The sequence below is a fragment of the Anopheles gambiae genome, chromosome 3 (genome assembly GCF_943734735.2).
Source record: "Anopheles gambiae chromosome 3, idAnoGambNW_F1_1, whole genome shotgun sequence".
Taxonomy (NCBI): Eukaryota; Metazoa; Arthropoda; class Insecta; order Diptera; family Culicidae; genus Anopheles; species Anopheles gambiae.
Genome location: NC_064602.1, coordinates 51345292 through 51417380, shown reverse-complemented (window position 1 = coordinate 51417380; position 72089 = coordinate 51345292). Strand labels below are relative to the sequence as shown.

The 72089-nt window shown below is 43.1% G+C and overlaps 2 protein-coding genes and 2 long non-coding RNA genes across 7 annotated transcripts; 3 read left to right on the top strand and 1 right to left on the bottom strand.

Moving 5' to 3' along the window:
* Positions 1-41224: 41224 nt before the first annotated feature.
* On the bottom strand, positions 41225-43253 carry LOC133393563 (uncharacterized). Of its 2 annotated transcripts, XR_009766252.1 has the most exons (3): positions 42161-43253; positions 41698-42058; positions 41225-41595 (listed from the first exon to the last, which is right to left on the bottom strand). XR_009766252.1 is itself a non-coding variant. In XM_061659051.1 (2 exons), the coding sequence occupies exons 1-2, from the start codon at positions 41992-41994 to the stop codon at positions 41524-41526; spliced, it is 369 nt and encodes a 122-aa protein (XP_061515035.1). In that variant the 5' UTR covers positions 41995-43253; the 3' UTR covers positions 41225-41523. The 2 variants fall into 2 exon arrangements, 1 of the variants encoding a protein (XP_061515035.1); XM_061659051.1 differs by having other exon boundaries at positions 41698-43253.
* A 204-nt stretch (positions 43254-43457) lies between these two features.
* Positions 43458-45163, top strand: LOC133392926 (uncharacterized). The gene is made up of 3 exons (XR_009765897.1): positions 43458-44520; positions 44647-44685; positions 44781-45163. It is a non-coding gene; the product is annotated as an uncharacterized LOC133392926 (long non-coding RNA).
* A 2941-nt stretch (positions 45164-48104) lies between these two features.
* Positions 48105-51020, top strand: LOC133392925 (uncharacterized). Of its 3 annotated transcripts, none has more exons than XR_009765894.1 (3): positions 48105-48244; positions 48310-48413; positions 48499-51020. It is a non-coding gene; the product is annotated as an uncharacterized LOC133392925 (long non-coding RNA). The 3 variants fall into 3 exon arrangements; XR_009765896.1 differs by having other exon boundaries at positions 48114-48244; positions 48316-48413; XR_009765895.1 differs by lacking the exon at positions 48105-48244 and having other exon boundaries at positions 48251-48413; positions 48499-48649; positions 48710-51020.
* Positions 51021-54627: 3607 nt separating this feature from the next.
* On the top strand, positions 54628-67431 carry LOC133394107 (uncharacterized protein K02A2.6-like). The gene is made up of 4 exons (XM_061663044.1): positions 54628-61101; positions 61269-64602; positions 64689-66274; positions 66348-67431. Exon 1 carries the CDS (start codon positions 60118-60120, stop codon positions 61039-61041), a length of 924 nt encoding a protein of 307 aa, XP_061519028.1. The 5' UTR covers positions 54628-60117; the 3' UTR covers positions 61042-61101; positions 61269-64602; positions 64689-66274; positions 66348-67431.
* The last annotated feature ends 4658 nt before the right edge of the window (positions 67432-72089 follow it).

Genomic DNA, 72089 nt, shown 5'->3' with positions numbered 1-72089 from the left:
TTGCACATTGCGGAAATGAAACGTATAGACGCGCGTAGCACTAATCTAGCACTTTGTAATTTTTTTTCAATTTGGGGTCTTCCCCTTGTTATTCAAAGCGATAACGGGCCGCCGTTTCAGAGTGCAGAATTCATAAGTTATTGGGAGGAAAAAGGGGTGAAAGTTAGCAAATCTATTCCATTAAGCCCTCAATCAAACGGCGCGATAGAAATACAAAATCAGGGAGTAATCAAGGCAGTAGCAGCAGCTAGGCAAGAAAATAAATCTTGAAAAGTAGCGATTGAAGAATACATACACACTCATAATACTCGAAAACACCACTCTTCGTTAGGTGTAACGCCTTTCGAGCTGCTAGTCGGCTGGCGCTATCGGGGAACTTTCCCATGTTTATGCGAAGCAAAAGATTTACTTGACCGAGAAGCTACACGAGAAAAGGATGCTGCAGGCAAATTACAAAGCAAGAAGTTTACAGACTCTCATTTCGGGGCTAAAGAGAGCGATATCATCGTAGGAGATAACGTAGTGACAACGATTACGCAAAGTACCAAAATCGACCCTATTTTCTCGAGCGAGAGGTATACCTTATTGGCAAGAGAAGGTGCAAAGGTAGTGATAATTAACGGAAACGGAACTAAATTAACAAGAAATGTAAAAGAAGTAAAACGGATGCCAAGCCTAAGCGTAAGATATAGCAGCGATGAGAATGAACAGGATCGCAGCGAAGAAATAGAACAGACAACTCCTTTCGAGACGGAAAATAGTAATAGATCAAAAAGGGTCATTCAAAAACCACAAATATATAGGGAGGCACCTTTATATCAAATAATATAAACAAGAGTAGGGGAGAAGGAAAATGTAGAGATCAGGAATAGGACACAGGAATAATAAAAAAAGAGGAAAATACATTAAAAATATGAAATAAAAAAATGAAATAAGGGAGTAAAGCGGTAGGATTCGTCAAAATCATCTACGTTAACGTTCAATTTGAGTGTCGATAATGCAAGATAATAGTAACAAAGGAAAATAAATCAAGCAAGAGCGAAAACTAAAAAGGGGCGAGAAAGCACGGAAAAAAGGAAACGGGGATACCGGATCGTCAGTCTTGTGATTGATCTGAACAAGAAAGCAGCAAAACCAATACATGCAGAATTCGGCGAGCAGAAATCACCACAGGAAGGTTCCGAAATGTTTAGAAATTTGGCATCGTCGTTTTGGCCATATAAGTGCAAAAGGATTAGATCAGATTTTGCGAAACGAAATGATGATTGGAATGCAGCCAATTCGGCAGCGAGGTGATGAAGACTTTATCTGTGAAGCTTGTGTTGCAGGAAAACTCACTCGAAAGCAATTTGTGACAAGTGAAGATCGAAGATCGAGCAGATTATTGGAACTTATTCATTCCGATATTTGTGGCCCTATCACTCCTGTCGGTTTTTATGGTGAAAAATACTTTATAACATTCATAGATGATTGGAGCAAGTTCACAATGGTGTTTTTACTTAAGGCAAAGAGTGAAGCTTTAGAAAAATTCCGTGACTTTGAAGCCATAGTTTCTGCTAAATTTGGATCAAAAATATCTCGTTTGCGGTGTGATAACGGTACAGAATACACCAATATTTAATTTTTGAATTTTTGCAAAGAAAAGGGGATAGAAATCGAGTTTACAGTCCCTTATACGCCGGAACAAAATGGTGTTAGTGAGCGGAAAAACAGAACTCTCGTAGAAATGGCTCGTGCAATGATGAAGGAATCTAATGTGGACAAAAGGCTTTGGGGGCCAGCAATCCAAACAGGCGCTTACTTAACCAATCAATGTCCTGCGAAGGCTTTAGCTTCCAATTTGACATCATATGAAATTTGGAACAAGGAAAAACCAAACGTTGACAAACTTAGAGTTTTTGGTGTAAATGTTTACGTGCATGTTCCAAAGGAACAACGACAAAAACTCGACTTCAAATCATGGGAAGGTGTGTTTATTGGTTATGCGTACAAATGGGTATCGGATTTGGGATCCGAAAAGAAATCGATGTGTTATAGCGCGAGATGTGATTTTCATCGAAGAAAAGAATAGTATGAACATGCGTGATAGTGATGTTTCCATAAATGAACAAATTTATATTCCTGGTGGTTCAGTGCCAAATAATATTGACTCAAGTGAACAGGTAGAAAATGATAGTGAAAGTGTGCATGGCATTGAAAACGATGAATCGTTTGACAGTTGCTTGGATCAAACAATTCGTGAAATTAGTGACTTGAATCAAGCAACAAATTCTCGTCCAGTTAGAGAACGTGTGGCGCCATCGTGGCATTATGATTATGATCTAAGATTATGATCTAAGTGGTTTTGCGTTAAATGCCTCAAGTTTTGTGGATAATCTACCATGTAGCATTGCGGAGCCGGTCTCGTAGTACAGTCGTCAACTCGTACAAAAAATGCCGTTAATTACGATAGTGAAACAATGCTTATCAAAGGAATTTGAAATGAAGGATATTGGTGAAGTGAAGTGTTGTATATGGAACACCCTATGTATGAGCGGTGATGATTGTCATCGCTCCTGACGTGACACAACCTGGATGCCGTCCGGATGCACCCCGACCTGGCATCAACTAAAAGAGCTCTAGATCAATCAGCATCGTTGGCTCGTGAACTTCCACTCTTTTATTCTCCTCATTATTACATTTTTTATTCAATAAAGTGAATTCAATACGCAACATTTTTGGTGTCAGAAGTGGGATCCTAACAAAAGGCGATCCAGTAAAAGTGCGATTAGGAATCTGATCCACAGAATTGCAAAACTGCGTATTGCGTGAATGAGAGAGACAAAATGGCTACCATCGACAATGAAACAATGGCAACACTTTCAAGCATGATTGCGCGAGCCTTGCAATCCGCAATTGGCACTGCTGTTGGCCAGGCCAGAGAAGACGTCGCAGCTTCGTCCCAGCAAAAACTACCGCCATTTTCTCACGAGCCATACCAACGAACTGAGGGGATGTCTGTCGCTGATTATTTCGACCGGCTTGAATGGGCGCTCCAACTCAACAACATTCCCAAGGAAAAATACGCCGACTACGCACGCGTACACATGGGGTCAGAGCTTAACAACGCCTTTAAGTTCTTGATAACGCCCAAGAATCCAGAAGAAATTCCATACGAAGAACTTCGCCAAATTCTACAGCGGCACTTCGACCAAGCGAAAAACAAGTTCGTGGAAAGTATCAAGTTCCGGAACATTCGACAACAGAAAGGAGAGACAATTGCCCAGTTTGTATTGCGGCTTAAACAAGGTGCTGCCTCCTGCGAATATGGAACTTTTCTTGACCGAATGTTAATCGAACAAATGCTTCATGGTTTCGATGAACGCGCAATTTGTGATACAATTGTTGCAAAGAACCCTACGACTTTCAAAGAAGCTTTCGACATCGCCATCGCTATGGAAGCCACACACAACACGGCTCGACAAGTAGGCACTGTTTCACCCGTATCAGAAACAACACACCGGCTTGGGTTTGAAAAACCGCGCACAAAACAACAACAACGCCGTATAGCACCTGCTAACCGTAACCGGCAGACGAGCAGTGAATCATCCGATCGACCACCGAACACATTCTACGAGAGCGGCACACAACGTACAAATTCCTGTAATGGGTGTGGAGGACAACACTTGCGAAGCCAATGCCGTTTTCGCACCGCTAAATGCAACAAATGCAATCGTAAGGGCCATATTGCAAAGGTATGTAGATCTGAACGGAAACTTTTACCAACTGCACAGGTCCAGTCGCAGCAGAACTCCGATATCGACGTGGTACAATCGCTACATTGTATCAACAATATACCGTCCATGAAAAAGAAAATGCTTAACGTGAAGATCAACGGGTTTCCCCTGACGATGGAATTGGACACCGGAGCACCATGCGGCATAATCAGCGAAACCACATTACGTAAAATACTGCCGAAATATTCGCTGCAACCGTCAGACCGCCAATTTTCAAGTTACACAGGACATCGTATCAACTGCATTGGTCGCCTGTTCGTCCAAGTTTCACTTGGAACCACATCTAACAATCTTTTCTTATATGTTGTAGAGGGGAAGTATGACTCGCTTTTCGGACGCGATTGGATAGCACAGTTCACAAATGAGATCAATTTTCGTGAACTGTTTACTTAAACTGTACCAGTAAACGTACTCTCAAGCATCGAACCAACTCGGGAACAAGCAGCTCAACTGTCGAAACTGCTCGAAGACTTTAACAATATCTTTAGCGACGTTCCAGGTATGCTTGTAGGGCCACCAGCGAAGGTACACTTAAAACCCGATACCACTCCGGTTTTCGCTCGAGCACGAGATGTACCACTCGCTCTTCGAGAACGCTACGCATCAGAGATCGACAAGAAACTTGCTTCCGGATTCTACAAAAAAGTTGAAGTTTCAGAATGGGCTTCACCGACCCATATCGTCATTAAAAAGAACGGAGGTATTCGGATAACCGGGAACTACAAACCGACTGTAAATCCCAAAATGCTTATCGACGAACACCCAATACCAAAAATCGAAGACATCTTCAACAAAATGAAAGGAGCTGCCCTGTTTTGCCACCTCGACGTCACGGATGCTTACACGCACCTTCCAATCGACGAAGACTTCCGGCATATTTTGACGCTAAACACATCGACACATGGACTGATCCGTCCCAAGAGAGCGGTGTATGGTGCTGCAAACATACCAGCTATTTGGCAGCGACGTATGGAGACGATCCTTCAAGGTTTGACCAATGTTGTCAGTTTTTTCGATGACGTCATTGTATTTGCGAAAGACTTCGAAGAGATGCTAGCAGCGCTGAACGAGACATTGGAGCAAATGCGACGAAACGGTCTTCGACTAAATCGTTCCAAATGCATCTTTGCGACATCATCCCTCGAATGCTTGGGTCATCGCATCGATCGTCACGGCCTGCACAAATCAGACAAACACATAAAAGCCATACGCGACGCTCCAACACCAACTACACTAGAGGAACTACAATTATTTCTTGGTAAGGCAACTTATTATTCCTCATTCATACCCAATCTCTCTTGTAGGGCACGTCCTCTTCGAGATGTACTGCTTACCGATCCTTTTGAGTGGACACAAGCAGCAGAGAAGGCCTACCAAGACATAAAACTTGCGCTAATTTCACCACAAGTGCTGATGCAGTACGATCCATCGTTACCACTGATTCTCGCAACAGACGCTAGCAAAACAGGTCTCGGCGCTGTTCTCTCACATCAATTGAGCAATGGATCAGAACGACCGATCGCGTATGCCAGTTGTACAATGTCGCAAACTGAACAACGATACCCTATGATTGATAAGGAGGCTCTTGCGATAGTGTGGGCAGTGAAAAAGTTTTTCCATTACCTCTATGCGCGAAAATTCATTCTAATCACTGATCATAAGCCCCTTACTCAAATACTGCACCCAGAAAAGTCTTTGCCTACTTTGTGCATTAGTCGAATGGCCAACTACGCCGACTATCTGGCACATTTCAATTTCGATATTGTCTACAGGCCCACAAACCAGAATACAAACGCCGATTACTGCTCCAGAATCCCAAATGCGCCAACAGAAAATCAGAGCAATAGACAATTTTCACACGAGGGAGGAAATATGGATGATGAATTCGATCATTTTATTCTCAAACAGATTCAGCAACTCCCAATTAGAGCAGAACACATTGCACGTGAAACGCGCAAAGACATCCAACTAGGCAAAATAATCCAAGATCTTGAACACGGTAGAGACCTCGCGAGAATGGGTTATAAAGCACCCGAGGCAAAATATACCCTAACAGCGAACTGCCTGATGTTCGAGCATCGCGTCGTAATTCCGGCTTCCCTGCGCAAAGCCATAATGAACGATTTACATGCAGCTCACATTGGAATCGTCAAAATGAAAGGGTTGGCACGATCATATGTCTATTGGCCAGGAATTGATTCCGAAATCGAGCAAACAGCTAAATCTTGCACAGAATGTGCACGACAAGCCACAAGTCCACCAAAATTCAACAAACACCATTGGGAATACCCTAACGCACCTTGGAAACGCATACATATCGACTATGCAGGTCCCGTGGCAGGCGCTATGCTATTAGTAGTTGTGGATGCATACAGCAAATGGTTCGAGGTAAAGGTAACCACATCAACTACAACAAACGCAACGATCAGTTTACTGGATGAACTATTCGCAGCTTATGGAGCACCAGTAACGGTAGTCTCCGACAACGGTCCACAATTTGCATCAGCCGATTTCACGTCTTACCTCAAAAACACAGGCGTTAAGTACCATAAGCTGACAGCCCCCTACCATCCGGCTACAAACGGCCAAGCAGAACGGTATGTTCAAACCGTAAAAAAGGCGTTGACAGCTATGGGTACAACAAAAGACACTTTGCAAAAGAATCTTAACACGTTTCTGCTACAATACCGAAAGGCTCCTCACACCGAAACAGGAAGTCCGCCAGCAAAGTTGTTCTTAGGTCGAAACATTCGCACGCGCATTGATCTTGTGCGACCACAAGATATCAACACACGGATGCATCAGAAGCAACAATCCACATTCGAACCGACTTTCCGTACATTCTCAGTTGGACAGAAAGTGTACTGTCTTTCTGGAAACCCACGAACGGACAAATGGATTGTAGGAGTCATCGAAGCCTGCTTGGGTGATCTTCATTATCAAATCAGATCTAACGGAAAGATGCTTAAGCGACATGTCGACCAGATTCGAAGCTTCCAAGGCAACGTCAGCTTCGAAGAGACCGATGAAGACGTACCTCGTCGACTGGACTTCTATGCGAACACTGAGACGCAGCAACCACCAATCAATAATGAAGCCAACGAAACAGCAACGTCTTCAGATGAGTCCATTTCATCAGATATTGTGTTTGGAACACCTATGAGCAGCCCGCAACAATTAACCTCATCGTCAAGCGAAGACTCACCGCCAGTAGCCCGCAGGTCCCAAAGACAACGTCGCCCTCCTCTACGCTACTCGCCATCCTAGAGTGAACCAGGATCTTCATACAAGAGGGAGGAAATGTTGTATATGGAACACCCTATGTATGAGCGGTGATGATTGTCATCGCTCCTGACGTGACACAACCTGGATGCCGTCCGGATGCACCCCGACCTGGCATCAACTAAAAGAGCTCTAGATCAATCAGCATCGTTGGCTCGTGAACTTCCACTCTTTTATTCTCCTCATTATTACATTTTTTATTCAATAAAGTGAATTCAATACGCAACATGAAGTGTTTTCTCGGTTTGACAATCAAAAGAAAGCCAGAACCCCGCGTTCTTCATATAAGCCAACGATCATTTTTCGAAAAATTATTGCAACGATTTAACATGAAGGACTGTAAACCAGTGTCAACTCCGATTGAGAATCGTTTGCAACTGCAAAAGGGTGAAGAATGCAATCGTGTGAATAAGCCATATCGAGAACTAATTGGATGCTTAATGGATGCAACTTTGACAACTAGGCCGGACTTGTGTGCAGCAGTGAATTATTTCAGCCAATTTCAAAGTTGCCCCACTAACCAGCATTGGTACCATCTAAAACGAGTATTGCGCTACGTGCGTGGTACTTTGGACTTTGGTTTACACTTCGAAGGTAATGACAATCTTCCAGCTATCGAAGCATATTTGGACGCTGATTGGGGAAACAATGCGATCGATCGACGTTCGCTGACTGGCTATGTTTTCAAAGTTTATAAGTATTTTTTAAGTTTAAGTTTTCACCGTACTACTGTGAGTTGGTCAACAAAGAAACAAACAACAATTTCATTATCTTCAACAGAAGCAGAACTTATAGCATTGTGCATGGCGGCATGCCATGGCATTTGGCCAGTGGCGAGTTTACAGTATCGGGGGCCCTAAGCAGTAAGAATTTTTGAGGCCCTCTGTATATGATTACATGATATATGAATTTTTGATATACATGATATATGATTATATGATATATGAATTTTTGAGGCCCTCTGTATATGATTACCGGGGGTGTTTTCAACGCAGCATGCACCCGTTGGGACAGGTTTATGTGTGGTTTGTGTTTGTGTGTGTGCATGTGTGTGTGTGTGCATGTGTGTGTGTGTATGTATGTTTGAATTTGTATTGGTGTGTGTGTTTGTTTCACAAGTAGGTCGTTTTGGATAGATTTGTTAGTAGTTTTTTGTGTTTTGGGTTAGGTTTTTGATGTAATAAGCAGGACCTCCGCCCTCGCGATCAGTGTGTTTTTGATATATTAACAATTTTACGGTCTTCTTTCGCCGTGGTCTTCTGAGAACGTCCGGTTGACTTTTCGGTTGTCGCGTTTCGGTTGTCCAAATGCGTTTCGGTTGTCTAAGCACGTTTCGGTTGTCCGAAGCGCGTATGAAACAAAAGTGCGCAATCGTTCCATTACGAACTCGATCGTTTTGCGCTTAATGCCAGCAGCCGCCATTCGCTTTATCATATGGCGCTGATAATCGGTACAATGTTTACCTCGACCCATTGTTACTAACATTGCTTGCTTGGACCGTCAAGAACGCGCTGGTTAAAAACTTGGACACGGCTGATCCCGTGCTCTGCCTGCGTTCTACTTCTATACGCGATGAATTACATCGTTGTCGAGCAGCGAAAACATCGCATGGATAAAACTATCAACGAGTACGCGAGTAAGCGTCTTCCCTTCAAAATCGAGAACAGAATACTGCCGCGCTCATGAAACAAAACGCCCATTGAAAAGAACAACTGCACACCAGCTCAATGCACGCACCAAGTTTTCCATGCGCACACAACGTTCAACGCAGATATGCACGCAGGCCTTTCAATGGCGTGCACTAGAGAAACACCTGTGAGGGAATGCCGAGTTCATTGCTATTGTGCGCGTGTCCATTTTGCATCGCTGCACATGCACATTTACCAATCAGCACACCGGCGTTTTCGTCCGAGGAACAAGCGCTGCTGTCGATGCAAACTTTAGCTTTTATCCAAGTGCAAACGCATGCTGTTTCACATGATAACACACATTATCAGAATACTTTCAACGCAATATGACAAAATGGCAAGCTACGTTTTTCAAACACAAACCCGCGCACTTGCAAATACACATTAAAAAGCACACTCTCTTTCTACTACACACACTCACACACACACACACACACATACACACACACTCACACACACACCCACACACACACAAACACATACACACACACACACATACACACACACAAACACAAGTAACGTGGTAAAACAAGTGCTAGGTGCGTTGAAAAAACCAGGGCCCTATCTTAATGTCCGATACTGTACCCGGCATCCATCTTGGATTATGTAACATTTCAACTTTAATTTTTTGCTGGGGAGGTGCTAAGGATTCGTCTAGCACGGGGCTCCAACGTCCATCACACACGGGGCCCTCCTTGCTAATACTGTGCCATGTTCTATCAACTGTTATAGATAATGGACAAAAGATTCGCGGGGCCCCTCATTGACGGGCCCCCCCGCAATTGCTTACTTTGCTTACCGTTAAAATCGCCACTGGTGGAGGCAGTAATGTTGTTGTTTGTTTCCATATGAATAGATACATCAGTGTTTGTGGTGACAGGTACGTGTGTATTTGTTGGTGCTGTAGTGGTAGTGGTCAGGGGATTTGTCGACAATGTAGAAATAGGAGCATTCCTACGATCCGTGAACTCTTTGAAGACAGTTCCGATCGGCCACGATGAGCATAATAATGCTTTCTCCTTATAATCCGGCGACAAACCGACTTTAAACGAAGAGAAAGTCAGAGTGCGGACATCGCGGTTAAGTGGCACCAGCTTAAAAACGGTGACATCCTCGATGCCGATTTGCTCCTTGACGAAAGTCTCCACTTCTAAGATTGTGGCTGTCGGGCGGCAGCGCGACAGGTACAACCAGAATTTAGGCGTTTCTGGTGGTAGGAGCAATATGGCATGAGCTGAAGTGGCGATGGGTGCGGTGCCATTTAGAAGCGGAGAGGTGGCGACAACGGACGGCGGAGAACGGTCCATTAAACGACGTTTTGCCAGGTTGCTAAGTTCGGTGGCTGGTGTTGACGAAAGAACCGGTGCTTTGGATGTCGATGTCTTGCGTTGAATGGTGAATGTAGAAGTGTGTGAAGCAGGACGAGTATCTGTGTGTTGATCGAGTGAGGATAGCATCGTGCGTTTTAGCGATTCCGCGGCAGCATCCATACGTGTTTGGAACTCAGCTGACAGCTGAGATTTGAGATCGGTGAGTGCCGCCGTTAGCTCAGCAATCATCACTGAGTGTCCGTTGCGGCGATTCTCCGAACAATTGTGGCAAAGCCACGGAATTTGATAATCTTCTTTGATGAGATCCTTGACTGCGGCACTACTCACACCAAGACACGAACGATGAGCCCATCGCTTGCAGAAGCCGTCGCAAGTGTAAGTAAGTTCCTCGGATGACGAAGCACGGGCGCAGGTCAAACAGTGATCAGCCATGACGATTCAACAGGCTCACCGCGCCAAGGAGTATACACTTTATATCACTTATACAGGCTTTGAGCACTTGAGTATATGAACAGTTTATTGAGGCTTGCACAACTGATAATCAAAACACAGTGCAATGATAGAACCAGATCGGAATTTGCGAAAATAAGTGCACAAAACGCAAATAAAGCGGAGCGAAATGTAGTACGTGCTATCAGTGTGAGTGTAAGCGAAGGAATGTAGTATGATAGGAGATAAGCGTCAGGTTCAAGAGTCGAACTTTTTTTGAATTCTTTTTGAACTCATTTTTGAATTTATATTTTGCATGAAATTTAAAGAAGTTCTTCTTTGGTGGCCGGGAATGTTGGAATTAGAATAATTATTTTCGAACATAAATTTGAATTGCATAAAACAAAGCGTTAGGAAACTAAAATTAGGTTATAAACCACTCGACGTTAGAAACTGCTCGATCGACATGAATTATGAACTGCATGAAATATTATATACAAAAAAAGACAAACGAATATACAGTTGCAAACCGACCAGCGATAAAGGTGTACACTTTCCTATTCAAATTTCCTCCAAATATCACAGCCAGCCCCTTTTCGTGAATATATTTCACAACCCTAAATCAGAAAAGCTACATCGAAAAGATTGTTGATCGCTTCGGACACGAGAACGCTAAACCGTCAAAGATACCAATAGATCCCGGGTACATAAAGCAAAAGGAGGAGATTCTTATCGAAACCAATACCTCCTACAGATCGTTGGTTGGATGTTTGCCATATGTAGCGGTGAATGTGTAGCGACACAACGTGTAACCGTTTCTTAAGACGCGTTACGCATAGCAAAGACATACATAACGCATCGCGCGTAACGTATAGCACTCACTCACCTACTAACACTAACAATAGCAAACGATTGCACTACTACCATTAGATATTAGATTAGAATTGTATTTTATGTTAGTGTTGTGTCCGCACAAATGAAACATGGACGGTGATGTACGGCACAAACAGAACATATATTTTAAACTATTTTTTGGTATCGTTACACAATAAGTACGGATATGAATAGAAACGCACACACACACGCAATGCGGGGAGAGGACGACTGGTTCTGCTCGCGCCGCGATCCTCACTGAGGACGTCACCGGATGACAGGCCTGCTGTCAACGGCGAGCCCTCAGGATGAGGCAGCGGTCTGTCCACAACATTTCCCCGTTTTAATCAGGCCGGTACGGCTTAAGCCGACGCAGTGCTGCGCTCGCTCGTTCCGTTGCAGCCGCTGTGATGTTGTTGTTGTTGTTGTCGGTGTTGTTGTTGTTGGTGTTGCTGTTGGTGCCACTGTCGTACGTGGTTGCACCGGACGCCGATGATGCTGCTGAGGCAGCTCTCCGGATTAGGCATGTGTAAAATGAACATGAATCGCACCGTTCGAACAGTTCGGTAAAGTGCACGAACGAACGAGGTTCTTAACAAAAATAACGACCAGGACTTTTGGAAGAAACTGACTAAACCGAACGCGTTCGAACGTTCCGTTCAGTGTTCGACGGCACACATAAATGTGGTAATAAAACGTGCAAAATCATATTGCTTTCTCGCTCTTTCTCGCACCGTGCGAACGGGTCGTCAGAGATCAAAATGTACCCTGTTGGTGTTGAAATCGTACCCATACAACTCAATTCCTCGAACGCCGTCGAATTTGTCCAGCAGTGTTCGATACGTGTTCTGTTGGTGTATAAATCGTACCTACACAACTGAATTCATCGAACGCGTTCGAACTGGTGTTCGATCTGTGTTCTGTTGGTGTATAAATCGTACCTACACAACTGAATTCATCGAACGCGTTCGAACTGGTGTTCGATCTGTGTTCTGTTGGCATGGAAATTATACCTATACAATTCAATAGATCGAGCCCGTTCAAACGGATTAGTCATTGCTCGCGAATGAACTGAACTGAATTGATTGCGCTCATCATGTTGATCCATATTTAAGTAGTTTTTTTAAATAGAATCCTTAAGTGTGTATAAGGCATGGGGGTACAATATATAATTATAAGTGCAAGGCTTCACGTTTCATAAAAAAAACTTTATTGCTTAAGCGCAAGCGCTTCTTACACTGAGCTGATCCAAATTACAACTGACTTATTTCTTAAATTCTACAATGCACCTAGCCTTCGATTCTACCCTATAGCTGCTGACTCTGCATATCCGGTATGCGCGTGTCCACGTGCCGGTTCCCGTTGCTATGCGCGTCATGTTGCTATGCGCGCGTGTTCCGGTGATGCGGTCGTTGCTCGGTGCGCGTGTCCACGTGTTGGCTTCTTATTACGTGGACTCAGCTATTCGGTCTACGTAACTCCTCGGGGGGGTGAAGAAGAGCGTGTCCTCATGCGTCCGCTATTTTCGGTAGAACGTCTGCGATGGTCCGTATCGATCGTTTGTAGAACGTGAAAACGAAGATCGCCAGGGATAACGTGAAGATTGTTGAGACCAATACTCCTCCAAGTAGGCTCCAATTCCATGCGCTGTTGAACTGCTGGAGATAAGAATGCTGCATCGTTCCAATGTTCTCGAATGCGTCTTGCCTTATCATCGGTTTATGTTGTTGCCATCTGACTTCGGTGATGGATACTGCTCCCCAATATGGCTCTACTGTGCTGGAGATAGTCTTAGAAGAAAATGTTTGATTCATTATCGTTACCTCGCAATCGTTGAAGCGTATCAAGATTTCCGGTGACGAGTTTATCATCGGGTCCACAGCTTGAACTCAGGGCTGCTCCTTTTGCGTTGTCGACAATGATAAGTCCATCGGATATTAGCTTTATCGTCGTGTTGTTCTTTCTTGCAGTAGAACAATCGCTTTTTCTCCCTAGGATGAGATTGGATGTGCATTTATCGATGTACTCCCTGTATTGGTTTTGGATGTATTCATCAGGTTTGGCTGGTTTGAACACTTTGTTCCGTGTGTTTGTTTAGGTGCGTCGGAGTCTCTACTATGATTCTGTTATCGATACTGAGAGGAAATACTTCAAGCATTGTTGCTTCTTCATCAGCTAGCTGAGGGATCTTCAGTATGTAGAGTATCGAATTCGAGTTGATCGCGATAATTGGTTGTACTAGCTTTAGCGCTTCATCTGGTAATTCGACTTTTACTCCTTGGTCTTCTAGTATGGTTTTGATGGAGTTTATCTCTGGTGATGATAGAATCTTGTTGCTAACTACTGATACTTTAGTCCAACTGATTGCTTCTTGAATTTCTTCTAAAACATGGTTGATGATATCGATGTTCATTATGGTTTTAATGGTTTCTAGTTCATTCAGCATTACTTGTTCTCGTTCTTTTGTCAATTGATGTATGGTGTCAGTGAGGGTTCGTAGCCTGTGATCGAACTGTTTGTTGATTCGGTACTGTTTGTTGTTGTTCTCGGTTAGCTCGTTCATTGTGGTGTTGATGATTCTGAGGTCGTCGGCGTCAGGACTTCCTCCTATCCATTTCCAAGCTGTTCCTAAGATTTCTAGACTTCTAGCTGTTCTATGTTTAGGTTTTAATTGTTGGAAGTTTGAGTACAATAATTTTACTTTTAGTCTGACAATTTCTTTAAGTTCGTTATTAATGTTTTCGTACGAAAAGTGTGTAATGGTGTTAATAGCATTTTTAAGGGTTAACATGTTTATAGGATGTATGAATTTTATGCTTCCTGTTTGTAATCTACAAGTTCTGGTTTTAAGAAAAAATATCGGTTGCCTGTTCAAATCTATGATTTCTAATTCTTTACTTTGCGAGAGTTGTGTAAGCAGGATTAGCATGAATGTTATCGGAAAGTATTGCATTTTCGATCTCCAAGCCTGGGAAAGATAAAGAAAACGGAAAGAACGTATTACTGGGACTTGGTTCTCCTTAACTTGTTTTTGTTCCTCTTGATATTTCTTGCCATTGTAACTGTTTTATCATTCGCATTAAGACAAGTTTTTTTGTTGAATCGTGGGTCTAATTTTTTCCTAACGCCTTTCTTTACAAATATCTGTTTACCTGTCTCTATTTCCGGTGGTGTTTCTTTTTCATCGTTATATTTCTGCATGTTTCTACTTGCATTGTGGAGCTTTTGGGATACTTTTTCGTAAATGTTTCTAGTGGTTTGAATTATTTGTTCTGGATTCCGATTGCTAGTTCTGTTAAAAATGATTTCGTTGGGCGTGAATCCTGTTGAGGAGTGAACTGTTTCGTTGTATAGTGCTGTCACTACTTTTATGATCTCTGGAGAGCTTAAATCTCTGAACTTGTGTTTATTGGTGTTGAACAATTCTATAATTGTACTGTGTGTTCGCTCTACCTGTCCATTGGTTTCGGAGGATGAAGAAAATTCTAATTCTGTTCCTAAATTGGCTAAAAATGATTGAAGTTGAAGACTTCTAAATGTGGTTTCGTGATCGCAAATAATTTTTCTCGGTGCGCCAAACGTTGTAATAAAATGAGCAAGAGCTTTTCTTATGTCTGTCAAGTTCCTGGACGGAATTTCTATGGTTTGTAAAAATTTTGAAAAAGCACATACGAACGTTAAGTAGTTGTGTTTGTCGATTCCAAAGATGTCGATGTGAACGCGACTGAAAGGGGTTGTTTCAATAGGTCGGGGTGTGATTTTGATGTTATACGGTTTGCGTTCATACTTGTGTACGTTACAGATCTTGCAAAGATTAATTAGTTTTTTAATTTTTGTCATCATGTGTGGAAAGAAATAGCATCTTGTTAGTTGATTATGAACTTCGTGAATACCTCTATGGGCGCGTTCGTGTTCTTTAGCTATGATGATGTCTTGGCGTTGTTCGTTACTAACGTCTTCTACTTGTAAGTGTGTAAGAACAAAATGTCCATGTTGGTTGAAGTATTGTCGATAAACGGATTGAATGAGTGAAATAGTTGATTCATCCGGTGCCATAATCGCGGTTTGTTTGTTATTGTGGAAATTTTTTAGAGAATCTAGTATTGTTAATTCGTCAAAATCATTTCTGCAAATAATTGCTCTTTTATAGTTCTTAAAAGGGGTTTCCGTAATGTCAGTTGTTATATGGGATTTTCGGAAAATTATCTGATTTCTGTAGTAATTGATTGGTCTCTCGGAGAAATGGATAAAATAATCGTCGGATGTATCAGCTGAATGCATGGTTTGTGAATCAGAGTTAGTATTGTTCGGTGAGGGGTTATTATGCTGAAGGGATTCTGAAATAGATGATGATTCTTCGAAGTTGACGTCAATTGTATTGGAAACATTGTTCTTAGGAGTGTCTGAAATGGAAGAATCTTGGTTAATATTGGTATTTGTAAGAATTTCCGTTTTCCTGCTTAGCGCGTCTGCTACTACGTTGGCCTTTCCTTCTTTGTATTGGATGTCGAAATCGAAATTCTCGAGTTCTAGGCGTCAGCGAAGAATTTTTGAGTTTTTAGTGGATGTGTTGATGAATGTAAGAGGTTTATGGTCAGTAACGAGTGTGAATTTATGACCATACAAATAAGATTTATACTTTTGGACAGACCAAATAATCGCTAAGGCTTCTTTTTCTGTAGTGGAGTATCTGGATTCGGCTTCGTTTAATGTTCTGCTTCCGAATGCAATTGGTCGCTCCTTTCCTTCTTGGATTTGCGATAAAACTGCGCCAAGAGCGTAGATGCTTGCATCGGTTGTTAGAATGAACGGTCTTTCGAAATCAGGTTATGCTAATATCTGATCCGAAGCGATAATTTGTTTTAGACTATTGAAAGATGTTTTATACTCTTCATCTTGAGTGTTTATCTTAGTATCCTTTTTTAGGCATTTTGAAAGAGGTTTTGTTAATTTTGAATAGTCTTTGATGAATCTGCGATAGTAGCCTGATAAACCTAAGAATTGTTTGATTTCTTTCTGTGTTGATGGCAGTTTCCATTCTAGGATTTTGATGATTTTATCTGGATTCGGTTTTATACCTTCCTGAGTAAAAACATGTCCTAGAAATTCTGTTTCTTTTCTAAGGAATTCGCACTTATCTAGTTGAATTTTGAGGTTAAATTTTGAAAGCCTTTCTAAAACTGTGTTTAGATTTTCTATGTGGTTTTCCAAGTTTTTACCGATGATTATAATGTCATCGAGGTACACGAAACAAATATTTCCTATCAGTCATGTTAGCACACTGTTCATAGCGCGTTGAAAAGCAGCTGCGGCGTTTTTCAACCCAAAAGGCATTCGATTGAACTCAAAGTGGCCTTGTGCTGTAGAAAACGCTGTCTTCCCTTTATCGTTAGAATCCATCTCAATTTGGTGGAATCCTGATTTGAGGTCAAGTGTTGTAAAATAAACTGATTTACCCAAACTGTCTAGTATTTCTTCAATTTGTGGGATGGGGAATTTTTCGTCAATGGTCTTTTCATTCAACTTGCGGTAGTCGATTACTACTCTTATTTTTCTCTTTCCCGAGGCATCAACCTTTTTGGGGACTACCCATATTGGCGAGGAATAGGGGCTTGTCGAATGGGTTATGATACCATTTCGTAGTAGTTCATTAATCTGTTCCTCTACGTCATTTTTAAATGCGTGTGGATATCGATATGATTTTGTAAAAACTGGTGCATCATTAGTGGTAGTTATTTTGTGTTTAACATCTGGTATAGCTGAAAGTTTTTCTCCTGCTTTTAATAGAACGTTCTGATTTTTAATAATTGTTCTAAAAAGATGGTCTTTTTCCAAAGTTGAAAGATGAGATGTACGAATTATCTCGCTCAGCATTTCGCTTGTAATTTTTGATTCGGGTTTCATGGGTAAAGGAGTAACAGTTTCGAAATTATTTACTGTAATTTCTAACGCTTTATGTTGTATATTAGGGGGTTTTGGTCTATTTGTCTGTAGTAAAATTGTAGTTTTTTTATTTTTGGCTGAGTATACGCCTGGCTGAACTGTAATTTTTTTACAAAGTTTAGTCGGTTCGTAAACAATCCATTCTCCGTCCGTATTGGTTGGGAGAGTTACTACATGGTTATAGTTTTTCTCGTTAGGGAAATATTTTTCAAATGGCATAATTACTTTTGAAATTTAAAGTGTTTGTTTTCGGTAATTGAGAATAGCTTCATTTTCTGCAAAAAATTGTGAGCCAATCAATCCATCGAAAAAATTGTGGAATTTTAATTCGTAATATTTTTGTGAGGGAATTTCCTTGTATAAAAGGTTTGTTTTTCCGCAGGTATCTATAATTTGTTTTCCCACTATGTTAGTGATTTCGATCTGTTTGATTTTCTTTTTTGTTTTTAAAACACCTGGTTGGATAAGATTCTTATTTGCGCCGGAATCGATCAATAGATTGAGACCTTGTTTAGTGCGTAAATATGGGAGATAGTTGTATTTCTTTTTGGAATTTAAGTATTGTTTTTCAGACTTCCTGCTAGGCGAAAATTTACTTCGTTAAAATGATCAGTTTCATCATCACTGTCACTGTCATTGGACTCTTGTTCCGTTTCAACCTCGTTGTTGTGGAATTGCTTTTTATTTTGTGCGTATTTACTGCGCATTGAAGCATCTACATCCATTGGTTCAGGTTTATCTGAGTTTTTGATTGAAAATTTCTTTTCTGAAATGGCTTTAGTTGGTTTATTATAACTGGTACTTTCATTTTGGTTGAATTTATTCTTAAAAGGTGGATTATTGGATGGGGTTTGAACATTTTTGGTAAGGCTGCCTGCATTTTGTTCTGTCGCTTTGAACTTACAAAGGAATGCATACGCATCCTCAATGTCTTTAGGTCGAGCGGCTTGGGCGTGCCCAAAGTAATTTCCTCTAAGTCCAGCGATGAATGCAGCAAGTGCGTCTTCATCAATGAATGCATTGATTGCAACCCAATTTGTGCGGTATTGTTCGTTTTGTTTTGCAAGGGTTTTAATATTTTGCACAATTTCTTTAGTTTGGTGGTAATATTTGTGAATACTCATCCCATCGGTCATTTTATTTTGCCACATTTGGCATTTATAGGTGGACAATTCTTGTCGGTCACCTAGCGAAGAAATTAAAATTTCTTTAATTTCGTCGAAATTTTGTGGACTTCCTGAAAGACATAGGATGTCTTTTGCTTTCCCACAAATTTTGTTTGTTACTGCAGTAACGTACATTTGGTACACTGCTGCAGGTACTAGGTCTTTAAACAAAGCTAGTGTGTTATCGGCGGTTGATAACCATGATGCTAGTTGTTTCCGATTGCCCGCAAAAGTTGGCAATGATTTTATAGGGTCAGGAATGCGAAAATAATCGTCAAATGCCCTATTATTACTTGCATTACTTGATGAGGTACTTGCGCTTAGCGCTGTGTATTGGTTCTGGAGAGAAGTGATGGCTCGCATCATCTCGACCAATTGTGTTGCGATCTCTTCCATTTTGTCTCCTTCTGTTTCAAGATTATCGGAGGTTGAAAGATCTCTGTGAGAATCGAACCTTTCAGTTGCTTTCATGTTCGAATTTTTCGTTGTGTACGACACTGGGTTGATCTCTTTCTTTTCTTTGTATCACGGGCCCTATCTGGTAGTACTCCCACGATGAGAAAAAGCTACTCCTATCTGGTAGTAAGTCACTTTCTACCTAAGAAACCTATCTGGTAGTATTTCCTAAGGACGCGAGTAAAACTGGTTTTTCAAGCACTGATTTCCACTGAAACACTGTTGCACTTTTTATGAAAATAAAAGAATTACTTACGATTTTTTTCTTGCTGTCGTGTCGCGGGTTCGTGATTTAACGATGCTGGTTTTCCTTCCAGGTGGGTAACTGCGTGGGGGATCCTCAACTCCTCGGCGGAATACAGCTTCGATCGATGTTGTCTTCCTGTGTTGCTCCGGATGCGTTGGATAACTTTTATCACTTGCGGGATCACTTTAGTTAGAGTTTTTCCAGTCTCTTACTTTTCCACTTTTGACACAATTACACTCACTTAAATCACTCCGGACGGCTGCGCCAATTATAAGTGCAAGGCTTCACGTTTCATAAAAAAAACTTTATTGCTTAAGTGCAAGCGCTTCTTACACTGAGCTGATCCAAATTACAACTGACTTATTTCTTAAATTCTACAATGCACCTAGCCTTCGATTCTACCCTATAGCTGCTGACTCTGCATATCCGGTATGCGCGTGTCCACGTGCCGGTTCCCGTTGCTATGCGCGTCATGTTGCTATGCGCGCGTGTTCCGGTGATGCGGTCGTTGCTCGGTGCGCGTGTCCACGTGTTGGCTTCTTATTACGTGGACTCAGCTATTCGGTCTACGTAACTATATGCAGGAGACATTTTTGCTCGTATTAGTTTTTTACATGCTAGTTTTTGGTCGGTTTTGCGATGGATTGTGTTGACCAGACAGCCGAGTGTTTAATGTTTTTAAATGATTGATTTCCACCGCAGAATGAGTACTTCTTTGGCTACAGTATGCGTCTATGGTGGGTAAATGAAAAAGATAACGAGCGTTCTTTGTGAATAAAAACCTCATGAAACAAAGAACGAAAGAATCGTCGTTCGCGTTCGGTTCTTTTTAGTGAGCGAACTAGTTCGTTCGGTGAAAAGAATCGTTTTGCCCATGCCTACTCCGGATGCTGCTGCCGTTGGGACGTCAATGTGCGGCTGAGCAGGGGGCGGCCGTGGTGCCGCGCGCGATTGGAGTGGCCTAATAGTAAAGTGTATAGTTATTAAAATATTTTGAAAAATTTATAGTGTCCGAAAAAAAAACTAAAAAACCTTTATTTAGTGAATTTTTTTATTTAATCACAGTCACATATTTTTTCGTACATATAACATATAAGGTAATGAACAACAATGTTCTGGCTCTTAGGAACAGAACTTTTCAAATTAACACCGAAAATATAACAAATATTCGTATCACCCAGACTGCAAACCATTTAAATTCAACAACAATTAGTGAAGCGTGTTTAACTAAAAATTTTAGCTTCATAGAACGCCTTCAAATACTTAAAGCAGAGCTTCTTAATCAAAGCTCGGAACTTCATAGAGCAATACTCGGATCGCATAATAGCATGGCTTACGAGTTTTCCATTAAACAGGCAATGCTTTGCATTCCTTAATTTAACGGAGATGCAAGAGATCTGGATGGTTTTTTGCATCAGATTGAATATTTTGCAAATCAGATTCCGGAGGGAGATGCTGAAGAGGATTTGATTCGTACAGTTATGTTTAAGTTAAAAGGAAAAGCAGCTGGTTTTTTAATCGTATTTTGGACGATACGTGCGAAAAGGTGAAGATGAAATTCATTAGACAATTTGGAGAAAAATTTGACATCGAAGCCATTTTTCAAGAAGTTGAGACGCTTCATGAAGGGGTCAATGAACCTTTCTCCGAATACAAAGAAAGGATGTTAACACTAAAAGAGCAAATCATCAATAATGACATAAATAACAGAAGATTCATAAAGATTCGATTCACAGAAGATTCGATGAAAAATTTAAAAATACGATTTTTGGCCGGTTAAAAGGAAGCCGGAATTGCAAACACTCGCGAGAACAAACAAACATTTACATTTTAATGAACTGTTAGAATCTCTCCAGGAAGACGTAGTTCAAATAGAACACATTCGAAAAATAGAAGAACGATTAAATCGTACAATGATTTCCAAAACAAACGACACAATAAACAATGCTCTTTTCACCAATTCAATTCACAATAGTGTTGATAACGGAAGCTCATCCAGCCCACATGTCCAAAAAAGCGGTATTATTGGAAACCAGCAGTATGTAGATTTTCGGAATAATAGTAGAACACGCTGCGATAATTATATTAATAGCCCTCTCTTTTCAGACCCGAATCATTTTGGGCTACCACAACATAACAGCACTACATACAATCCTAACATTACTAACAACACCAACAATTTTTCACGGCCAAAAAGATTTCCAACGCCGTATAGAAGCTATGGTGCACAACATATTCCAACACAAAACAATTATTCACAATATACTCCAACACAAAATGTTGTGGTCCGATCAGACTTAGCCTTTCTGTCCACCTGGGTGTGCCACTCACCGACAGCAGTCGACGGCTGTCGTATGATGTGTGCGTGAAAGGATGTGCGTGAGTTCCCGGGTCGCTGACCAGAGAAGCAGAAGGGGGGGATAAGGGAGCGAAGAGAGAGAGTAGACACATTCGTGCGGCTGGGGTAGGGCAGATAGGATTGAAAACGGGCCCGTGGATTAGTATTGTATAATTAGGGAATAAAGGTTTTATATGTTATGTCGATGCATAGTGAATCGTCTTCGTCGTTGTAATTACGTCCATGCATCCGACATAAAAGTGGCGACGAGGTTTTTAAAGTGTTATTTATTCAATTTTTAATTTATTACTTGTGTGTGTGAAAAATCGGACCCAAAATTCCGCCATCGCGTTGCGTTCTTCGTGCTCGCTACCATTAATCCGCGTCGTAAAGTCTTTCGCGCGTCGATCTGTGTGAAAAAATTCCACCGTCAAGGAAAAAGCGCAAGATGAGCAGCCCCGGAGGAGACCCACCAACGGAGGAGCAACGACGTTTATCGGAACTGTTCAACACGGCTTCCGTGTTTAACTACCAGCCAGCCACACAATCCGCGAACCCGCCATCGCAAAATGCTGCCAACCCGCCATCATTGGCCCCAGCTGCATCAGCATCATCAGCCGAAGGGACGATCATGTTGCAAATGCTAAGTCTGATGCAGCAGCAAATGAAACAGCAGCAGCAAATTATGGCTCAACTACTGCACCAGCATTCTCATCCAACACCACAGCAACAGCAGCAGCAGCAGCAGCCACCTCCCGCAACACATAATCCAGAACATATTATGGATGTCTTAGCGAATAGCATCAGTGAGTTCAGGTTCGAGGCTGAGTCTGGCGTAACGTTCGCGGCATGGTTTTCACGTTACGAAGACTTATTCGCAAATGATGCCTCCCGGCTCGATGAAATGGCCAAAACCCGATTACTTGTGCGTAAATTGGGAACAGCAGAGCATCAGCGTTTTATAAGTTTCATTCTGCCCAGTTTACCGCGAGATTTATCGTTCAATAGTACAGTGCAGAAGCTTAAGCTTCTTTTTGGCCACGCAGAATCAGTATTGAGCAAGCGGTACAAATATTTACAGATCGCAAAATCAGGGGGAGAGGACGTTATAGCTTACGCCTGCAAAGTAAACCGAGCATGCGAGAATTTCGAGTTGGCAGGTATGAGCGAAAACCAATTTAAATTCCTTATATTTGCATGTGGTTTAAAGAACGAGGCTGACGCAGACATGCGAACGAGGCTGTTAGCAGAAATTGAGCGACGGAGTGATCTTACACTTGAGCAATTGGCAGCTGAGTGTCAGCGTATCGCCAGCTTAAAGAATGATAGCAACATGATAGCGTCGGGCAGTGAAGAGCAAGTGTTAGCAATTCGAAGAACAAGCCATAACTCATCAACACGTCACATTCAGCATGATCAGAATGCACAGCATAAAGTATCTTCATCAGAAAATTAACCATCTAATCCATACTGGTTGTGTGGAGCGTATCATTGGTCACGCGATTGCACATATAAAACGCATAAATGCCGCAATTGCAATCGCATCGGACACCGCGAGGGACACTGTCAAAAGCCTCATCAGCGAGGGGGACGGCGCGGTTTTCGTAGAAGGTCACAAGTGAGCGTCGTAGCCATTAACGAATGCAGAGCTGTAGGGAAGCGTAAATATGTTGACCTTACTATTGGGCGCGTGTCGGCCAAACTTCAGTTGGATACAGGATCCGACATAACGATCATCGATCGGCAACAGTGGCATCGCATCGGGAAACCGCCCTTGAGTCAACCAAAAGTTCGAGTGAGAAAAGCTACAGGCGATAGTTTAGGCGATAGATAGGCGATGGACAGTTTTTGCAGTCAAATCTCAACCCAGCCCACATTGAGCAACAATCGTTCGGAAGATAATTTAAAGGTTTTAGCCATTCAAGCCACTAATCCGTTTCCTATTACTTTTGTAGATGCACAGCAAGTCAATTCATCGGAGCCAAAGGTGCGCAAGCTAAGTAAAGAAGGATGGCCACCAAATGCATCTCTTGAGTCAAGCTCAGCACACTCTTGCCAGCAGAAGAAATCGTTTCCTTCGGAGGACAAATGCATTTTACTCGGGGAGCGGGTCATGCCGCAAAAGCTTCAATTACGTGATTGGGCCCAAATGCAGCAAGGACACCCCGGCACCGTACAAATGAAGGCTTTAGCGAGGAAATCTGTGTACTGGAAACCTCTCGGCAGCGACAGTGCAGACATCCCGAGCACTTGTCAATCTGGTACAGCTACAACCATATACTCACTACATTCAGCTTTGGTACCGAGCCCATCACGTATACATAAAAAAACAAGCCCGTAAAAATTTGGATTTTTTATATTCTAATTCTGCCCCTTCGAATCGATCTAAAGCAGTAGCTAGGGAGCAAATGTCAATGTAGCCCCAGGAGCAGTAAAATTGAGCTGGTACATTCGCCACGCCGCTCTTCTATGCCTAGAAGAATTGCGCGTAGGTTCGACGAGTATCAGCTCTAATTAAAAGTGGGAGATGTTGTGGTCCGATCAGACTTAGCCTTTCTGTCCACCTGGGTGTGCCACTCACCGACAGCAGTCGACGGCTGTCGTATGATGTGTGCGTGAAAGGATGTGCGTGAGTTCTCGGGTCGCTGACCAGAGAAGCAGAAGGGGGGGATAAGGGAGCGAAGAGAGAGAGTAGACACATTCGTGCGGCTGGGCTAGGGCAGATAGGATTGAACACGGGCCCGTGGATTAGTATTGTATAATTAGGGAATAAAGGTTTTATATGTTATGTCGATGCAAAGTGAATCGTCTTCGTCGTTGTAATTACGTCCATGCATCCGACATAAAACAAAACAATCATCCACAAGGGCCTTCTTCTCAATACAACCATTTTAGAAATACATATAATCAACCCCAATCACATAACAGTACAAATAAAAAAAAATACACCACGGAACACTAGTCGGTCTAAATAAAAATTCTAGTGTTCCCATCGTTAAAACTGATTTGTTCTACCTTAGGGCAGAAGAAGCACAAACAATCGAAAGGGATCCGATAACAAATAGTGAATGCATACGCAATTATGAATCACTAGATATAGCATTCACTAAGGAAGGTAAACTGATGGTTCAAATTTTATCAGAGAATGAAAAGAAAAAAAGATTAATTATCTAATTGATTCGGGAGCATGTTCGAATGCATTGAGTTGAGAATTAGCAAAAGAGCTTAGGTGTTCTACAATAGATTATCAGGATAAAGTAACGTTTTCAAGTTTTAACGGAACATTATCCGACACTGTGGGTTCAATTTTTATAATCGTAATAATATAATAATAATTTATAAATCGTTGTATCGAACAAAATTTTATGTTCTAAGAACACTTGGTGTTCCTGGAATAATTGGGGCAGAATTTTTAATAAAATATACTGGTAATGTTGGGGAAAACTTTCGAACAATAAATTTGAAGAAACCATCAGGTGAAAATATAGAGGAAACAGAAAAAAGGCAACAGAATACAAATACTGTTATCGAAGATAATAATACAATAGAACGTCGATTATCCGGGCAGCTCGGGACCGGACGGTTGACGGTTAATCGATTTGCACGGATAATGGTCCAAGAAATTTCAAATTCATATCAAAATTATAAAATCCACTATTTTTATGATTAACTCACCTTGAATCAATCGATTAATCGTTAGTAGAATATTATTTTTAACAATAACTTTTTTTTAACTAACAATAACTAGGTTTAACAACTATTTATGTACAAAACTAAATTTCGAAAATACTACTAGACACTACAGAGCTGCACAAAAAACTGGTTGCCCATTTGAGTATCGCTGCAAATGTTCGCCGTACGTTCGAACAGCTGTCACATTTATGCGCACGGTTAAGCCGCCCGCCGGTTAACCCGCCCCTGGATAATCGACGTTCTATTGTAATTTCGAACTTCTCCCAAATGTTGAGAAGCAACTTACAGATTGTGATTTAATTGAAACAAGCAAAAGCACTCCATTGGTGGGCTTAGAACGATTTGGGTAATCAATGAAACAAATCAATATCGATCATTTGGATAGTTCAATGGCAACGGATATAAAAAAAAATCTCATTGAGTATAAGGATATATTTTACTTGCCGGGAGATAAACTTACATATACCCTAGCGACAACGCATGAAATTGAAACAAGCTCTAACTTCCCCATTTATAAAAGGCAGTACAGATTCCCTGCATTATTAAATAATATCATGGAAGAGCATATAGAGGAAATGCTGAAACAAAAAATTATAACCCCAAGCAAAAGCCCATGGAATGCACCCGTGATGTGCATACCAAAGAAATCTGATAGAGAAGGGACACGAAAATATCGTATTGTTGTTGACTTTCGTGCGTTAAATTTAATTACAAAACCATTTATATACCTTATTCCGAGGATAGATGATATTATGGACAATATTGGAAACAGTAAATTGTTTTCAACAGTTGATTTGAAATCAGGTTTTTTTTCAAATTCCTATAGCACGCAAAGACGCTGCAAAGACTGCATTTTCAACGTCTAAGGGACACTATGAATTTTTACGAATGCCAATGGGTCTCAAAAATAGCCCATCAAAATTCCAAAAACTAATGAACACAGTCCTATACTCAATTCAGCCTGTCAAAGCGTTTGTCTATCTAGATGATATTGTGGTGTTTGGCGAAACGGTAGAGGAGCATAATTTTAATTTGATTAAAGTTCTTAAAGCACTAATGCAATACAATCTTAAAATTGAACCATTAAAATGCAAACTTCTTCATACAGAAATTAATTATTTGGGCTATACTATAAATGAACAAGGAATTAAGCCAACACAAGGAAATGTGAAAGTTATATTAGATATGCCAACACCAAAAAGTATAAAAGAATTACGATCGTTTTTGGGAACAATTAACTTTTATGGTAAATTTATCCCTAACGTGTCTGAAATCAGGAAACCATTACACGAGCTACTGAAGAAAAATAAAAATTAAATTAAAAAATAAAAAGGGAAAGGAAAATGTAGTCGCTGATTTTTTATCAAGGCTACCAGAACTTAATCGGAACGAAATACAAGAAAAACAAGCAAACTAGACAGTAGCCGTTGTTGTTTACCAACAGCGGTTCTAGTTTGACAGCTGCGTTGTGGTGAAGTGAGAGAGAGGGACAGGTAGCACAGGCGAAACAAACACGGGCGAAATAGAGAGAGTAGGAATGGTTCATCCCGAAGGAGCTTCGCGTGCAACGGATGAACCTGCGCAAATTAAGTGAAATGACCGCAATCGGGTTTGCGTGAAGTTTTAAAACGGGCACGAAGACGAAAATCGACCTCTTTCTACCATCGCGCCAAGAGAAGAAAGTTCAGTGAATTTTTAATACAGTTTAATGAAATTAAGTGAATTAAGAAAACTGATGTTTCAACTTTAAATTCGCGAAAGAAAGAGCTTTGTTGCTGGACGCAACAGCCGTAATTACATGCCAACAAAGTAAACAATAATTAGAGTCACAAAATAACAAAAAAGAGAATAATGTACCAGAAGATGTTGTGAAAGACGAACAAGAAGATCACTGGAGAAATTTGTTAAAAATTCATTGGGATGGGGATCTAAATGGCAAGGAAATGCAGAGAAAAGAACAGCTAGATAAGATTAAACAAACAGTTAAAACCAAATTTAAAAATTTCAGCTCAGATCTGGACAGGATTGAAATCGAAAAAAGCGAAGTCAATACCGTGCTTCAAGAATTTCATGATGCCCCATTAGGAGGACATGTAGGAGTAAGAAGAATGAAGAAAAGGATCAAGGCGTTGTTCTTTTGGAGAGGAATGGATAGTGACATTGAAGGGTATGTCAGATGTTGCAAGTCATGTCAATTCAATAAGATTGGAAAATTTAACAAAATCCCTATGCAAATTACCACTACCTCAAAATACGCATTTGAAAAACTATATATGGATATCGTTGTCCTACCAGAATCAGAGGGGGGGAAACAAGTATGGGCTTGTCATTCAAGATGATCTTACAAGATATCTTATAGTTATTCCCTTAGAAAACCAAGAGGCAACAACGGTTGCAAAAGCGTTTGTTGAAGGGGTAATCTGTCTTGTAGGTACCCCATCCGAACTAGTAACAGATCAGGGCACAAACTTCATGAGCCAAGTCATGAAAGACACTTGTAGGTTATTGAAAATTAAAAAAATAATACTTCGGCATACCATCCACAAGCGAACGTAGTAGAGAGAGCAAACAGAGAGTTAAAAATTTATCTGAGACAATTTGTGGGAAAAAATTATTAGACGTGGGACAGAGTATTGCCATATTTTGCGATGAAGTACAATACTAGTGTAAACTCCTCTACAGGGTTTACTCCTTACGAATTGGTATTCGGTAAGAAAGCTAGATTGCCAACATCAATATTCCATAAAACAGATCGTAAAAAGTCATATACGGATTTTTGTGAAGAGTTCAGAACAAAACTAAGGGAAATACACGCTATTGCTAGAGAAAATTTAATTAATTCAAAAAAAAAGAGAAAAGCAAAGTATGACCAAAGTGCAAATGAATGGCAGCCCATGTGGGGAGAAATGGTTTTGGTGAGGAATAACCAAACAGGTGTACGGCAAAAACTGCAAGGCATTTGGAGAGGGCCATATGAGGTAGTGGAGATACCCAGCAATCAAACTTGCGTGATAAGAAATGGAAAAAAGTTGGAAAAAAATTCACAACAATAGGCTAAAAAAGTTGTATGATTAAAAAAAATAAATTGAATAAGGTTGATACCAATACGTCAATAGATTAGGCACAGATTTAGAGATAGGGAATAACGGAAGTATGGGATATAGATAGCCAGATAGATAGGATTTATCATATATATAGGATATAGATAGTTAGGTAAATAGGATTAGTAGTAGGATTAGGATTAGGATAGGTAAATAGGATATGAAAGATTTAATTGTGAATAGATATATATAAACACAAGTATAAAATGCATTAAGCAAATCGAATTATGAAATCGCGAAGAACTGTGGCAATTATACGGTTTTTATATAACCCAAGTGCCACAAATTCACTAAACGACCACTAAACGGCTTCTAAACGACTCAAGTTCTCTACCTAAACGGAATATAGAAAGACTTCGTTTAGCAGACGGCAAACGACTCATGCATTCTAAAAATAGCGAAAAAACTGATGGCGCTCTCTGTTGGTGGGATACCCCAACTAGTTGAGCTTCATCGCTTGGAGGAGAGCTTTCTCATTTCCTCTGTACTGTTGTATGGTTTCGCATTGAAGTTATGCATCGCTAGAACTAGAACGGCGATACGATTGTTTAAATACTAAACTCCAATGTAAACCACCAGCACTGAAGCAAGTGAGGATTGAGTAATGATCGTTGGTGTTGATACCCACATATCTGACCACACGACCATTCATATAGAATTTTGCTCAGAAAGTTAGAAGGCTATATAGGTCATGATAAGATGAAACTTGTCGAAACACATTGCAAGAAAAGGATAGCAATATTATGATGAGTTGTAATACGCCATCTATTAATCAAACCAATGAAGCTGTGGAGCTTTAATTTTTTTCTATGGATATTTAATTTTCCAGTCGTTTAAGCTTAATCTGTGGCACTTTTCAAATCTATGGAATAGGTTGTAAATTAGGAAAAAGGATTATTTAAAAAAAATAAAAAGAAGAACTAGCACCTCATAACTTTTACGCGACACTTTTAGCCTACACACTCGCACACATCAGCAAAATTGTATACGTTACACTATACATACATGGAACAGCAGCGAGAGGAACAATAGAAACACGGGTCCAGGGAGGTCGGCACAACGCCAAATGTAACACCAACAATGTTAGGAGTTGTTTTTCATCTTCACACATGACGGCACCGATGAAGACTGTTGTGGTCCGATCAGACCTAGCCTTTCTGTCCACCTGGGTGTGCCACTCACCGACAGCAGTCGACGGCTGTCGTATGATGTGTGCGTGAGTTCCCGGGTCGCTGACCAGAGAAGCAGAAGGGGGGGGGATAAGGGAGCGAAGAGAGAGAGTAGGGACATTCGTGCGGCTGAGCTAGGGCAGATAGGATTGAACACGGGCCCGTGGATTAGTAGTATATAATTGGGGAATAAAGTTTTTATACGTTATGTCGATGCAAAGTGAATCGTCTTCGCCGTTGTAATAACGTCCATGCATCCGACATAAAAAAGACGAATTTTATGATAGAGGTTGAGCTGGTGTGGTTGAGCTGTAGATTGAGCGGCGCAATTGAATGATGAGGCATAGAACCAAAATGCAAATAGCTCCCCCAGCAAGTGTTCGACTCACGATTAGCAGCATTCAATTAATAACGAGCAGTCAGAACAGACAATATATCCTATCAAATAAGAGAGAAAGCGATTACACGAAATCGAAGCATTATCAAATTAAATCGATATACTTATTTAGCGAGGTACACCAGCACGTACGTCTATTGAAAGCACGAGGAAGGTTTGCCGGATGCGATAAAAAAGGCAAAGTTCGATGATAACAATATCGATATGCATGAAAAAACAATACACGTCGGAATTTTCTTGCTAAAGCTTCGTTAAAAAAAGTGTAATGACATGTAGCGACCTAGGCCGCTACGATATAGACCGTCGATGACAGCTGATAACGGCGGCCGTATCCGTACAGGCCGCTAAAGAACACGAACCGTGAAATAGGAGAGGAGAGAAAGATCATCGTGAGAATGGAGAGAGGACAAGGTTGACGATCGAAGGAGCTAACGGGCGATGGCGGTAAAAAGATGAAGGGGATTCTGGTGTCGGTGCTTGGCTAGATCGGAAGTGGAGTTAATTGAAATAAAAGTTCTGGTGTTGGGGAGCATAGGCTATGCACCCTGCGCATGCGAGGCAAATTTTTTAATATAAGCCTCATAAACGTTCATGCCCCTACCGAAGATAAAGAGGAAGAGGAGAAGGACCTTTTTTACGGCCGCCTCGCTAGAACTATAGATGCGTGCCCCAGGCATAACCTCACAATTATCCTTGGGGACTTCAACGCAAAAGTCGGTAGGGAGCCAATGTACTGCCAATACACTGGCTGTCACAGTGTGCATGAGCACAGTAACGATAATGGTAGTAGATTGGTCCAGTTCGCCGCAGCGAACAATCTGGTTGTAGGAAGTACCAAATTTGCGCGGAGAGACATCCACAAAATGACGTGGGCGCACCCGGATGGCGAATCCTTCAACCAGATCGACCACGTGTTAATAAGCCGCCGACGACAGTCGAGTCTGTTAAACGTCAGAACTTATCGAGGAGCCAATTAGTGATGGGTAAATTCAACAAAAATCCGGAATCGCTTCCGAATGACTCCGCCAAAATTGGAAGCGGTTCCGGAAGGTAGTTGCAAAACTCCGACCTCGGAGCCGTCTGGAGCCGTCTGGAGCCGTCCGGAGCCGCTAGTCGGCAGCCGGAGCCGTCCGGAGCCGTCGGAGCCGTTGGAGCCGTTGGAGCCGTTGGAGCCGTCGGAGCCGTCGGAGCCGTCGGAGCCGTCGGAGCCGTTAGTCGGCAGCTGGAGCCGGTCGGAGCCGTGGTAGCAGCTAGAGCCGACGGAGCCGGTTGGAGCCGGTTGGAGCCGGTTGGAGCCGGTTGGAGCCGATGGAGCCGGTTGGAGCCGTTGGGGCCGTCGAAACCGACGGAGCCAGTTGGAGCCAGTTGGAGCCGTCGGAGTAGTTGTTATAGTCGGAAGCATTCTGAAGCGCTTTAATTTCCCGATATTAGTGATAATTTTATTTAAAAAAACAGCTTACGAGTAAAAAATGAGTCTTCTTTATTTATTGATTTAACGTTTTGTGAATAATATTCACTAAAGTACTGGACTGTGATATTAACTTGTGTAAATTTGATGAGAATGAGAAGAGTGCACCTTGTGCACCATTCCTGCGTGTTTTCCTATTTGAATTCATATTTGAAATATTAATATCAACCCAAAATCCAACACGTTTTTTTGTGTTTTTTTTTTTAATAAAGCCAAAAATAATTGTTTGCTCCATATATATATATAGGAAAAAAATGAATCAAATTAGGAGGCCAAGGAGCAATAGAACTATGATGGGAGGTGGGTTTGATAACATACGAAACAACGAGGCAGGCGAGTGTTATTATGGCAGTTTTGCACGGTTGTTTACATCGACTAACATGTATGGTTTAGGCCGCACTTGTTTTTTACCGAATAACATGATGGCATATGTACAAGACAAAGAATATAACTATCAATCATCCGACCATCTTTTATGAAAAATAAAGATCAATAATAGTTTGATTCATAGTTTTTCCCTACATATATAAACGGAGCAAACAATTGTTTTTGACTTTATTGTTTAAATTCAGAGCAATAAATGAAGAAAATTCTTTTTTTTTCTCGTAAGCTGTTTTTTAAAATGAAATCATCGCTGATATCGGGAAATTAAAGCGCTTCAGAATACTTCCGACTATTACAACGACTCCGACGGCTCGAACTGGCTCCGTCGGCTTCGACGGCACCGACGGCCCCAACGTCTCCAACCGGTTCCGTCGGCTCCAATGACTACGACGGCTCCAACCGGCTCCGGACGACTCCGTCGGTTCCGTCTGCTCCCGACGGCTCCAACCGGCTCCGTCGGCTCCAACTGCTACGACGGCTCCGACCGACTCCAGCTGCCGACTAGTGGCTCCGACGGCTCCAACGGCTCCGACGGCTCCGGACGGCTCCAACGGCTCCAACGATTCCGGACAGCTCCAACAACTCCAACGGCTCCAGACGGCTCCGACGGCTCCGACGGCTCCAGCTGCCGGCTAGCGGCTCCGGACGTCTCCGGACGGCTCCAACGGCTCCGGACAGCTCCGACGGCTCCGGGTGGAATCGACGGTTTGAATTTTTTGGAATCGAAGCCGGAGTAGCAATGCTCGGAAGCGATTCCGAGCCGTGGGTGCGATTCCGGTTACCCATCACTAGAGCCAATATCGATTCCGATCACTACTTGGTTGGCTTAGTGATACGTTGTAGAATTGCCCGCCCCCGCGCCAATGGGTGCGGAGAAAACACGCAGCCTCGGCTCAACACGGACTCTCCAAGGGACATTACTGTCCAACAGGAATTCAAAGCCGCTTTAGACGAGTCTCTACTACCAGAAAACAGTTATGAAACTACGAGCGAAAGGTGGAACGCTCTAAAAACAAAAATAATAAATTGTGCAAGAAATATACTCCCACCACGTCGTGCCAACACCAAATCTGGCTGGTTCGACAATGAATGCAGACAAGTGACCGAACGTAAGAATACTGCATACCGAGCAATGCAGCAACGGCATAGAACGCGGGCATGCGCAGAGGAATATTCACGGCTCAGACGCGAAGAGAAACGAGTTCACCGCTCCAAGAAGCATGCTTTGGAAGAGCAAAACATGCGGGAACTCGAGCAAACCAGAGAGGCGTACGGACCGACATGAAAGTTTTACCAAGCGATAGCAGGTCACCGAAACAATGTTGTACCTAAGGTAACCTGTTGTCGCAACAAGGATATAGTTCTGGTTAGTAACCAGCCAGAGGTCCTCTCGCGGTGGGCTCAGTACTTTGATGAATTACTCAACGACCAGTTAAACGAACAGCTAGAAGCGCCACTAGCAGATAGTGTCATGCTACTGCCACCTAGCATAGAAGAAACACGAAAGGCTATCCGTCGGCTGAAAAATAACAAGGCACCCGGAACCGACGAAATTGCAGCTGAACTGGTCAAGAATGGAGGTGCACGACTAGAAAACGAAATCCATCAAATAGTTACTGAGGTGTGGGATAGCGAATCGATGCCTTGTGATTGGTGTTAGGTGAAAGAATGCAGCCAGCTGCTCGCGTGCTCTCTCTGCAGTAAGCCGCTCTTACTGCAGTTGACGAGCCGTGAGTGCCTGAGAGCGATCGGTCGGGGTGGATCGTTCGGCTGCTGCGCGAAGAGCAGAAGACACTTCGCATCGGGGCAGCGCGGCGTACACAAGTTAGCAATAAAGCATCCGTTAAGTTTATAACTGTATTTATGTTCGTGTGTGTATTGTCAATTCTCGCATATATCACCTTACGGACGTAAAAATTGGAATCTCGGCATCATCTACCCCGTATACAAGAAGGGAGACAGGTTGGACTGCAACAACTACAGGGGTATTACGGTGTTGAATGCCGCCTATAAAATATTCTCCCTGATCCTCCAGGATCGGCTAGTCCCGCGCGTCGAAGAGATGGTAGGAAACTATCAAAGAGGATTCCGAAACGGAAAATCTACCACTGATCAGATCTTCACCATGCGGCAGATCTTGGAGAAGATGGCTGAATACAGAAACGACACATACCATCTCTTCATAGACTTCAAAGCCGCATACGATAGCATAGCCAGGGTAAAACTGTACGACGCCATGAGCTCATTTGGAATCCCGGCCAAACTAATAAGGCTAGTTAGAATGACTATGACCAATGTCACATGCCAGGTGAGGGTGGATGGAAAACTCTCAGGACCTTTTGCTACCACCAAGGGTCTGCGCCAGGGGGACGGACTTGCCTGTCTCCTATTCAACTTGGCGCTAGAGAGGGCCATCCGCGACTCGAGGGTGGAGACTACGGGAAGCATCTTCTATAAGTCAACCCAGATCCTGGCATACGCTGATGATATAGACATCATTGGTCTGCGGCTCTCCTATGTAGCAGAAGCCTACCAAGGGATCGAGCAGGCGGCAGAGAACCTCGGATTGCAGATAAACGAGGTAAAGACCAAACTGATGGTGGCAACATCAGCGGACCTTCCAATAAATAATCCGAATCTACGTAGGCGTGATGCACAGATAGGTGAACGCACTTTTGAAGTCGTCCCAGAATTCACCTATCTTGGGTCAAAGGTCAGCAACGGCAACAGTATGGAAGTTGAGTTGCGCGCAAGGATGCTGGGTGCCAACCGGTCATTCTACAGCCTAAAAAAGCAGTTCACCTCAAAGAACCTGTCGCGACGGACGAAGCTGGGACTATATAGTATCTATATAGTACCAGTACTCACATACGCCTCTGAGACATGGACACTGTCCAAATCTGACGAAGCCCTCTTAGCCGCGTTCGAGTGGGCTGGCCATGTGGTACGCATGGAAACGGACGACCCACCCCGTAATGTTTTTTTAGGCCGTCCACAAGGACAGAGGAGGCGTGGTAGGCCCAAATTGAGGTGGCAAGATGGCGTGGAGGCGTCCGCCATTAAGGCCGGGATAACGGACTGGCAGACGAAGGCGTGAGACCGTGAGCGGTTTCGGACACTCCTGAGACAGGCCAAGACCGCAAAGTAAGTAAGTAAGTTGGGGAGCATAAAATTTAGCATTTTATTTGTAATAAATATTTCTAACCGTTTCACAGGGGCCACAGTGGTGTCGCCGTCGAGATGCACCTGTGCAGCTGGAGCGCCGGCGATGAAAGGTGTACAGGGGCAGCCGAAATGCCTCAACACTGTGCCTTATCGGGCTCCGCAATGATGGCTGTGGTGCCGCGACGCCGATGCTGCATCAGTGTGTGTCCGATGACGCTGCAGCGGGCGGGAGTGATGCCGTGTGACGACGGTCCAAAGCGAAATGTCCCCTTGCCTTGTCCGGTATAATGCTGCAGCGGAGTGAGGATCTCTTCGGGGCTTCGCGCAAGACCAAGCGTGCCCATCCTGCGCGATGGCGGTTGCGCGATGGTGGCCTCCGTGCTGCGTAGGTCCTTTGTAGGAACACCCCTAGGCGAGGAGGATTCCATCCTCGTCGCCACTGTTTTGTCCGCACAAATGAGTCATAGACGGTGGTGTACGGCACAAACAGAATATGTGTTTTATTCCTATCTTTGGTATAGGTACAATAAACACGGGTAATAAATAATAAACACAACACACGCACGTAATGCGGAGAGAGGACGGCTGGTCCTTTTCGCGCCGTGATCCTCACTGAGGACGTTATCGGATGACAGGCCTTCTGTCAACGGCGAGCCCTCAGGATGAGGCAGCGGTCTGTCCACAACAGTTAGAAATAAAATTATTCTACGAGTGACCACCAAGCGAGCAACAAGTCAAATCATTACGTACACCCGAAAGTAGTGAAATCAGCTAGAATAACCCCATAACTGGTGACCCCGACTAAACAAATATCAAAATACGTTCGTCCGAAACGTAACGTAGAACTCACGAGTGATAATTTCACATCGACCGCATTTCATGTGCATTTCGCTGGCCGCGTTTTTAAGTTCAATAATCGAACATTGACCATAAAGTGTCGACCGCGTGCGAAACAAAATGACGACTGTTGTGGACAGACCGCTGCCTCATCCTGAGGGCTCACTGTTGACAGCAGGGCTGTCATCCTGTGACGTCCTCAGTGAGGATCGCGGCGCGAGAAGGACAGTCGTCCTCTCCCCGTATTGCGTGTGTATGTATGCGTTGTTATTTATATACGTGTTAAATTTATTACCATACCAAAGAGTAGAATAAATCACATATTCTGTTTGTGCCGTACAACCATCTACGTTTCATTTGTGCGGACACAACAGTGGCGACGAGGATGGGATCCTCCTCGCGTAGGGGGGGATCCTACAACGAACCGACGCAGCACCGAGACCACCATCGCGGTTCCACCATCGCGCAACCGCCATCGCGCAGGATGGGCACGCTCGGGCTTGCGCGAAGCCCTGCTGTCAACGGCGAGCCCGGTGAGCAGGCACAGTGCTGAGGCATATCGGCTGCCCCCTGTCCATCTTCATCGCCGGCGCTCCAGCTGCACAGGTGCATCTCGACGGCGGCACCACTGTCGCCCCTGTGCAGCAACATCGTATGTGTCCCGGGTCACAGTCGTCGTGCGCGGCATCACGGTCGCCCCCTGTGTACCCTCATCATCATCATCACCATCATCCTGCGCGCCCTGCACAGCGGTTCACCGGCAGCGACATCACGGTCGCCCCTGTGCAGCGGTTCCGGCTGAGCGGTCCAAGCGCGCGCGGCACCACGGCCGCCCCCTGCTCAGCCGCACAGTGACGCCCCATCGGCAGCAGCATCCGGGAGAGCTGCCTCATCATCATCGGCGTCAGGTGCAACAGCCATCGACAGCGGCAGGATTATCCGCTACTGTTGCACCATCAACAACAACACCACAGCGGCTGCAACGGAACGAGCGAGCGCAGCACATCGGCTGCCCCCTGTTGCAGCCCGCAACGCTCATCCCGTTCGAGCGTTACACGGAGGCCGGTCAGCACTCTCCCCCGTTTTACACAGCGCCACTTGAGCCGTACGCTGGCCACGCCGGTTTTAATTACATTAAAACCGCTGCGTCGGCTTAAGCCGTACTAGCTTAATTAAAACGGGGAGATGTTGTGGACAGACCGCTGCCTCATCCTGAGGGCTCACTGTTGACAGCAGGGCCTCCTGTGACGTCCTCAGTGAGGATCGCGGCGCGAGAAGGACCAGTCGTCCTCTCCCCGTATTGCGTGTGTGTGTATGCGTTGTTATTTATATACGTGTTAAATTTATTACCATACCAAAGAGTAGAATAAATCACATATTCTGTTTGTGCCGTACAACCATCTACGTTTCATTTGTGCGGACACAACAACGACCAACAACGAAGTTGAACAAAATGGTGCGCTGATTGTAAAAAGTGAGGCATGTGAAGCTACAGTGATTGCCAAAATAAATTTCCCAGACTTCGACCAAGAGGATATTGAAACCTGGTTCATATGCCTCGAAGCCTCTTTTCACGTCAACGGTGTAGTGACCGGAGGAGGAAATACGCTTTTCGGATCTCATTATTACGCCACGCACTCAGTGTATGTGTGTTCCATCTGACAGTTCTAACTCAACTGACGATTTATTTTTCTTCACTTCTTTTCCTTGTCCTTCTCTCACTGTTGATACAACTATCCATTTATCTCTTTCTCTCTCTCTCTCTCTCTCTCTCTCTCTCTCTCTCTCTCTCTCTCTCTCTCTCTCTCTCTCTCTATCTCTCTCTCTTCCTCCTATACCTTATAATCCCTACAAACGGTATTAAACTGGACAAGTTTAAGTTCAACACAGTGATCGTCGCTCTTGGTTCACGAGCAAAATACGTGCATTCAGTCATCAAGCCGTGCCAAAACGAAAATAACAGCAACAAGTACGAAACACTAAAGGAAGCTGTTATCGCTCATTTCGAACCATCGGAAACACAGCGACAGAGCAGTTTGCTGTCCGGCATGTCCCTTGGAGACCAGAAACCCAGCGTCTTGCTGTCCGAGATACGCCGCTTAGGAGGAGCAGGTTGTACCGACAACATCCCGACCAACTTATGGTTGCGATCCCTGCCCAACACAGCTCGTGCCCAGTGGCGGATAATGTATATCGGGGGCCCTGGGCGGTAAGACGAGTTGAGGCCCCCTGTAATGTTAAATGGTGAGCGGGAGAGAGGGAGGGAAGGGCGAACGAATCACCTTTGTCACTAGTACTCTGTCGCTCTCTCTACTTTTATACATACTGAATACTACAGACTAGCAATCTACCGGGCCCCTAAATCGGCGGGGCCCCAGGCTACCGCCTAGTCCGCCTACCGTTAGATACGCCGCTGCTCGTGCCATCATCGCTGCCATGCCAACCGCAACACTGGACGACCAGGCAAAAGTTGCTGACAAGATTCTGGAGGCACCCCGCGAGCAGATTTCAACGTTCAACATCGAGGAGATGGAGCTACGATAAATTCGCTGGAACAACGTATCGAAGCCCGCAACGCAACGCTTGGATGAAGCACTAACAGGTAACCCCCACAGACGGAACCGTTTTACTAATACACGTTCTCGTTCTTGCAACCGACGGGATGGAACGCCGGCCAGAAATAAACGTGGTTGGATCTGCTGGTTTCATTTCCGGCACGGTTCTCTAGCTCGCAAGTGTGAAAAACAGAAGGCTGACAACCCAAACGTACCGTGTATTTTTTTCGACGGGAAATCGAGTGTACTCTCGACCGCGACCGATGTAAGCGCTAACCCACAAACCGCCCACGCCGCTGCTGCAACCGCCAGCAATCCTGCGTCCGCCATGGACAATGGCAGCAGCGACAACAACGAAAAAAATAATTGGGTGTTTTCAGTACACTGATACAAAGGTTATACGTGTAAATATTCGATCGCATGTCCTCGGCGCGGAACAGTGTGTTCGAGAAATGTGCCGCAGATTCAGCATTGCATCCGATGAATTCAGATATCATCAACGTTTTCAAGCATCATACCGCAGTCTTGACATTGGCTAAGACAGATTCGGGAAGGGGTCCCGCGGTCTTGAGATAAAGTGTGAAACAATTTGCCAACAGAACAAAGTATCGAGTGCAAAGCTATTCTTTTTATCTCCTCGAACTCAAAATCTTCGTCATGCGTCCAATAAAAAGTATCAGAACTCGCTAGTGCTCTCAACTTTACCTCTTTTCTGCTCGACTGGGAGTAAATTTTTCGATAAAATGTATGATACCCAAGAACTTTTTGTTGAAGTGAGCAACCTCTGCTTAAATATTGCTTATTCGGATGTCACTTTGACATTTGTACTTTGTTCATTGGGAACGCATTTCTCTCTTTTTGGTTGGCAGTCATGCCGTTAATCTTAATTCATTGAACTTCTCCTTTCGTGTACTTTTATAGCGACAAGTCGCATATCGTTTTTGCTTCAATAAATACAATTTTACTTTTCACCTCTTGAATAGTTCCAGGTTTCCGAAATCCAGCTATAGCTTTTCTTGTAGGGGAAGGTAGGTAAAGACGGACACGTTAAAGGGAAATGGTAAAAATCTAGGGATATATAAGTGCAACGATCATGAAAATGTGCACATATTAGGGTAAATGTACCAATAGTGGTGCAATTTGTAGTGGTACCGATGTGTTTTAATGGATTTAAAGTGTCAGAAAGGACAATTTCTGAATATTTTAACACATAGCAATTGAAATATGTTTTATCTACGCAATCACAACCATTTTTATCATAAAATACATCAAATTTACGAAAAAATACATATTTTTGTGACTGCTTCGTTGTACCTATAATGGAGGTATGGTTCCTATAGTCGTCGTATTGTGTTCCTATAGTGGTGGTAAACAAAGATGCATCAAAAACGGTGTATAATATCAATGAAACTTAGTTTCGAAGCTGTTTTCGTATGAATAGCACGGATTACTGCCATAATATAGGTTTCTTGCGTAATTTGATCGTAAACAAATGTATAAATTTGATCAATGAAACTATTGACTAAAGTACTGCATCACACCTGTCGTCAACCTACACCCGGAAGAGTGTGCTTGATTTGAAGTCAATTTTTCATTCAGCCATATAAGCGAATTTTGGCCTGTTTTTGGTAAATTACCTACATAAAACTCATTTATGTTGCTTATTTTAGTGAAAACAGTACGACATGTCAAAAATGTCCTCGAAAAAATCTAAAACGACCTGTTTTTATTGATTTTATAACTATAACCACTATAGGAACATGCTTGTTTTGTGTACCTATAATGGCACTATGGTAAAAAACACTTAAAAATGCAAAAATATGGTCAAAAGGCAAATAATTTCAGTAAAACAATAACATTTCATAACAGTTATGTTGAAAAACTAGTAATTGCGTGGTTTTGTGGTCATTTAGAACGTTAACAGAAAAATGAGTTTCGTTATGAAATCCTAAGGATTTTGAAAAATGTTGACACATTTCACAAAATAATGGATTTTTTGGTCACTAAGTGACGGAATGGCCCATTTAACTTTTAAACCCTTTGTAAAAGGCTAAAGAACATTTCACACTAACGTTAATAACTTAATTACTTGTAATTTGCCGTATGAACCGCATGTTAGTGCAATACCACCACTATTGGTACTACCACCACTATAGGTACATTTACCCTATCTTCCACTCATGTTTTATCAGAAAACGTGTTGAAACTTTTAAGTTTCCATCGATTTTTGCGTTTTTTCATGAATGAAAAACATGTTTTTTTTTGTGCAGTTTTCAAATGTTCGGGTAAGACAGACACCTGATATAGGAAAGATGGACACTATGAAGGGTAAGCTGGACACCTGTAGAAAACGTTGGAAAGTGAAGAAATTCATAGTATTTTAACATATCCTATTGCTTTCCAAATCATGGTACGTACATAAACAAATTCTAGGCCAATTGCAACGACGGTTCATTCAGCCTTGAATTTAGGAATTGTAAGCGGCGGTTCTAATATATCGTAGAATGCATCATGTAAAGCATTAATAAAATATTACGCACTAACAGCTGACGTTGCTCCAGCTTACAGAACTACAGTCTAGATCTTCCTTTTAGCAAATTACGCCGCGAAAAGTCCACGACCCCAGTATTTTTTGAGGGACTAGTTAATAGTTTAATTCATTTTCCACCATGTCAAAATTCAACATTTGATATTTGTAATCCCATAGAATTTCTCATCTATTCGTGAACGATGTCATAGTAGCCATTCGTTATGCTATTACTCGCTCGATGCTGATGAGGCGCTTCACGAAATCCAATATCTTGTCACGACTTGGACAACTACAAGCAATAAAAAGATGAGGCATTGATACAACATAGTACAGAAATAGATAAGAAATTCTGTAGGATTACAAATATCAAATGTTGAATTTTGACATGGTGGAAAAATGAAAAGTAAACGAAAGTTATAGTTATAGTGCGATCCTTAAGATAAACGCAAAATGCACCCCGCAATGTGTAGGAAATTGTACCTGAACGCATAAAGTACGAAGGTTTATCCAATTTATTACATTGTTTCGGAGCGCAGAAGTGTTAAAACCGTGGTACTGGGTTTCCTCCATTGGGTTCGTTAAACTATCCATCTCCTAGCGCTAATACTGGCGGCAAATCCGTCGCTGGCGGAACTGAGCCCACCGGAATCACTACCGTCCCATTGATTCCGCACTCTGAAGCTCCGAACCGGCAATCACGTGTGCTGCTCCTTTCTACGTGTGCTTGTACTACTTTTTCCAAACTGTTGATTGTTGGACTGTGGAAACTGTGGAAAAAAAGAGAACGTCGGAAAATGTTAAAAATTAGGTGCTTCTTATAGCGTCCATCGATCAATCCCACATCCGTTAAAGCGCTTACTTTGACTTACTTTGAATTGCGTGATTTCCTCTGCGAGACAGAAGATGACCGGGTGATTGTCGGGGGCAGCTTGCCGTTCCATTTGTTCCGCAGCAAATAGTACACAAAGTTGTCGCCAATATAATCCCAAACCCGGTTCGTGCCAAGCTGAAGCACGTCCGTGGGATTTGTCATCCGACAATGAGAGGCAACGTGACCGCCCTGAAATTATCACATCCAATGTAGGTGCGAACGGATTGCCGAAAATAAAATTGAATTTCCCCAGGTTCTTAATGGCCGATGGTGGCAGCACCTCGTCCATCGGCATCTGCTCGTGGTATCTGCTTTCGATACAGCACCAGCTGCTTCTATGTAACCGGGTGATGCAATCACTCGAAATAGAAATTGAGAAATTCAAACTGAGAAGTAATACTGTGTGGTAAAGCTGCGGTCATCAGCCCTAGCCGCACACAATAATTAAAATGCATTATTACCATCAATAATCATCAGCTGCTTCATCGGGTTTTGGAGCGAGGATTCCGAGGGGCCCAACATGACCGTTGTCTGGCTGCGAATTGGTCTGCTAGTAGTTCAATTTTCAGCAAGCTTAACGATACCAATGTTATATTAATGGCACACGGAAGGTAATAATCTAATTCTTCCGATAACGCAAGGAAAACGAAATGGAAGAAGGTCAAACACCTGTCGACGCGTTTCAATTCCACACGGGGCACACTGTCATAGTAGATTCAAGTAATAAAATACCGAGAGATAGTAAAAAAACCAAACGATTATTGTAATAAAATAAAGCACAAATCCCACAAAACACCTTTTTGCTAGTGGTAAACAAACTGAAATGGTTTGTTTACCTTTTCAGTATGAGAGCTAACCACGTACACTACGATATCATTGATTGCCTGCGTGCGTATGTGAATTTTTAAAAATAACGGTAATTGCAAAGGTAACTGTGGGACGGACAGTGTTCATGAAACGAAAATATTTGAAAACTCATAAATAAAAATATAACGAAAGTATATTTGAGTAAATACATTTATGTTCTGCATTAATTATGAATCCCTTTCAATGTGTATCCGCAATAAATATTATATTTTAAACCAGCTCCTACATTTGCAAATTTAAGCAGTGCTACCGTTGTTCACCCATATCTTAACCCTGGTTTGTATCCCCATCGATATACCGCACACATACACAATATTTGGCGCCACTTGTGCATATTTTGCAAAGCGCAAAGAGGCAATTGAAAATGGCTTACAATACTGATATGCTTTCTGATATTTTTCAGGACCGTGAACAAGCGATCGAGTGGATGCAAAAGCGGGCTCTTCTGCAGCCGGTTCAATTGTGCCCGAGATGTCCAAAGGAAATGAAGCTAACTCCCTACAAAAGCATCGACGGCTACAGGTATGTATGTCCCGACTACAAATGCGGCGGGACCAGCAGCATCCGGGCCAGGTCCATATTTGCCAACCACAAGGCTTCGCTTAGGAGCCTTGTGCGTTGTTGTTACGAGTGGGCCAATGGGGCCAACTCAACTCGTTGTGCGTTGGAGACTGGCCTCTCCCACAACACGGTTCTCTCGTGGTACGATACGATCCGAAGTTTTCTTTGGGAAACATTCGATCGTACACGAGAGAAGATAGGGGGCCCTGGCATGACGGTGGAAATCGACGAAACTGTCATCACTCGTCGAAAGTACAACGTCGGCCGGGTCGGTAGATCCGGTCCTCAGTGGCTTGTGGGTGGGATATGCCGGGAAAATAAGTCCATTTTCCTGGAGCGTGTCCCGAAACGCTCGCTTGCCGTTTTGAGCGATCTGGTGGTTCGGCATGTTGAACCCGGAACGAAAATTATGACCGATCTCTGGAAAGGTTATAATGGGCTGGAGGAGCTTGGATATCCCCACGAATGTGTCAACCACTCCAGAAATTTCCTCAATCCAGATGATAACAATATCAACACACAACGGATTGAGAATGTTTGGAGATGGTTGAAGGCATTTTTGAGAAAACAAAGCACTAATATTAAAAGCAACATGGACAAATATTTTGCTGAGCATATCTTCCGGAAATGCAATGATGATGTGTTTGTCGCCTTGATAGATGCCTTGGGGAACCAAATCGAACATTTTTAATAATTAGTTTTCTTTTTTTTTAAGCAGGTACACTCAAAGCAGATTCTCATTTGGTCCAGAGCAGCTTAGCTGCGAAACGGACCCAAGGAGGAGGTTTTGATGACACCTTGCTAAGGTGTATTCTACATTTCCCCTCCTTGTAAAAAAAAAGAAATTAAATTTTAAAACAAATCCCTTTCTAAGATTTTAAGGCAGCGCAGTTGAAAACATCGATTTTTTTATCGGGGGTTTTCCCCTGCGGTAAGTAATTCTAGATCATAGCGATCGGCTTGCACGAGATGATAACCCAATTTCCTTCGTTTCCTAACACTTTCTATTTGCATGCCTCCTGCCGCACGAGCTCGCCGACCTACGCGTCGATCCGGTTTTAAGTGGCAAGCGGGATAAGGGATAGATCTAGTACACCGCATACCATCCGACCGATTTCCCCAATCAGTAGCACACCTCACTAGTCGAGGGGGTTTCCCCTGCGGTAAGTATTGATACATCATAGCGATCGGTTTGCAAGAGACAATGTAGGCAGTTTATTAATATTTTTTTTTATTTTTCTTACTATTTGCATGCCTCCTGCCGCACGAGCTCGCCGACCTACGCGTCGATCCGGATTTAAGTGGCAGCGGGAAAAGGAATCTACAACGCCAACCATCCGACAGTGTTCACGATAAGAAAGGAAACGTCTCTTATCGTGGGGTTTCCCCTGCGGTAAGTTATTTCACATCACCAGTACAAGACGGTAACAAAATTTGTAAACTTAAATGTTTCTTTTTTTTGCATGTTCCCTACCGCATGAGTTCGTGCTACATGTTGGAATTACAAGCGAAATGATAGAGAATCGTTTTTCAGTACACATGCCACAACACACTATCGGTAAGTAACCACATGCTCATTTACTTTTTACTGTATCTCTTATGTTTTTTTTAAACGTTATTTTGTTTGTTTTACATTCTTTTTCATTTTCTAAGGTATTCGTTTTCCTTCATCTAACTGTAAGAAACAGTCACTGCGCAACATCCTACGATAGCCAAGCATATAGACGAAACATTAATGTTGTATCATGCTAACCCGTGACAGGCAAGTGCTCAGTAACTCACGCACGTCCTTCAACGCACACATCATGAAACATCTGGTGAATGAGATTGCTGAGCAAAACACTCACCAAATGGAATAGAATGGATGAGTTTATTTTATGCATCATGTACCTCCCTTTTTGCCTTATAATGTGACCAGTGCCTTATTTTTTTCTTTTGTTTTATGTTAGCATAGGATTAGTATTAGTATTAGTTTGGTTTAATTAGATATAAGATTTTATTGTGCTAATATACGCATGGACTATTGAAACATATAATTATGTGTTTGTTGAGCAACACCATTTGGGTAAAAAAAAAATACGTGTACTCGTGAGGAAGCACGCACTTTGAGAAATAATTAACATCAGATTTGCTAATCATAAAACCAAACGTTGTGTTAGAGCGTATGTGAGGCCGTTGTTTGTTACGCTCGTTGTGTTGGCTGCGGTTCTCGGGTCGAACAAAATGCGGACAAGACAATTGGTTATAGACAATCGATCCTAGCACTTGCCGCAGGTGCGTAATCCATAGAACAGTATTTCTTCTTGGTCGCGATCGTCCGATGTTCTCCGCTTGTTCAGCGGATCAATGGTTAATTCAAGCGGTGAGGTGAGCCTTGCGTGTCACTATGGTGCACGTAACTATATATTAACAACATCTAGGAGTATTATTAAGGGCCATGGTTCCGTTATAGTTAAAACCACGCAACAAGCATAAGGAAACTGTAATTGAAATTTGAATCAGTTAACAAATTATCTAATGGAACAGATAATGAAGCTGATTTGGAACTGTGTACACAATCATGCACACAATCGTGACACTATCGCAAGTGTTTATTGCACTATAACGTTATTTACATGTTAAAATTATTCATTATACAAACACAAATATAATTATTGCATTAAATATACTACTCATTTTTTAACTGAAATTGTATAAATATATCGCATTACTCACCAATTGATAGCCTATTTGTTTTTCTTTCGTTTGGCAATAGGGTGTAGTAGCCACATTTGGAATATGTAATGTAATCATATTTTTTATTCTACTGGGTTCGGTCGGTTCGATCGGTAACAACATAGGAAAAATAAAATAGGTGCACATAATAATATGCACGCACCACTAACAAATACTTTTACTAGACCCGTTCCAAACAGAGTCCAGTGTATGTTTAGTGCACCTTGTATATTGTTCATTTGATTCTGAAAATTTGAAAAAGAAACAAAGATATTAGCATTCTTTACACTTATTAAACGTACAGAAACTATATGTATACTTGCCTTGCGTTATACTGCCGTCAAGATATACCGAGCGGGAGACCGTCACCATCCTACCCGAGCAGGATGACGTTGTACATATTCACGGCTGCGCCATAATGATTTGGTGTGGTATGGATGATACGTGGGAGCTGTGCCAAAAACATCAAACCATTCTCGCCTCCTCCTGATAAGCTTTAGCGCATTAGCTCCTTGGTGATGTCATCATCTGGTTCCTGCGGACAGTATATTCATTCCTTACAATCCAATATCCCCAGCGACTCGGCAAACGTTGCGACCGAAAGAGCCAAATCTTCTAAACATGTTCGTAGATTTGCACTTGAAGAGACAACTAGATTAACCAAAAGAGAACATGTATGAAAATTATTGAAAATGTGTGAACGATAAAAATCCTCCACCTAGTCAACAAATAGCCACATGCGGGTCGCGAGCCGTACTATGCCGATCGTTGTCCTAACCGATCCGATCTGTGTCCTGCCAGCCGATTGGAACGCACCCTCCCCTTCGCTAGAGCCACCGACCGTACGCCGATAGTCATGCCAGTTGTTGATGAAACGGTGTCTGTGAACAAAAAAGAAACAAACATGAAGCTCAATCGCACACCCGGAACATACAGTGCATCGCACCACAATAGACGACGCAACTTAACTTCCGCTATGCTTCTAGTCGCGATGGCCGGACACACTCGGCATCGTTACACAGTTTGATCGTGCGCGTAGCGAATATATCGAACGTATGCAGCCGGCTCTTGACCGCCCTCATTCGGCGTGAATGGCTCACCGAGAACCGGCTTCGCTGCCAGCTCGGCCGCGCCGATTGCATCCTGCTACTGCCGCTCGTCAATGCGGTGCACCTCGAGTGCATCGACGACCGGTCCGTGGAACAAGGCATTCACAGAAGATCCAGGAAAACCAGTTGAATCCCATCAGCCGGGAACCAGCAACCTAAAAAAAGCCGGACACCAACCATACCATTTTTTCGATCCTAAAAAAAGCCCAACAACCGGAACGATACTATCCGCACCCTCACCGTCGATCTCACAGAACGAACGGGACGAGTGTTTTCCTGACGAGCTTGCTTCGGATAGTTGTGAAAGTGTTCCACGTACAACTGGTGGGTGATTTTCAGCTTGCTCGAGAACACCTGCACGAACCAGGTCTTGTGGAACCGGCGCAAACACTGCAGCGTGATCAGCGTCATGGCATGCCGTCATGCCATCGTCTCGGTAGGCGTGGTGCGCACCATACGCTTGTTGGTTGCCAACGTATCGAGGAAGGCGATTACGTAGTCCCGCGCTGGCTACATCATGACGGCAAATCCGGCCACCGACCAGAGGGCAGCAAACGTCTGCCGGATGGCAGTGGGCAGATGCTTTTCGATCGTTGCCAACATTCCACCGAGCACCACGATCGTCACGATGAGGTTGACGAAAAGAAAGCTCGACCGAATATCGAACCACGGGAACTTTAAGAGGCGAAAGAACTCCGCAGGAGCCAAAGCCTCTCTAAACCATACTAACAACAACAACAACCACGGGAACTGATGATAACCGCAACGAAATGTAAACAAACCGCCATAAATGAAAACAACACCAATTGAAACTGACACAAAGAGTGTGGAGCGACCCACAGTTCCCAGGTCGCATGTTCGAACTGTCACTGGTTTATTTACAGCGCGGTATTGGGTTTTTACCACGAAATGTAAACAAACCGCCATAAATGAAAACAACACCAATTGAAACTGACACAAAGAGTGTGTAGCGGCCCACAGTGCCCAGGTCGCATGTTCGAACTGTCATTGGTTTATTTACAGAGCGGTATTGGGTTTTTACCCACACACATGCATCTACCAGCGGATTGCGCTACACCGAGTCTACCCATCTCTCTCGATCTACCATGATTTTTTCTGCTATCGCACTCATCCGGGAGTTAGGCATTCTCAGTCTGTCCAGAACTTTCGTTGTGGAAGGATGTGCGGGAGTGATGCGCGATTTCTTGTGTCCCCTACTTTCCTTGTTTACGTTTTGCGCAGTGTTGCTTCTTATTCCATTGTGGAATGATTTATCCTAGATAACTTGTTGAGGTAAGGTTCTTGATCTCATATGTGCTTCAATGTACTAATTCAACTAATGCTTATCGTCTTCAAAGTTACAGGTGCATGCGCCATTCATCAACGCCTACGTGTTGGCATCATCAACAATCTTCAAAGTGGGTGACGGAAAGAAATTGTTTTCCAGTTTTAAAATATTAAGGTAAGTGTTGCTCTCATGATATACGCAAAACTATCCAAAGTAATACGACTACATAGATTAATTATTGGTTCATTTTTATTGACAGCGTTCAGCACAACTCAGCCACAAAACAACGCACTGGATTGCGCTAAGAACCTGTCGAAACGCGCGCAGCCCCCGGGAGCGGTAGGAGAAAGGAAGAACAAGAGGAGGAAAAACTAAAGCCAGCGCGCAGCTCTGATGGTACCCCGTACGCGGTAAGAAGAAAAAAGATCGAGAGGAGTGTTAGAAACTAACAAAGAAACCGAATTTTTTAGGCTTAGGCGTGGTGCCAAAAAATTAGTTTTTATTTTAGGCGTTTTGTGGCTTGTTCTCTCGGTGAGTTCGTTTTACTGAAAGGGCAGAAACTGCCGTTCGTTCCCTATTTAAGCTATTTTTGTCCTATCCGCGATGCGCTTAGCTGACAGTTTGGCGGAACCCTACAACGGTTACAACAAGGAGGAAGAACGGTAAATTTGGAAGGGGGAGACCGTTCTGTCGTCTACACAGTGTGAGTATGCCAAAGCACGTGTTGGAAGGGAGAGAAAAAGTTGGAATAAACCGCATGTGAATGTGTGCATACAGCAAAAGTAAAAATGTGTGCCTCATCATTTCTATAAGCAGTCCGAAAAGGGGGTGGAGCAAACACATTGGTATGCGTGAGGTGCAGAAGAAATCAGAGCGTGATAGTATGTGTGAACGCGATCGTTCGGGTGGAAGGTGTCTATGTGTGCGTGAAACCACATTTCCACTTATACTGCAAGTGGGTACGTAAGTGGGTACATATGAGTACAAGACGATCCCATACAAAACTTTTGGCTTTTTGCGGACTGGGTGGACAGTGAATTCTTTTTCAAAATGGAGCATACTTGCAACTCTTGCGCAACCGAGATCACCGAAGACCTGATTAGCTGTTATATTTGCAACTCACCGTTCCACATCCGCTGTTCACGCATTCCTGAGGATGCACTGAAGCTAACCAACGAATACCAACAACTCCACTGGTACTGCCTACGTTCAACAATGTGATTATTAATCCTCGCACTAAATACATCAAACAAGCTTTGGCCTAGTCGAGCATACACACAACAATGGATGCCGTCGTCAATAGTCTCAAATCTGCACTTGAACCTCTAGCAAAAGAAATTCGTACTGGTCTATCGCAGCTTAATGATTCGCAGAAGAGAACACCACTGAGCAGTCACCCTCCTGCCAAATTACGCAGAGTTTTACCAGCGAAGAGATCATTCTCCGAATCGACGTCATTGCATTTAGCTTGATGGGCAAAAATTTCGACACCACTTTGGCTAAACCGATGTCGTTTACGGTTCGCATCCCGACTCATCTTCGTGAAACTGCGTTATCGTCTTCGGTTTGGCCTTCTAATCAACGTGTACGTGAATTTATTCTACGTGATAACCGTCCAGCCTCATCCCATCCTTTGGCTTGTCCCACACCGATGAATGCACATGAAACCCCACTGTAGGGATTATAAGGTATGGGAGGAAGAGATTGAGAGAGAAAAAGAGAAAAAAAGAGATAAATGGATAGTTGTATCAACAGCGAGAGAAGGACAAGGAATAGAATTGAAGAAAATAAATCGTCAGTTGAGTTAGAACTGTCAGCTGGAACACATATACTGTGAGTGCGTGGCGTATTAATGAGATCCGAAAAGCGTATTTCCTCCTCCGGTCACTACAATGGCGCAGTTAGGAGGGATACGAATCAGTATTGCGGAAGACATACGCATTGGTAAAATGAGTGAATCAATCTGTGCGTCACGGGTGAGTAGCTCTGGCATTTTGGATTGGATGATATGTATTGATATAGATTAAAAAGAGCAGACTCACGCACATTTCTTCATGGGAACGATGTAAGTATTAATAACTAGTACAGCACATTCCTACGGGGATCGATGCAAACATGAATACACACACCTATAAACAGGATGCGCATGCACGGACAGACGGATTCACACACATTCCTTTATGTTTATGTTTATGTTTATGTTTATTTGTCTATCGATGGACAATAATGCCCTCTCGAACCATTTTTGCAATGTTTTACAATGAGTTCTTTACAATGGATTACAATAACATAGAACATAAAAATGTGCACTATGGAACCAAGTTTAACACAGAAACACGATCATTAAACTCAGTTGGCGAAATCCTCGGCTCAAAAGCGTCGCTGACTGCGTTGAAAGCACGGCACATGAGTAGGAACGGGTCAGAGGAGCCAAATTGCGTTCTACGGTCGTCGAGGGCCAACATTGCCCGAGTCCGGAGCGGCCTGGCCGGAACGTACAGGTTGATGGCAGCCAGTAGTGACGGAGAGTCAATACGGCCGTCGAGAAGTCCCGTGATGAACGACAACCTGGCTTTTCGTATACGCTCACTTAGGGTGGGTAGCCCGAGTAGTAAACACCTAGTCCGGTAATCGAGCCTTTGGTTCCATGAGCGAAGTGCAAATCGTGAAATTTTGCGCTGGATTGATTCCAATCGAGCTAACGGACGCGCTGCAGTTGGCCACCATACGATATTTGCATATTCCATCAACGACCGGATAAGTGAGCAATAGAGCGCCTTGGAGCAAGGTATATCATTAAGCTCGCGAGTCATATTGATAACTAGTCCTAGCATTCTATTGCTGGTGGCTACTACGTGATCCAGCTGATCCTTAAATGATAGTTTTGTATAGAGCAAAACGCCTAGATCTTTGACACATTGTTTTCGCGCCAAGGACTGTGCATCAAGCGCATATTCATATAATGATGGGCGGCGAGAACGACTGAAAGTGATGGCTTCGCATTTATATGTGCATAGGGTTAAAGCATTACGGTTGCACCAACACTGGAACTCATGCAAGGAAGTTTGCAGTCGGGCGTGGTCTTCTGGTTCACGAATAACACGAAAAATTTTCGCGTCATCTGCGTACTGTAGATGATTATCAACCGGAAGGATCAATGTCGCGTCGTTGATGAAAAGAAGGAACAGCAAAGGACCCAGGTTGCTGCCCTGCGGGACTCCAGAAGATGCATGCACTGGACTTGACATGTACGGGCCTAACTTCACAGAATATTGACGATCTGTAAGGTACGATCTAAGCCACATTATCATAGGAGGAATGGGAATCGATGTCGATGAAAGTAATCGTATCGCACATTCCTTGATGGGATCGATGCAAGAATAAAGAACTAGTGAAGCACATCCCGGTTGAGCCGGTCTCGTAGTACAGTCGTCAACTCGTACGACATAACAACATGCCCGTCATGGGTTCAATCCCCAAATATACCGCGTCGCCATACGTAGGACTGACTATCCTGCTATGGGGGGGAATCAATTAGTGTTGTGTGCGACAAAAGAGGTTGCCTACCCCTGGAAGCCGACAGGATGAGTGCCGATCGGGAGAGATAATCGGTGATCGGTCTTCTGCATGATGCAAGAGATCGATACACGAACGGGGGCTCTCTCCTACGGACCGCGATAGAGGTCAGACGTGCGTGCTACGCTTATTTAATTGTTAAAAAAGTGAATTTCATGTGTGGCGTTTAAAATAAAGAGAATAAGTTTTAAACAATACAACAATTAGTCACTGAAAGCCAAAGCCCACAAGTTTGGTACAGGCAGGCCTTGACCGACATCGGTTGTTGAGCCAAAGAAGAAGAAGAAGCACATCCCTACGGGGATCGATGCAAGAATGAATAACTAGTAAAGCACATTCCTTCGGGGATCGATGCAACTAGGAATATACACTCATGTAAGCAGGATGCCGGGTGACGCACATGAGATCGATGCTAATATGAATAACTAGTACAGCACATTCCTACGGGAATCGATGCAAACAGGAATATATACACCTATAAGCAGGATGCGCATGCATGTAGTGCAACAATAAAGTACAGGAAAACTTACGCAACATTCAATTCAACTTATCGCATACAATTTTCTATACCCTTCTCCAGTCCTTTCCGATTTTAATACCGGAGCCCCTAATATTGTTATGTCAAGTCGTGAAATGTCAATTTGCTCTGAAGCACTTCACCTCTTAATATCAATACACCTTGCACAACACCTATCAATTTCGTCCATTTTGGATAGAGAATAGTCGTGTTCAGATCGTTGACAAGGCCAGTAAACTTTAAATCATCGCAAATTATCAAATTGAAGCAAAATGAAGCGCGGTTTCGCTAAAACGTATAACAAGAAGAATTCAGTGTGGTTGGTCGAACATAATTCCAATCAAGGCGATGCATCTAGCTCATCAGATTGTGCCAAGACTAGAGAATCAGTGGCGTTCATCGCAGGACCCTCTACTTCTTCTTCTCTATCGTTTGCTACGCTCCAGATTGGCGAATGTAAGCCAATGGAAGGAGAAGAAGAGATCGACAAAATCACCTTCGATAGATGGCTCAATATTTTGGAATCATCAATGGCGTTGGCCGGCATCAACGATGAATCAGTAAAACCCAACATTTTTAAGATGAAAGCCGGTTCTAAGTTGCTAGATATGCTTGACGGTACATTAAGCAAGAACGGCCCTAACCAAGGTGTTATAAATGACAAGGTGAACCCAAGCGGAAATTTTCGGACGATAACTCATACACTCTCATAATTTGACAAGCAATATATGATTGTATGTGTGGTTCTTCCATTCGTAACATTTCGCTCTCCAAGCCAAGCGTTGAAGCAGGTTATGTGTATTTCTTTTTGTGTATTACGTTTAGTTTGCATCAGTTGTGTTCTTTCGTATCGTATCATTCATATAAATACCAACAATTTAAAAACTATTTAACCTCAAAATGTGTAACGCTAGACGTGCAATGAAGATAGAAAATATGCCATTGCACGCTGTTGTGGTTATGTGCCGAAAAAAGTCTGAATCTCGTACACTGTTTCGTTTGTCAAATCGTGCACGAAATATCAATCGAAAAAACAGCCGAAAAGTGACATTTTTACTCGTTTGGGTATGTGCCGAAAAAAGTCTGAATCTCGTACACTATTTCGTTTGTCAAATCGTGCACGAAATATCAATCGAAAACACAGCCGAAAAGTGACTTTTTCACTCGCTTGGGAAGTTGTTCTGAGCAAAATGACATTTCTCGACTTGACATTTCTCTTCCGGGGGCTCCGGTATAAAAATCGGGGAGGGCTGGTGCGGGGTAATGAAATTTGTATGCAGAGAGTGACAGATGTCCCCCACAATGTCGCCCAGCAAAAGCGAAAAAAATCAACCTTCTAAATACATTATCCTTGGCCCTAACGTGGTTTCTCATCCATACTCGAACGCGGCTTCGAGAATACTTTGGTTCGCGAGACTATCGGGGCGAGTACCGCCTTCGAACGACGAAATCCGTTCGAAGCTCATGAGAGAATGAGAATCATGAGATACAACTGTCAAGCATTTAAAGACGTTAATATCTACGATTTAAGGATAGTTATGTTTTGAATTTTGATTTTGCCGATTTTTTGCCGTTGGTATTGGATTTCATTCGATACATTATTATTGGATGATTTGTTATCAATTATAAGGCAGCACTTTCTTGAAATATATATATACATATATATATATATATATATATATATATATATATATATATATATATATATATATATATATATATATATATATATATATATATATATATATATATATATATATATATATATATCAATCAATTAGTCACTGACAGCCAAGCCCACAAGTGGGTACAGGCAGGCCTTGACCGACATCGGTTGTTGAGCCAAAGAAGAAGATATATATATACATATTGTATTTATATAACTATATTATTATAGATATTTGTATGTTTATTTTTATTCTGATATATTTTGTTTTTTATATACATTTTCAAAACTGATGAAAATTTATGTCATTGGAAATTGATCACAAAACATTTTCAAAATGTTACATACCTCTAAGTTCAATTCACTTCAATCATTTAAAGCAAAATTTAAAGCAAAACGTTACATTGAAAACAACATTCGTTCCAAATCCGCAACGCAAAACCTCGCGGATTTCTCCCCATACAAACGGGAACGTTCGACCCCGGCAGGTAGAACTCATTCTTTCACGCGTTTCTTACAGGCTCTCAATGGTACGTTATTTTAAAACTGAGCGCCAAGTGAGCGTCTTCTGACAACCGCGACGAACGAATCTCGTCGTTCGAAGCCCTTAGTCGCCCCGTATGTTTTGTTCCAACGTCAAAAACTTCGATCCATGCCACAGGGTACGGATGAACCGGATCTTAAGTACGTGCGACGTGTAGCGGCAGTGGCTAAACTTTGTGGGTACGTGAACGATCAACTCGTGGAAACAGTGGCTGATGTAATTCAACACAATGCCAATAATCGTAAAGTGCGAGACGTTGCTAGAAAAGCTGCTCGTAAGGGAAGATCCCTTCAAGAACTTGTAGATTGGGTACGGAGTACGGAGATAGAAAAGCAGGCTGAGGAGATTTTTAGTAAGAATCATCCCAAGGAAGACATGGCGAGTGTAATGGCAGTGTCCTATGCAGACCCTCGATTCCTACGCAGATCAACATCAGACTTTCGAGGACGGGGTCATTTTCCGCGGAATCGAGGAGGATTTCATCGTGCGAATGGGCCTAGTTTTTATACGACAAAACCTTGTTGGCGTTGCACAAGTACGGGTCATCGCCCAGATAGTTGCTTCGCTATAGAAAAATTCTGTCATCGATGTCAAACAAAGGGCCATATTCAAAGAGCGTGTACATCTCATGGTACGAAGCGTGAAAACATTGAAGAAGGAGAAAAGGCACCCTTACCAAAAACACGAAAAATCGCAGCACTGACGGCTGAATTAGACGAGCAAGTTGTAAGTGCGGGATATGAGGGCTCTAATCCTTCCTGAAGGGGTCACATTATGTTGTTCACTATTTAGAATAAATTATGATTAGAAGTTCTTTCGTTGGAAAAGAAAATGCAATTTGCCTTGTGTATTCATACTTATTTTTTAATTTTAGAATATTGCACCAAATTCACCAGGGAGCAACGCCATCAGAACAATAGGCGGGGGCACATTCGGACCAGTAAGTACTAGTGTTCAGCGGATCTGTTATCCACAGACTATTGCAGAATCGAAGGACAACGCATGTGCAGCGATTAATCCTGCTACAGCATTATTTAACGGTGCATCAGAAGGAAAAGTAAAAAAGGAATACGTGATGTGCTCATTGGACCGGCTTGGTATGGAAAGCACAGGTTCTGTTATAGGTTCTGTGGCCGGAGTTGCTGTTAATTTTTTAATAGATTCGGGTGCTGAGGTGAACACTATCGGGGACGGCGTTTTCAATCGGCTGATGAGTGATCCTTTATCTCACCCAATTTACGCCATAAAGGAAGGAACTGACAAACCATTGAAGGCATACGCAACTACCCAGCCGATAAAGGTCGTGGCTTCTTTCTTAGCCGAATTTACCATCACAGCAGACCGCCCTTGCTTGCTTGAAAAATTTTATGTGGTTCCGGGAGCGAAAGCACTGTTAGGGCGTAGCACAGCAACTAGGTATAGCGTATTACAGCTAGGTCTACAGGTTCCAATAATAGACTCAAAAGAAATGAAACATGTTACAAGTCCACGAGAAACGTGTGCTGTAGAAGTGCAAACGCATTTTCCAAAGTTTAATGTGCCACCGGTATTGCTTTCCTATGACAGAAATTTGCCACCATCAAGGAAAGTGTTTACAAACATTCCTCCGGCATTTAAAGCAGAGGTTGAGATGAGGCTGCAGGACTTATTCTTCTTCTTCTTCTTCTTTGGCTCAACAACCGTTGTCGGTCAAGGCCTGCCTGTACCACTAGTGGGCTTTGGCTTTCAGTGACTAATTGATTTCCCCCCATAGCAGGATAGTCAATCCTACGTATGGCGGCACGGTCTATTTGGGGATCGAACCCATGACGGGCATGTTGTTAAGTTGTACGAGTTGACGACTGTACTACGAGACCGGAAGCAGGACTTATTAGCATCCGATATAATAGAGAAGGTAACCAGTGGCATGGATAAATCGTTTTGCTCGTCACTATTAGTAGTGCCTAAGGGTAAACAGGATATTAGATTAGTTGTAGATTTGAGAGGGCCAAACAAATGCGTCATAAGAACTCCTTTTAGGATGCCTACTTTGGAAGAAATACTTGCTAGACTTCGAGAGGCTCACTGGTTCTCAACCATCGATCTCACCAACGCTTTTTACCATATCGTTTTAGACGAGTCGTGCCGACACTTAACAATTTTTTTCTCTGGGAGCGATACATATCGATTCATACGTTTACCTTTCGGCCTGTGCAATGCTCCAGACATATTCCAGGAAACTCTGCAGACAGTTGTGTTAGGAAATTGTCCCGGTACGGTGAATTACCTTGACGATATCCTCGTATTTGGGAACACGAAAGAAGAGCATGATAGAAATCTTGGTGATGTTTTATCTCGCTTGCGACAACATAATGTTATGTTAAACCCGGCTAAATGTGTTTTTGGTAAACAATCCGTAAAATTTTTAGGCTTCCTTCTTTCTCACGACGGTTGGCGTATTGATGAAGATAAAAGGAAAGCTATTGCAGGATTCCGCAAGCCAGAAACTGTTCAAGAAATGAAAAGTTTTTTGGTTCTTATAAATTTTATAGAGAAATTTACTCCCAGCAGAGCCGTATTCTCTCACGAAGTCGCAAAAAAGGCTAAAAAACACTAGGACGTGGAATGTCTTTAAAACGTTATAATAATATCATTTATTCCACTCAACTACACGTATACGAATGCTCGATCGATCCGCTGATCGATCGCACGAAACCCACGATAGCCGATTCCCCAGGATGCTAAGAGAGAATTTACGCACAAAATTCTCTCTCACGCACGCTCCCACATGACGTATCGATAACCTGACGTGGGGACACGAGGTTATCGGGTCAAAGTGCGTTTCGGAACGCAAGCGCAATCTTTCGAAACGCATTCGAATGATGCTGTTCAAAACCGGTGACCGTTTCGCCGTTGACGGTTTCGAACCTCATCGATTTACATGACCAGCGGAAAGGACAGAAAAGTTGAGAGCACTAGCAAATTCAAATACATTTTATTGGACGAAGTATGATGATTTTGAGTTCGACGAGATAAAAAGAAATTCAATCGCAAAACTAGGATACTTTGATCACAAAGATAGGACGGAGTGGACGGATTTGTGGATGCCTCCCCACTTGGATTAGGAGCGGTACTGGTTCAGTTCGATGAAGTTGAAAAGCCTCGAATAATAGCTTGTATCTCGAAGTCGTTAGCGAAAGTAGAAAAGCGTTACCCTCACACACAGAAGGAGGCGTTAGCTATAGAATGGGCAGTCGAGCGATTTAGTTATTACCTTACGAATATCAGTTTTACCATTTGGACTGATTCGGAAGCAAACAAATTTATCTTTGGCAGCCAATATAGATCAGGGAAAAGATCGGTTACACGCGCAGAAACGTGGGCCCTTCGTCTCTTACCGTTTAATTTCCAAATTAAATGTATTCCCCGAGATCAGAACATTGCGGATGTATTGTCTCGCCTGATAAATGAGTCTCAAGTAGATGAGCCGTTCGACGACGACAACGAAAGGCATATGTTATACGCTCTTGATACAGTATCGGACAGAATGATAGGACCATAGTGTTTTCAACGCAGCATGCACCCGTTGGGACAGGTTTATGTGTGGTTTGTGTGTTTGTGTTTGTGTGTGTGTGCATGTGTGTGTATGTGTGTGTGTAAATGTGTGTGTGTATGCATCTGTGTGTGTGTGTGGGTGTGTGTATGTATGTTTGAATGTGTATTGGTGTGTGTGTTTGTTTCACAAGTATGTCGTTTCGGATAGATTTGTTAGTAGTTTTTTTGTGTTTTGGGTTAGGTTTTTGTTGTAATTAGCAGGACCACCGCCCTCGCGAGCAGTGATCCCTATTCAAAAATGCAATAAGCTCAGTTTTTGATCTTATTGCCGTCGCCCACGATGACATTTATCATGCGTTGACGCATCGACATCACCAGATTTTGGATCGTTTTAGGTGGAATTTTGCTCCACACCTCTTGCATGTGATCGAAGAGGTGATCCAGATCTTCCGGTATGTTTTTACCCAGCCTCTTCTTGAATATTGCCCAGAGGTTCTCAATGGGATTGAGATCCGGGCTAAGGGCAGGCCACTTCATTGTTTTGACATTGTTGTCAGCAAGCCAAGTTTGGACAGTCCCGGAAGTATGCTTAGAATCGTTGTCTTGCATAAACATCCAAGACCGAGGAAGGTTCTTCCTAGCATGCGATAGCAAATGGGTATCAAGAATGTCTCGATACCCAAAACGATTTAAATTACCGTGGATTCGAACCAACGGACCCATCCCATAGTAGGAGAAGCATCCCCACACCATGAGACTACCACCGCCATGCTTGAAAGTTTTGAAGGAGTACTTCGGATCAAGAGCACAATTAACAGGGCGCCGAACCAACCTGCGTCCGTCCGACCCCTGTCGATTGAATTTCGACTCGTCTGACCACAAAACCCTGCGCCAATCCTCCTCATCGGAGAACATGTGCTCAATTGCAAATAACACCCGTGCGTTTTTATGCGCAGGTGTTAAATTGGGCACTTTGCGTGGCACTCGCGCGAGTAGCCCGGCACTGACCAATCTTCGCTGAACTGTTCTCGGCGTCACCGCCAATTTCAGTCTGCCTCGGATCTCTGGTGCCGAGCTAAACGGATGTTTCTTCGATATGTTTATGATCTTACGGTCTTCCTCCTCCGTGGTCTTACGAGGACGTCCGGGTGACTTGCGCGTTTCGGTTGTCCGAAGCGCGTTTGCCACAAAGGTGCGCGATCGTTCCATCACGAACTCGATCGTTCTGCGCTTAATGCCAGCAGCCGCCATTCGCTTAATGATATGGCGCTGATAATCGGTACAATGTTTACCTTGACCCATTGTTACTAAAATTGCTTGCTTAGACCGTCAAGAACACACTGGTTAAAAACTTGGACACGACTGATGCCGTGCACTGCCTGCGTTCTGCTTTTATACGCGATGAATCACATCGTTGTCGAGCAGCAAAAAAGCGTATTGATAAAAACTATCAATGAGTAAGCGAGTGAGCATCTACCCATTCAAAACCAGAACAGGCCAACGAAAAACGCCCATTGAAAAGAACACCTGCGCTCTTGCTCAATGCACACACAAAGTTTCCCATGCGCACACAACGTTTAACGCAGAGATGCACGCATGCCTTTCAATGGCGTGCACTGGTGAAACAACTGTGAGGGAATGCCAAGTTCATTGCTATTGTGCGCGTTTTCATTTCGCACCGGTGTCGTATTCACATTCATGAAACAGCACACCTGCGTTCTCGTCCGAGGAACAAGCGCTGCTGTCGATGCAAACTTTAGCTTTTATCCAAGTGTAAACACACGCTGTTTCACATGATAACACACATAAACAGAATGCTTGCAACGCAATATGAAACCATGTCAAGCTACGTTTCTTCACACAAAAACCCGCACACACACACACACACACACACACACACACACACACACACACACACACACACACACACACACACACACACACACACACACACACAAACACAAGTAACGTGGCAAAACAAGTGCACGGTGCGTTGAAAACACCAGGGTTCTATCTTAATGTCCGATACTGTACGTTGAATATGAGTATGTCATGGTCAGATATCGAGCTTGCATCAGAAGAAGACGAAGAGTTAGCAGAAGTACGGCTAGGTATAAAATCAGGCAAATGGCCACGGCATCTGAGTCGTTTCGAATGTTTGTCAAAGCAGCTGAGGACCCTTGATTCCCTAGTTTTCAAAGACGATCTAGTTGTTTTGCCTAAATCGTTAAGGGAAAAGGCATTGACTACAGCACATGAAGGTCATGTGGGCAGCAGCGCCACCAAAAGAATTCTACGGGACCATTTCTGGTGGGCCAATATGTCTAAAGTTGCCCAGATTTACGTTAGTAACTGTATGACCTCTTTATCCATGTCAAAGAGAAATCCACCAGTCCCATTAATAAGTCGAATTCTTCCGGAAGGGCCTTGGGAGGTACTACAAATTGATTTTCTTTCAGTACAAGAGTGTAGCTCAGGTCATTTACTGGTTTGCGTCGATACGTACTCTCGTTTTTTGCACGTTATGGAGTTAAGGCTTATTGATGCAAGTTCAACCAATGCATCATTATGCAAGATTTTCAAGACATGGGGTTTACCACTAGCTATCCAAAGTGATAATGGGCCTCCTTTTCAAAGTAAAGAGTTTATAGAATTTTGGGAGCATAAGGGAGTAAAGGTTCGTAAGTCCATACCACTAAGCGCTCAGTCCAATGGAGCTGTTGAACACCAAAATCAAGGTATTATTAAAGCAATAGCTGCGGCGAAAATAGAAAAGCGAAAAAAAACTAAAATATTCCATTATTGCTTTTTTACTTGGGATAGTTATATCGTGCCCGTATCCCCTCAGGATCCGATCATCGAGTGTAAACCGCCAGGCACCTTACACCAAGTGTCAAAGTGCTGTATACAACACAACAACAATCCTGCTCTTTGTATGGGAGTTAGAAAATCATTATTAAATTAAGTTTAGTATAACATCTGAACGATTTTTAAATCTTAAAACCTATTCTCATACCACCATAAGGTGTGTGCAAAGTTTCGTTGAAAATGATCCAGCCGTTTCGGAGTTTGCTCGCAACAAACGCCGTGACACGAGATTTATATATATATATATATATATATAGATAGATAGATTGTTGAACGCATTCCGAACACTTAAAAGTGAAGTCAATTCCGTTATCGTCATTCCAGGTTCATAAATATCGTCAGCTGAATTTAATAGACGGCACATACAAAGAAGGGGGTTGCGAGAGCCAAATGTTGTTCGGGTTTCAGCGACTGCCAGCATTGGTCGGCGACGGAGTATTCTGTCAGGAACATAGAGGTGAATCCTTGAAAGCAGCTCGGGACAGTCGATGGTTCCGTTTAAGATTCCCGTGATAAATGCTAGTCTGGTGTACTCAACACGTTCGGCGAGAGGCGGGATTCCAAGCAGCAAACACCTAGTTCTGTAGTCGAGACGACGCGGCCAATTACGAAGGGCAAAGCGCATTGCCTTCCGTTGGATGGACTCTAGCCGCGCAAGTGCCCGAATAGATGCTGGCCACCAAACAATGCTAGCATATTCCAGCAGTGGTCTGATAAGTGCGCAGTACAGTGTCTTGAAACACATAGGATCACGAAGCTCGCGCGTCATGTTTATGACCAAGCCAAGTAGACGATTGCCACTAGCGACTACTTGGTCTATCTGTTCTTCGAAGGAGAGTTTAGCATCTAGGAGGACTCCTAGATCCTTTACACAGTTCACTCTTTCGAGGTTCTGACCATCAAGCGTATAATTAAACAGCGCTGGAGCTCTTGGAGCGCGGCTGAATGAGATTATGGCGCATTTATCGATACAGACGCTTAGTGCGTTACGCTTGCACCAGGAGACAAATTCAGTCAAAGCGGCTTGAGGTTGACGATGGTCCTCGGGCTCACGGATTTCACGATAGATTTTAGCATCATCTGCGTAGAGTAGGCAACTATTATCCGGGAGTGCCGTGCACAAGTCGTTTATGTAGAGCAGAAACAACAGAGGCCCCAGGTTGCTGCCCTGGGGTACGCCGGAAGAGGCACCGATAGATCTAGATTGGTGGGAGCCCATTCTAACTGCATATGAACGACCACATAAATACGATTTCATCCACTTAACCAGGGATGGTGATAATCCAAGTCTATCAAGTTTTGCCAGAAGAATGTTGTGGGACACACTGTCAAAAGCCGCCTTAATGTCCGTGTAAATGACATCAACCTGCATACCATCATCAATGGACTTATAACAGCCGCTAACGAATTGCATCAGATTTGTCGTAGTTGATGTCTTAGGCATGAATCCATGTTGGTTGGTGCTGATGTATTTGCCGGCAGATGCTATTAATGGTTCATAGATGAGGTGCTCGAATACTTTGGCGCAGGCAGCTAAAGAGGTAATACCTCGATAGTTCACTGTTTCGTTTTTGCTGCCCTTTTTGTGGATGGGTGTTAGCCATGAGACCTTCCACAGTGATGAAAAGGTTCCTGTACCGAATAGTCCCGGGGAGGCCAGTTGACTTGCGCATGTTGTCGGCAAAGCTCCAAAAGCGGCGAGGGTACTTTCGCAAGCTTCGTTCAGTGTGGCGTATATATCGACGATAGCAGACTCTATTATAACGTCGATAAAGTGCATGAACACCATTGTAGTAAAGCCGACACGGTGTGGACCGACTAACGCGCAAATAGTCATAAGCGGCTCGCTTTGCTTTTTTTAGGGCATGCAATGTGCGGTCACCCCACGGCGGTCCGCGATGGGGCTTTTTAATAGGACCACATTCACGCAATGCGGCCCGCATAAACTCTGAGAAATCGTTCGTGGCATGGTCAATGGATGTATAGTTAGAGCATTCAAAGGATTGGTTGAAGGAGCAGATCAGTCTCTTGAGTTTAGTAAGGTCAGCACGTGCGTAATTGAGCTTTATTTCCGTAACAGTGGTAGCGTGTTTCATGGACAATGCTGTGATTTCCAAATCAAATTCGAGCGGTGGGTGATAGCAGTCTTTTGGCAGCAGCGGGTGCTCGCTGACGCGTACGAGCGAAGAAGTTGTTGCACTTGACCAATTTCCGTATGCAAGGTCTAAAATGCGCCCCATAGAGTTAGTGTTGTTATTAAGTTGGTAAAGCGCATTATGGTGCAGTCCATCGACGAATTGGGCGCTACGAACTGAATTAGTATGAGGTTCAAAAAACACAAAAGGGGTTTCATGATTCGATTGCGCAGGCGACCAGGAAAGAATGGGTTGGTTAAAGTCTCCCACGAGCACGAATCTGTCGTTTGGACCTAGTGTGTCGCAAATGCTGTTGACGGTGTCCAGTAATGCATTTATTTTTCCTTCCTCCGTGCTGTGGTTGGGAGGAAGGTAGGCAGCAGCAATGTATAATCGGTACGTCGGGAGCTGAATGCAAATGCAAGCGAATTCAAGTGTTTGCGCAAGCACTGGAAGCGCATGAGAGCGGAGAGCGGAACTCACCGCAATTAGTACTCCACCGCCTCGAGATAGAGAGCTGTTTGCGGCATTTCTATCGCATCGATAGACACAGTGCGCCTCGCCAAATAGGAGAGCTGTGGGAAGGCTGGGATCGAGCCAAGTCTCAGTGAGTACCACAACATCATAGTCCGCTTCTAAGGCTGCGCTCTGGCTCCAATCGAACACGACAACCGACTCGAACAAACCCATATAATCATATGGAGGTGCACTGTCAGACACAAACAAGACAAACATGTCAAATCCCATACCGTAGCAATAGACGATGCGCAATCTCAGATTGCGCATATATTTATCTGTCAAACGGGTCGGTTTGATATATTTATCTGTCAAAAAAAATTATATATCTCAGACATATAATCATGAAGATTTATGCGCAATCTTGGCGCAATCTGAAAATGTATGGAAATGACGTTTATAGCTCAGGGTTGGCTACGTCAAATGACTTATGTTTTGATAAAACGAATATATGCGCAATCTGAGATTGCGCATCGTTTATTGATACGGATTACATTCGATGTCGTGTTCGATTGGTGCTAGAGCGCCGGGTAACACAGTTAAACGGAACTCATCAGCTTTGGATCGTAAACCTCGCCCGTTCTGATAGTATACAGTTATAGACGTGGAACGGACATTGAGTGGTATGCGTGTGTAGGTTGGTGCATGGTCATCGGTGAGAGATCGTGTCGTTGACGTGTTGTTATTTCGTGTAAACAAGTGACTAGTCAGATTCAGTGGCACAGTGCCTTTTGAGGAAACAGTTGTGTGATTGTTACTTAAGAAAAAAGTGTTGAATAGTAGTTTGGTGCATTTTAACGGTGTTTGGTGTAGCTGTAGTTGTTTTTGGTGGAGCAGGCGATATTAAGGTACAATTCATATCGGGTGATAATTGTACAGGGTGCATCGGGCTATGTCGAACAGGTATAGGTGTGTTTGTGTTGGTAAGTTCAGGACGATGGTGAGACGGCCTTTGCGGGAGTGAGATAAACTCACGCACACCGAGCCCGACCGGCCAAGATCCTGCGGTAAGTGCTTTATCTCGAAGAGCAGCGATAATTCTAACCTTAAAAGTTAGTGAACTAACCGAGCTAATGGTTGTTCCCGCTTTCAGCATACTAAAAGCAATGACGTCCGTGGTGTCCAACTGTGATTTTACCATCGACACTACCTGGTCAACGGTGACGGTTTTAGCTAACTTAAACAGATGTAGCCACATATAGTTTGTTCTTGGTAGTTGTGACACGGTTGGGATCGACGTGGTGGTGGTATCGGTTCCTGTTATTATTGGTGGTAGTGAAGGGCGATTTCTTTGGTGAGTATTGTCGGTGTTTGTATTTACAGGGTATAGTGGAGCATTGTCAACAACAATGGCTTCCGTGAATGCAACAACGTCACGGAACAACCTTCTACGCTTTCCACTCGGGAGGGCATCTGGGGGCGGTACGTTGAAGCGTTCGCTAGGAGCTTGGTGAGCCGCGGCAAAACTGGCAAAGCCCTCACGGATGCCATGGATGGATTGGATTTGGATGGATGGATTTAACTGCTTTACTATGTGGGTTGCCAAGAGCATTCGAACACCCTACACAGCTCCAATGAAGAGATGCCGTCCGTTTTACCTCTTCGATCACAGTGAAAGATAATTTAGTGCACGCTGAGTGATATACAGCATCACAGAACGAGCACATAATACCACATTCAAGCGATTCAAGTGGCACAGAGCAGTCACAACAAACTCCCTCCATTTTAGTTGCCGTTGCAGATAGATGCCACAGGACTCAGGAACAAACGCAGGAATACAGCAAAGTCAGGAATGGTTGTGACGAACAATTGAAGGCAGGACCACCAGAGACAGCCTATGTCACAGCTAAGCGGCAGTTTGACGAAAATTAGGCCTAAACGACAAAATAATTCACGAATTCACGCGGAACACAGTGAGAAAACACACTTAGTCGACAGCTGTCAACTGTCAATGCAGTGCCTATCGATAATATTCCGAAACCGGCAGAGCAAACCATCAATGAAAAGCCAAATAGTTCGTCACCTAGTAATGTGCAACCAATAGTGCATGATATGGAGCATTCACCTATCCCAGCTGATCGTACGGCTCAAAACAATGACGTTCATCACGAACACAGCTCATGAAGCATACGCACACAAGAAGCATCAGCCAGTCGCTATTCGCACACTAACACTTCATGTAATGACCACGCACGCACTAACACAGCAACTCACTTGAAAATGTTTTCAGTTCGCGATATTAAAAACATTTCACATGCCAAACCGACTGACACTGCTTTGAAACCATGTGATATACATTTTCACTACCAAAATGTTAGAGGACTACGTACCAAACTCACAGAATTCGGATTGAACACATTGGACGCTAAATATCAGATAACAATACTCACCGAAACCTGGCTTGACAATTTAATTCCATCATCGCTACTGTTTGACCCGGGCTATTCGGTGTATAGATGTGATCGTAGCTTGTCCAACAGTATGCATACTCGTGATGGTGGCGCACTGATCGCATGCTCATTCTTATTGAACACCCGTGAACTCACTCTACCTAGTAACTCACTTGAGCAAGTGTGGGTTACCGTTCGCCTTTCATCTTGCACGATATTCATCGGGACTGTTTACATACCTCCTAATCGAGCTAACGACACAAATACTCTTACATCTGTGATTGAAAGTGTAAGTGCAATAGTAAACCATGCAAAAACTAATGATCTAATATTTCTGTTTCGAAATTTTAATTTTTCGGCAGTATCATGGTCACCATCGCAACAAACATTTGGTCACTCATCATCGTTCGCGCATTATGTGGCAAATTCATCATCTTCGGTCAGATCCCGGTTTTTGGATGAAATTAACGCTAGCGATCTTTATCAAATAAGCTGTATCAAAAACTCGCTTAACCGGCAGCTCGACTTAGTATTCGCAAATTTTATTGCCGCAACTTACTGCATCGATTTGCACCCCTGCCCAACACCACTAATCTCTCCTGACCTGTACCATCCAGTCATCGATTTAACGGTTCGAATTCCAAGCACAATGCCTAATCCTACACTGACTCAGGCAAGTAGATCTAGGATGAATTTTTATAAAACCAATTTTACTCGGCTTGACGAGCTCACAACCAATTTTAATAGCCAGTTCAGAATTAGCCAGTTTAATTCTGTTGATGAAGATGTATCGATATTTATACGCTTTCTTTTATCCTCGTTTGATTCATGTGTACCAATTATCACACCAATGAGCGGCCCTGCTTGGTCTGACCGCCACCTAAAAAAACTTAAAAGAGCTAAGGCAGCTGCATTAAAAAAATATACGAAGAACCGATCACATGTTAACAAATGCATATTAAATGAAACAACTCGCTTGTACCGTAGTTACAATAAAATACGCTACGGTGGGTACTTGTCTCGGTTGGAGAAGAATTTCATCAAAAGGCCCAAAGCTCTCTGGAGTTGTCGTAAGAAACGCAGTAATACGAATGTGACACCTAAATCTATTTACCACAATGACCGAGGTGGTTCAACTGCTTCAGATATTTGTGACATATTTGCGTGTAGATTCGAGGAGGCATACACAATCTCAACTACTGACGACAATATTATCACCAACGCTTTAATTAATACTCCTAATGATGTCATCGACCTTAATTTTGTTGCAACATCAACTGATCTTTGCCATAATCCTGATTGCCATAACAGAGCTGCCAACATCATCTGTTTGACAGATAAACAATGCGGTGTGACGGGCCTAAAGTGCGCATCATTTTCTTCTTCCTTTTTTCTCGTTCTCGTTAAGACGTGAATAAACTCGATCCTATTATTTTGTATTGTGAACGCTCTGTAATTATTCATTTATTGTGCAAATACCTCTGCCCAAAAAATTTAACTAATATATCACAAGAATCTGTTCTAAATGTGCTCAAAGCAGTCAAGCCCAAAGCTAGTCCTGGCCCAGATGGTATTCCTGCCGTCATTCTCAGTCGATGCTGTGAGTCCATAGCGCCGATCTTCACCAAATTATTTAATTTTTCACTGCAACAAGGAGGATTCCCCTCTATTTGGAAAAGTTCATGAATTGTCCCCATATTTAAAAAAGGCGACAAGGAAGATGCAGCCAACTATAGAGGCATAACATCACTCTGTGCTGGGGCCGAAGATTTTGAGAAAGTGATCCAAACAAGTTTACTCACGGTTTCATACCACTATATCAGCCCTCAACAACACGGTTTCGTTCCAAAGCGGTCGACGATTACTAACCTTGTTGACTTTACATCACAATGTCTCCGTAACATGGATAGCAGGATGCAAACAGATGCAGTTTATATGGATTTAAAGGCTGCTTTTGATAGCATCGATCACAACATCTTTTTAGCCAAGATGAATAAGTTGGGACTTGGGCGAAATTTAAAATTTAATATTTAGTATGTTAGAATCGTACCTTGTCAATCTATCGTATGCTGTGTGTTTCCAACGGTGCCATTCAAGGTCTTTCATTGCATCATCTGGTAAGCCACAAGGTAGCAACTTGGGTCCACTACTGTTCGTACTGTTCATCAACGACCTATTGTATGTAGTACCAGCAGCGAATCATTTAATGTATGCAGATGACATTAAAATCTACATGACGATAAAGAATGACACAGACCACTCCGAGGTACAGCAATACCTATTCGATTTTCGCCAATGGTGCAATCGGAACTGCCTGAGCCTTTGCATTGAAAAATACCGAGTCATTTCATTCACACGAGCACGAGAAATTAGGAACACCAGCTACACAGTTAACGGTTAACCTATAGAACGCACTAATGCTATGAAGGACCTCGGAGTCATACTTGATTCAAAGCTGTCATTTGACCAGCAAACGGAGGAGGTGATTACCCGAGGTAATCAATTGCTTGGCATGTTGTTTCGGATAACAAGAGATTTCAAAGACCCAGTCTGCATCAACGCGTTATACTGCGGTATTATCCGCCCGGTACTCGAATACGCCTGTGTTGTCTGGAAGCCCTCAACCCAAAGACTTTCCGAAAGAATGGAATCGATACAGCGTCGCTTATCCCGATACGCAACATGCTTGTTACCTTGGCCACCTCGCAGTCAGTTACCACCTTATGAAACGCGACTTCAGCTTCTCGGACTGCAACCGCTCCATATCAGACGCCGTACCGCGCAACAACTGTTTGTGGCTGGTTTACTGCAAAGTAACATCGACTGTTCATCCCTGCTCCAGCAGTTAAACCTTTACGCGCCTGCTGTTCAGCTTCGTTCTCGTCCGCTACTTTCCCTGAACCGTAGTCGAACTGGATATGGATCTAGAGACCCCCTCAACTTCATGATTAGGGTGTTTAACGAAGTTCGTCATTTGTTTGATTTTCGAAACTCAGTGCAATCCTTTAAACACTGCCTTAGAAACGAATTATTAAGATGACCTTTCTACTTATCTTAAATTAATATTAGACTTAAGAACATTCACACGGATCCATTGCTATCCATTGAACGAGTAATAAACAATCAAACAATAATGATTCCTTCTAATATTTTCCACATACTCTATTATTACCGCAAACCTCCATAGCAACTGCATTCTTAAAATACTACGTCTTGTTGGTTAAAGAAAATAACGATTCATGAAATCAACAACTTCATTATTTTTCATTCTCCAATAGCTAGATCCATAGTTTATAATCAAGTCTTTTTACGTTGATCTATCATCGTGTGCATTTCGGTTGAGTCTCAATTCTGTCATGATGTTTTAGTATTTGGTTTACAAGTAAATCCTAATTGTTTATATAAATGTATGACTAACAATTCTACCGATTTTATGTTATTTTGTTAGCCTTTTGCCGACGGATAGTCTTTTAGTTACTACTATGCTAGGTGGCAGTAGCATGACACTATCTGCTAGTGGCGCTTCTAGCTGTTCGTTAAACTGGTCGTTGAGTAATTCATCAAAGTACTGAGCCCACCGCGAGAGGACCTCTGGCTGGTTACTAACCAGAACTATATCCTTGTTGCGACAGCAGGTTACCTTAGGTACAACGTTGTTTCAGTGTCCTGCTATCGCTTGGTAAAACTTTCATGTCGGTCCGTACGCCTCTCTGGTTTGCTCGAGGTCCCGCATGTTTTGCTCTTCCAAAGCATGCTTCTTGGAACGGTGAACTCGTTTCTCTTCGCGTCTGAGCCGTGAATATTCCTCTGCGCATGCCCGCATTCTATGCCGTTGCTGCATTGCTCGGTATGCAGTATTCTTACGTTCGGTCACTTGTCTGCATTCATCGTCGAACCAACCAGATTTGGTGTTGCCACGACGTGGTGGGTGTATGTTTCTTGCACAGTTTATTATTTTTGTTTTTAGAGCGTTCCACCTCTCGCTCATATTTTCATAACTGTTTTCTGGTAGTAGAGACTCGTCTAAAGCGGCTTTGAATTCCTGTTGGACAGTAGTGTCCCTTAGAGAGTCCGTGTTGAGCCGAGGCTGCGTGTTTTCTCCGCACCCATTGGCGCGGGGGCGGGCAATTCGACAACGTATCACTAAGCCAACCAAGTAGTGATCGGAATCGATATTGGCTCCTCGATATATTCTGACATTTAACAGACTCGACTGTCGTCGGCGGCTTACGAACACGTGATCGATGTGGTTGAAGGTTAATCCAACCGGGTGCGCCCATGTAACCTTGTGTGATTTTCTTGCGCGCAAATTTGGTACTTCCAAAAACCAGATTGTTCGCTGTTGCGAACTGGACCATTATCGACTACCATTATCGTTACTGTGCTCATGCACACTGTGACAGCCAGTGTATTGGCGGTACATTGGCTCCCTACCGACTTTTGCGTTGAAGTCCCCCAGGATGATTATGAGGTCATGCCTGGGGCACGCATCTATGGTTCTAGCGAGGCGGCTGTAAAATAGCTCCTTCTCCTCTTCCTCTTTCTCTTCGATAGGAGCGTGAACGTTTGCGAGGCTTACATTATGCACTACGGTCTTTAACCGTATTTGCATTCTTCTCGATTTCTCATATTCTTTCTTCTTTTTTTGTGCCAAACTGCCCTGTACATTTCAAACCAAACTCGCATTCTCTTTTCCCATTCAGAGTCGGGATTTTGTCGAACTCACATTTTGCCTTTCTTTCATTAAAAGCTGCGCGCTACGACTTTTCCAGGCTCGCGCTTTTCCGTTATCATCTTATATCTGCCCGTTTTTCACACCGCCAACAAAAAAAATCGTACCGGCTGCGCCAATGGTAGAATTTTGGTTCGGTGTTATATTATTCGCCCGTCTTCGGCGGTGTTTCAATAACAACTGTAAACCTATTCTCCCTACTTGTATATGCTGTCCCTCTCTGTCACTGCTATTGCACTCTACATGCAAATGTTATAAAAATCCTTCGTGAAAGAATATGTGTCGACGAAAAATGTGTACAAATGGTACGAGCCGAAGCCCAAGAAGTCGCGCCAAAGCAGGTCGTAAATCAAGGCGATGCTGACGGATTCTTTGATTACCGTGCGTTGGTTCACAAGGAATTTCTTTCGAATGGACAAACGGTGAACAAACAGAACTATCTAAGCGTAATTTAAGCGGCGGTTGCGTTCCTCCATCCGGCGAAAGCGGCTGGATTTGGGGGAAAACAACAGCTGGTTTTAGCACAACGATAATGCGCGCTCCCCAACGGCCATCATTTTGAGTTTTTCGCAACAACTGGCACCCACATTGTTCCGCAACCGTCGTAGTCGCCAAATTTGGCACCAGACGACTTCTGGCTGTTCAACAAGCTAAACCGGCCGCTTCGGGCACACCGTTTTGGCACTATCGAGGAGATAGAAGCCGCAGCGACGGAAGAAATAAAGGACATACCAGCATCCGCGTTTTCCTCCTGCTTCGAGGAGTGGGATAAGATGTGGAAGAGGTGCATTGCATCGGAAGGGGATTACTTCGAAGGTGATGACCTTCATTTGGCCTTATAAAAAAAATTAAGAAAAAAAACGCAAAGTCACTTTATTTTTCGGAAAAGTAGTAAATTATACCAATTTAAGCTTCATCGACTCGAAACTGCCGACGGAACTTATCAAATTGTTATGAAGCTGTGTTCTTTGGTATCCTTTATTACTTAACACGTTCAGCCCGATGGCAGGCCCCAGGGCCTGCCAGCAAACTTTCCCGCATGCCGGTGCCATTGGTCTTTTGATAGGGAAACAAACAACATTGCGAACAACTGTACTCTAATAGCATGGATAACAGCAGTGTGAAGATAAAATAATGGTGTTCTAAGAATTATTGCGATTGATAAAAACCTCAACCTACACAAAACAGTGTTGATGAACAGAGCAGAGTTGAAATTATTGCAAAAAAAAAAAAAAACTATTTTTTCTACAAGTATGGTTGTATCCAAATCCACCGCTTGCGTGCAAAATCCTCTTTTTATTGTTTTCATTGGTGATTTAAAGTTTAATATTATAAGCAATACGGCCTTTTTGGACCGTTACTCCTGAATAAA

Coding starts and splice junctions, on each gene's coding strand:
- LOC133394107 (XM_061663044.1), top strand. CDS start 60,118: ATGAGTATGTCATGGTCAGATATCGAGCTTGCATCAGAAGAAGACGAA.
- LOC133393563 (XM_061659051.1), bottom strand. CDS start 41,994: ATGCCGATGGACGAGGTGCTGCCACCATCGGCCATTAAGAACCTGGGG. Junction 41,596..41,697: donor AGGAAATCACGCAATTCAAA/GTAAGTCAAAGT, acceptor TTTTTTCCACAG/TTTCCACAGTCCAACAATCA.